This window comes from Microtus pennsylvanicus, chromosome 11, assembly GCF_037038515.1.
Source record: "Microtus pennsylvanicus isolate mMicPen1 chromosome 11, mMicPen1.hap1, whole genome shotgun sequence".
In the NCBI taxonomy this organism is placed as follows: Eukaryota; Metazoa; Chordata; class Mammalia; order Rodentia; family Cricetidae; genus Microtus; species Microtus pennsylvanicus.
In genome coordinates, this window is record NC_134589.1 from 33,511,765 (window position 1) to 33,583,157 (window position 71,393).

Sequence of the window (71,393 nt, forward strand, 5' to 3'; positions counted from 1 at the left end):
GAGGGGCACCAGGCCAACAAACAACTCTGTCAACCCCCGCCCAGCCTAAAACATCGCTGAGCTAGGATTGGTTGAGGTCTACTGGGCCCTGATTGGCTGGGTTTATCCTCTTGCTCATTCACAGATTACTGGCTACTGTGTCTGCAGAAGCTTGTGTGTAGAAGGCTGCCTCGCTTCTACTCTTGGCGCGGCCGTTTGTACTCATTCCGGGCAGACAGGCAAAATTCGATTCCAGCTAGCTTCTCTAAGGATGGCTGGCTGAGTCAGTCTGTGTATCTTCTATCCATATCCTTTGAGAGCAAGCCAGGGAACCGGCGTGTGGGAAGGGGTGGAGGAATAAATTTTGCAACCCAAAGAAGACCAAAATCTGTCCTGGAAGGTTATCTGCTGGGTTAAGCTTTCACCCCTTTTGCCAGCACCAGCCCTTTGTGTCATCTATACTAACGTCCTTGCGTAGGATCATACCATACCATATGTCATGAATGCTTTTCCTTTCCATTTATTTATTTTTAAAATGTGTTGCCGGACAGTGGTGGCGTATGCCTTTAATCTCAGTGCTCGGGAGGCAGAGACAGGAAGACCTTTGTGAGTTCGAGACCAGTCTGGTCTACTAGAGCTAGTTCCAGGTCAGGCTACAAAGCTACAGAGAAACCCTGTCTCAAAAAAAAAAAAAAAAAAAAACCAGTGGCAAAATACTCTTACTCCCTTGGCATTCACTCCTTACCCCAGGTCCCACAGGTAATGACTGCAGAGTTATGCAGAGAAAACTCAAAGTGAATATTGTAAAAAGAAAAAAAAAGTAGAATAGGTGGCATGTTTTCAAATTTACATTAACACACACACACACACACACACACACACACACACACACATATATATATATATATATATATATATATATATATATATATATATATGCCTTTTACCCAGCTTTGCAGAATTCATGTCTGTCTCATGCTAAATCACTGTGGGTGTTTTTATTGTTGTTACATTTTATGTAGATCTGCTCTGACCTGGTCTAGAACTCCTAACAGTCGATATGTAGACGGTTCTGATATTGTGAATCACAGAGACCCACCTGCCTTTGCCTCATAGGTCCTGGGATTAAAGGCGTGCACTTCCACAGTGGGATCTTTTTCTAATTTCTGTTTATTGGTTTGTTATTTTTCTGGACTATCTAGGACTTCATACACCACACCTGTGACCTGTGAAGACTTCTCTATGTTTCCACTCTTATAGCAGAGCACAGCCATTAATTTTTTTTTTTTTTATTTTCGAGACAGGGTTTCTCCGTAGCTTTTGGTTCCTGTTCTGGAACTAGCTCTTGTATACCAGGCTGGCCTCGAACTCACAGAGATCCACCTGCCTCTGCCTGGGATTAAAGGCGTGTGCCACCACTGTCCGGCACAGCCATTAATTTTATATTCATTCCCTCCCTCCCTCCCTCCCTCCCTCCCTCCCTCCCTCCCTCTCTCTCTCTCTCTCTCTCTCTGAGACAGGGTTTCTCTATAGCTTTGGAGCCTGTCTTTGGAACTCGCTCTTGTAGAACAGGCTGGCCAATAATTCATTTAATCAGCCACCCGTAGTCCAACTTTTTTCTGTGAGTTAATTTATTGTCAACTTGATTGGGTTAATAAACACCAGGGGTGTTATTGAGGCACACCTCTGGCTAATACGAGGAAGTTTTCAGAGGATGACTCTCTGTGAACACGGGTGGCACCGTCCCGTGAGCTGGGGTGGAGAAAGCCAGGCAAGTCCTATTGCTTCTCTTCCGCTTGTTGGTTTGTAGACAAGTAGCCATGACGGACTGTGCTCCTCTGATAGTCCCCTGTGGGACTATCCTGATTGTGCTAATTGAGATGGAAAGACCCACCTACTTTGAGGGACCCCATTCTCTTTTTAAAAGTTTTAAAAAATTCCACCAGGCCGTGGTGGTGTGTGCCTTTAATCCCAGTACTCGGGAAGCAGTGGCAGGCAGATATCTGTGAGTTCGAGGCCAGCCTGGTCTACAAAGCAAGTGCCAGCACAGGCTACAAAGCTACAGAGAAACCCTGTCTCAAACAAAAAAGGTTTTAACAAATTTAATTTTAATTATGTGTATGTGCGTTTGTCTGTGTGTTTGCACGTGTACAGGTCAGAAGTCAGAAGTGCTGGATCCTCTCGAGCTGGAGTTCTAGGCAGCTGTGAGCTTCCAGATGCTGGGAATCAAACTTGGGTCCTGTGGAACAGCAGTAGGTGTTCCACTTCCCAAGCTCAGGCAGCATTCAGACCTAAGCAGTCAGCACCTGCCAGGGCCATTCCAGAGGTGCTGAGGTTTACATATCCACATGGGTGCAAATGGGATTCTTTCAGGCTATAAACGCCTTAGAAAAAGAAGGGGACAGAATGCTGGGCAGACCCCGAACTGATCACACCTCCTGTCCAATGGTGAAAACCTCTACCCCTCTATATCTTGAACTCGAGTTTCTCCACAGGACCAAATTGCAAGGCCCCTGAAGAACAAAAACAGATACATGGGGCTGGATCAACTAGCAACTTGGTGAAATAAAACTTCCCTTATTCCCAGGACAAAAACATCACAAGTAACATGATTCCTCTAGTTGTATTCAGAATCAATAAAGAGACTAAAGCAATTATCACGGAAATCTGGAGGCACCCAAAACTTTTCCATTAAACAAAGTGTCAGAATCTTGATTTGCTGCTTAGTGATATTGTCATGTGGGTGCTTGTCACATCTGCCTTAACCACCTCCCTGGAGGCTTTACATGACAACTGATGTGGATCTAGCCTTGCCTGGCTTTCTGTCAGTCCTTAGTGGGACTGTGTGGAGGGCTGAGTCCGGTGCCTTTCCTCTCGCCCTTCTCTATGGCAACCCTCCCTTCCCAGCCCAGTGACAGGCATGCACACCTGAGGAAGGAGTACTTCAGTCATTTTTCTACCATCACAGTGAACTGATGAAGCTTCTGCGGTATTAAGCAATCCATCATAACAGTTGTGACTGGTTAACTTTAATTTGTCAAAATAAATCTGCAGTATTTTGCATGTTAGTAATACAGTGCTGGTATTGACAGGTAAAATCATCATCTGCGTACATAGAAACCTTCATTTAGGAGCACACCTTAGGAGGAAATGAATACACAGTAAAAGGTAAACGCAGGCCAAGCAGCGAGCGCTAGAGCAAGCATAACAGGCTGGATGTCAGATTTGAGGATTATCTAATACAACCGTTTAGCTGCCAATCTGATAAAGGGGAAGCTCTCCACCAGGTTACAACCAGGAGGGAAAACATACTCTGCCTTTTTGTAGAGTGGTGGCCGTCGGTGCCTTCAACACATGGTTGAATCAGTTCATCAGCATCACAGCTCAGCTTCAGTTCCAGAACACAGGAGGATCTTACCACACAACCTGTTTGCGCCCCTTTGCAATGGCCTACCCTCACCCCATCCTGCCATCAACTCTCTCCCTCCCCAGAGAAGACACAACGTGGCTTTATTATTGCAGACAAGCTTCTTAAGTGAATAGAGTATGCATACAAAATAGCATTTTATCTCAAGTCATACACGAAGTCTCACTCCTGTTTACAATGAGTTGATAAAACAATCATTTCTAGTATATATCTTTTCTTCCCCCGTAAGAACTAATACTCTCAGGATCTTATGACCACGCTGTAGCCTGGGGGGAAGGGCCCATACCTGCCCACTTTGAGGACTGCTTCTTGGACCACTGTGGAGGAAGCCTGGGCTGTCTATGAAGAATCACGACTGCCACCAGAACAGAGATGGCAGGGCCCAGCAGACAGAGCACATGCCAGGAAACGAGGACTTCCTCCACATGTGACCACTCCTCTTCCAGGTCTCAGCAGTGCCATTCCTGGGCCTTCCCCACATGAGCCCTTCCAGTAGCTCACACATAATGATCTACATATTAAAAACAAACCAACTTTCAACTGTGGATAAGAACTGCTGTAACAAAGTCATAGCTACATATTTTTCTCTACATCTTGTTTATTGAGACAAACTAATTAAAAGGCACAAACATAGGGCATGTTTACATGGACATTATAACAAACATATACATTAAAAGTGTAGGAATGTGTTGCCTTCCTGCTAAACAGAAAGTTCCTAAGCTTTATATATACAAAAGTTGTACAATTTAATGTCCTAAAGTACAAAAGATCATTTATAAAATTATTTTACACTAGGTACTATTTATTTTAATTTTTTTTACTATGTAGTTCATCCCCCTAGAACTGTTTTGTATAATGACACACAGATACCTGTCCCTGATGTAGGAAGTCTGTCTCAGACGCAGGGTATTTTGATGTTTGTACTGACACAGTGGGGTATAAACGGAAGTCATCTGGTGTGAGTCCTGCAAGCATTCTGCAGGGCTAACAAAACTCATTTCCATTTCTCTTAACTGCAAAATTAAAAATGAAAAAGACCCAAAACATATTGCAATGTAAAAAAAAAAAACCAACAATTACAGCATCTTGGTTTGAACGAACTCTTCTTTAACCCAATGCTTTAAAAACATGACATGTGGCATGATGGCGTAAAGAGTATCTGTTTCCCTAGCTTTTGGTTTCTACCGTATGTACAGGGATAAAGCATCCGGCTAAGAAACAAAAGCACATGTCTCAACGTGCACAATCATTGCTGGGTTTCCATGGAGCATGCAGACAGCCTCCTCCCTGAAAACTCCAGAAAGCAGATACAAGTGTTTTCTTAAAAGAAAAAAAAAAGTGATGTCCATATTTACAAAGTTGAACAAATCTGCACAATACTTGATTAGACAGAGGAGGGAGAAAAGATACACTCTGCTTGTTCTGAAGGGGCATCCTACCTAGTTAGTGGTTAGAATAAAAACTGTATACAATTTAATATAAGACATAAACTCTAGTGAGCATCTAACACATCTGTGCCTGCTGTAACATCAACAGGCGCTGAATGGGAGAGAGAGGGGCCTATCACATCCCAGTGCCTCCAATGTCTTCCAATTTAAAGCAATAGATTTAAACTGCTCCAAAGTCCTCGTTGCTCCTGAACAGGAACCGCTGGCCTGCGTTTGGAGCCTGTGTGCACACCTGACTTCTCCTAAGTCAGCTGCAGCCTTCTCATCAAAGCACAATTTGTTTTTGTTTTTTTTTTATAGTTTTTGTTGTGTTTTTTTTTAAAAAGTCAACTACAATGCTATATTCCATCAGGATTAATATGCTGAGCAATATTTACATCTCCAAATATCAGGTCACAATCCCTATTATATGTTGAAGTTAGAATGATAAATTATCATATGCTTTGCATATCAGAGCTGGTATCACCTTTCCCATAGGGAATGCTGCCTGAAATTAACATATTCCCAAAGGTAAAATGCATATTCTCTGAAATGCATTTTATTATGACAATGCATCTATTTACTCATACAAACAAAAAACACAGACAATTCTACACTAGCTCTCACTCTGTGGGTTTAGAACTTCAGGTTAAAACTACCCACCTTGTACAGAGGGAAAAGCTCTGCTAGTGTTTACAATAAAATGATTTTGTAGGATTAAAACAAAAATAATTAAAAACAAATAATGCTTTTTTTCCTTTTGAAATGGGCTTTATGATTGGTTTTAATTCTGGCATTTCACCTTGCCAGCTACTATCCTGTTTAAGCAATGGGGTCAGCTAAAAGGGGTTCTGATTAAACTAATGTGGTCCAGTGATAAGTTACACATATACCCTACTTTGAACAACCCCAGCCAAATTGGAGCAAAATGCTACTACACTCTTATTAACTAACGTAATAAAACCTCCCAATTTCATAGTCTGCTTTTTGCTTTAATCAACTAAAATTAAGTTGCTGGTAAATATTTACTTTAACCCATATTTTGACTTTATAATACTGTTTACCAAGGTGGTGATGTAGGCAAAGCTTGGGGCAAGAAAGGCATGCTTTCTACAGGCCTCATTGCTATATTGAGGGGAGCAGCTAATGTCATAGGTGTGGGCAGGTTCATCGGCGATGTGATGGTGACAGGGTGTGCTATATTCACCGGGGCAGTTACAGGGGTGGGGAGGTTGACTGGGGTAGTGAGTGTTAAAGGAGAGGTCATGGATAATGGACTGGTTATAGTTACAGGATGCCCAATGTTCATCGGGCTGGTTATATTAACTGCACTTGAAACATTTACTGGACTTCTCATGCTCATTGCAGCTGCCACTGTGACTGGGTTTGACATAGTCCCAGACGACACAGAGGAGGTTATATTGAATGGAGTAGTGAGAGTCACAGGTGTCGTAGCAGCCGTGGAGGTTTGGCACAGGTTGGCAGCTTCTAAAATGAGAAGACAAAAGGGACTTTAGACTCTCATACCTATAAGCAAAATTCAGCTTCTGAATTAACTTCTCTTAATTAAAAAGAACATTTAATAAACCAAATTACAGTTTCTACTAAGTGATCAAATACAAAGAGAGGATCTTCTGCGCATAGTCCTGGGGCAGGGATTCCACTCTATGAATCTCTTTTCTGATGCCTCGGAAGACTTGGGCAACTTGTTCAGTCCTGAACTTCTGATTTCAGTTCAGATTTACTACGTACCTCAGAGATGCTGAGAGGACCAGTGACTTCTGCATGGTGCTCTGGAGAGCAGAGGCACTGAGTAAGCTAAGTGTCCTCACTGTCTTCATGCCTTCTGAGTTCTACAGCCTTTCCTGGGACAGTCAATCACGAGCAGGCCGACAGGAAAGACTTGTCCACACTGTGCCACCAGTGAGTTCTCAAAAGGCACACTAACTAGCAAAGAGGTGTGTGTACTCTCACTCACAAATGCTAAATGGCTTCTTCGATGTGAAGCCACATTCCGCTGAGGGTTTAAAAATGGATGACGAATGATAAACATTATTTCAGAGTCTGTCTGAGTCAGGAGTTAACTAATATTATAGTTCATAATGTTTCTTTTCTTTTCGAGATGGAGGTCTATGTACCCTTGGCTGTCCTGGAACTGGTTATGTAGCCCAGGCTGGCCTCAGAGATCTTCTGTCTGCCTCTACCTCTACAGTGCTGGGTGGGATTAAAGGCATGCACCATGATGCCTGGCTTAGAAAGTTTCTTCTGCTAAGGAAAAGCTACTACTCAGTAGTTGTATGCTCCTTTCCTTCTCACCCCTACTTCCTCTTCTTTCTAATGCTGATATAATCACCTACTTCATGCCCAATAGCATCTAACAGCACACATTACAAACACCACCAAGCATACCAAGTAGGACTAACTCGGGCAAGGAAATCCTGTGGCATGTTAGGGAAATCCACTCCTTTTTATTCAGCAATGCCCAAACAGATCCCTGGGGCTGGAGAGCTGGCTCAGCAGTTAAGAGCACATGTTGCTCTTATAGACAGCCTGGGTTTAATTACCAGCACCTACACAGTGGCTCAAAAACAATCTGTAACTCCACTTCCAGGGGACCTGAAGCCCTATTCTGGCTTCTGCAGGCACCAGTCTTGCATGTGGCACACATACATACAATCAGGCAGAACATTTATACACATAAATAATAAAATATTAATTTAAAAAAAAGAAAAAAGGTCCCTGGCAGATGACATCCTACTTCACCCACTCCAAAAAATTCAGCACCACCTATCAAGATGCCATAAATTGGCAGTAAGGAGACAGACCTGTGACACCCACTCAAGTCTACAGCTAGAGGAGTCTGCACAGGGTCCACAGAGGGGTCGAACCACTTCAGGACAGTCAGCCATTTGATTGGTCTGACCTTATCTGGCCTGCTCTGCACTACATACCAGGAGCTGCCAAACAAGAATGATGATGAAAAACATCTAGGGAGGCTCTTTTTATTTTTTTTAATAGATTGCTGGGATATTCAATTGTGAACTGAGATAGAACCTGGCAAATCTATAAAGTTAAAAAGCTTCCTCAATGATAATCTGATTTTCATCCAGGTTTGGGAATTTAAAATTTATCCAGGTCTAATTTAAAGAGCATTTCTGGCTAGGTGTGGAACTCTGGGTTTGGGGCTAGCCTGGTTTACATAGGGACCTCTCGGGCAGTTAGGGCTACATAGTGAGACCCTGTCTCAAAAAAACTAAAACACACAAACAGTGACACTTTAAAATCAAGTTTAGATTTTCATGAGGTTCTCAATATAGCCATCTCCTCTTTCCCAAATGTAATGTTTACTAACAGAGAGAGAGACTCCAGCTACAAATGGGAACACAATAGCATTTTGTTTAATGAAGGTCAGAAGATGAGTTAAACAATCAAGTCTTATTATGCAAAGCAAACTGAAATACAACAGGGAACACAAATGCAGACAGTGAGGATGGGAGAAGGCCCATCACTTCCTGGGTAACAGTATCACTGCTGCCGTCCTCTCCTTCTGCTCTGTCCAAAGGAAGGCGTTTCTGTCTCCTCCCCTACAGTCTTCATTTCACTCTAGAGGATTAAACCTTTGGTACTGGACATAGAAGGCAAGTGCTGACCACTGGGCTGTGCCCTGGTTCTCAAGCATCCTTCTACTATGACTTCAAATACTTTTATTCCTTCTTTAGTGAAAATATCCTTCACAATATTCCTTCAACTACTACACAATTATCATCATCTAAACTTCTATAACAAAGCCCTCAACAGCAGAGGAGCAGATAAGTTAAGGTAGATAAAGCAGATAAAGGTGACACCAAGAGCCAAGAGAAAAGATAGCAAGACAATAAGGTCTGAATCATGCACCAAATAATCAACACAGGACCAGTCCTGAAAAACAGGAAATCAGCAATGAGAAAATGAACTCCCACAAGGATAGCTCATCTACCTCAAAGTGGTAATATTTTAGAAATTAAGAAAAGAGCCCATTGGGTGATGATGGTGCACACCTTTAATCCCAGTACTGGGGAGGTAAAGGCAGGTGGATCTCTGTGAGTTTGAGGTCATCCTGGTCTACTTAGAGAATTCCAGGACAGTCAAAGGGACACAGAGAGACCCTATCTTAAAACAAAACAAAAAGGAACCCTTAGCACAAGGACACTGACATAAAAAGGAACTATAAGCATACTAACCTTGACTGCATATGTAACAAAAAGTAAATCCAGAGAAAGAACAAGGCAGGAAGCGCTGAGGACTTTCATTTCCCAGTAACAAAACCCTAAACGGAAGCCCTGCTGCCGATAATTAGATTATACCATAAGCAGCACTGTGAAGCTACACTCCTCCACTGCTGTGCTCCACTTCTGTCACCTGGAATACTAATCAAACACTCCTTGAGCCACACGCAGAGCACCGGAAGCCCCTTCTTACCTTTCTTTCTTGCTTTGACAGCTTCTTCCCACAATCTCAGTGTCTCTACCTGCTTCCCTGGCCAGCTTGTCACATGCTGTTGTTGTTGCTGCTGCTGCTGCTGCTGCTGCTGTTGCTGTTGCTGCTGCTGCTTTTGATTGCTGGTCTCTTCACTCATGCATGCTATTCCAAAGACAAACCACAAACATTGTATTTACCTTGAAAGAGTGCAACCATGTTTTCAAACCCGAACCTAGGAGCTAGAGATATAATAAGTCAGCTGTTACAGTGTCTGGCTAACATGCAGGAAGAAGACCTGATTTCATTCTCAGCATAAGACCCTATCAAAAACAAAAGCCAAGAAATCCAAGCCAGAAATTTTGCTGCACACTTTTAATCTCAGTATTCAGGAGGCAGAGGCAGGTGGATCTCCACGTGGAGCAACCAGTCTGGTGGTCTACACTGTGAGTTCAAAAAGCCAAGACTACATCGTGAGAACTTATTTCAGAAACAAGCAAGCAAGCAAACCATCCCACCCAAACACAGGTGTTTTGACTCCTTGTGCCTTTACGGCTATTGTCATTTAACTAATAGCTCCTAATGTAGTGATTTTTTTTTCCTGCCTGTGTCTATACTGAATAAAACAAATAAATTTGCTACAAGTCAGGAAATGAGGAGCAGCAAGATGGCTCAGCAAGTAAAGAACACCTGGCACCAAGCCTGATGTTCTGAGCTGAATCCCTAGAACACATGTGGTTGAAGGAGAGAACCAACTCTCCAAAGTTTTCCTCTGACCTCCACACTTGCACTGTGGTATATGTGTGCACATACACTAAATAAATAAAACATCATTTTAAATAATCTATAGGACTAGAGAAAACTAATATAAAAAGAAAGGAAAATTTTGCTATATTATAAAGGAAGTATCTTTGAAAAAGGAAGTTGAATAATGTTAGTTAGCATGGGTTCAATATTTAATAAACTATCAAATAGATTTGTTTAACCACAGAGACATATATTAAATTTTTATAAAGTATAGCAAGCTAGATAATGAGCCCGATATACTCACAGAAATGCAAAAGTAGATAGGATTAAAACACATTAAGCAAGTCAGGTATGAGGCACATACCTTTAATACTAGTATTTGGGAGGCAGAGGAAGGCAGATCTCTGAGTTCCAAGTCAGTCAAGGCTACAAGAGTATAAGAAAACAAAACAAAAAACATATTGAGCCGGGCGATGGTGATGCACGCCTTTAATTCCAGCACTTGGGAGGCAGAGGCAGGTGGATCTTTGTAAGTTCGAGGCCAGCCTAGTCTAGGACAGGCTCCAAAGCTACAGAGAAACTCTGTCTCGAAAAACAAAACAAAACAAACAAACAAAAACGCACATATTAAACTTTCCCATTCACTGAAGCTATTCATGATCATTTTAGAGAATCTGACATTTCTGTTGCATGAAATATATATGTAATAAGATACAGAACTATGAAAATAGCTCTTCAGTGGTGAAGGAAATTTTTGAAACAAAGTTACGTATATTAAGTATTAAATTTTATCTTCAACTCTGAACTTAATCCTGCTGTGTGTGTGAGTGACAAGGTCTCACGTAGCCAAACTGTCTCTGTTGGTGATGTGAGCCTTGAACTCCTGACTCTCCTGGTCCCATCTCCCAAGTGCTAGGATTACAACTATATGCCACCAGTTTATTATTATCATATCATATTACTTTGAGACAGGGTCACAGGCTAGCCTCAAATGTACTTTATAGCCAACTCTGATCTTGAACTTCTGATACTCCTGCTTCTAGCTCCCATGGTCCAGGAACATAGGTGTGAACCACAACACCTAGTGCTGCAGTTCCAAGCACCAGAGCTCTTATTCAAACCTCAAACAAAACAATGAAAATAGCTGGGATGAAATTCTACTCTATGGGTATAATTAGTAGTAGACAAGTATAGGACTAGAAGCGAATGGAGAGTATAACAATGCTGTTTGCATACATGGTTTAAAACAGTTCCAACACCAACATGCTCTCTCCATTGATGCCTGTTTGCCTAGTCTGGTGATGGGAGGAAACAAGATGAACATTAATACAGTCCCATGAGCATAGTCTAAATATCTTTGATATATTGAAAAAAGAAGCCTACATTTCATCAATATGAAATGCAAAACAGTCTGAAACATCACCTACTTTTGCTGATGCCTTGTTTACACGTATTACAGTTGATACTTTGGCTCTGCCCATGTGTCTTTAAGTGGCTGGTGATATATGCTGCACTCAAGAGCTTCCCACAGATGTTACATGATACTTTGCCTTCGTGGCGCACCATGTGTGTCCGTAGTCTGTCTTTGGTGGCAAAGGCAGCAGTGCACGTCTGCATGAGGGAGGAAAACTTTTTTTAAATATAGACTATCCTGTTCAACTCATTTTAAAGTGCGAATATTCTGCACATTACCCCTACCCACTCAGCAAGCTTGGCTGAACTAGTCTAATTTTCATCGCATGTGTTACTGAGAATCACCGATCATACTAAAATAGCTGGTGATTTTAGATGCTTCTATTTTGGAGGAAGAAAATACATCAACACAGAGTAGTGAAAAGATATGAGGCTCACACTGAGTTAAACCTAGATTTAGGGCTGGGCAGAGGGCTCAGTGATAGAGTAACCGCCTCATGGGTTCAATTCCCAGCACTGCAAGAGCAAAGCCAAACAAGACAAAAACAAAAGCCTGGATTTAAACTGAGTTTCACAAATCACTAAACAGTGTAATGCTGAACAAGACAGTTAATCTGTCTGATGTCTCTATGGAACTGGGACAACACCTATCACAGAATTCCTGGCAGACGAAGAGCTTGATTCAGAGTAGTATTCAGTGAATGACACTATTGTCCTTCCTTCAATTAGATTGTTCTTAGAATTCAAGTCATTTACTTAATAAAATCAGTCATTAATAAACAACCGAAAGGAGCACTAAAGAACTTCCAACAACAAATTAGGATCAGGAATGCCTAAAACAGTCATTTGAGTGGGAAAAATTCTTAACTTTTTCATTATCACAATTTACACCTAATAAAAATCACTGATTTGAATACATCCTCCGATATGGTAAAAGCAAACAACAATCTAGTAAATAATAACACTTATCCCAATGATAACAGAAAATGCACTGTAAAATTTTCCCTTCTCCGGCTGGAGAACAGTGGCTGCTCTTGCAGAGGAACCAGGTTTAGTTCCCAGTATTCACATGGTGGCTCATAAGCACCTGTAACTCCAGTTCCAGAAGATCCAACAACTTCTTTTGCCTTGCTTGGGCACCAAGCATGTACATGGTGCACATACATACATACATGCAGGCAAACATTCATATACATAGCATAAAAAATAACAAAAGGGTTTGGAGAAATGACCTGGAGGTAAAGAGCACTGGCTGCTCTTGTAGAGGGCCCAAGTTCAGTTCCTAGCACCCATGTAGTGGTTCACAACCTTCTGTGACTCCAGTTCCAGGAAATTTGATGCCTTCTTCTGACCTACTTAGGCTCCTGCATGCATATTGTACACAAACATACATTCAAGTACACACACATACACATAAAGTACTTTTTTAATTACAAAAATTTTCCCCTCTTACACCAAAAAAAAGTCATTGTCCAAGGAAAGGGAACACAGCTACACAAAAATAATACACTTATATTTAAAAACAATCTTAATATAATATATATACATATATATGTGTATATATACTATCTTCATATTATAAAACTAGAATTCCAATGAACCACATTCACTCCAATCTGTGACGGGACTGTTCAAGAACCACAAGATTTGAGTGGCTCTGGCTTTCTGGACAATGTGCACCAGGTGCTACGCTAAGGATAAGTCATTTTAACTCTTACTTGGCATTTGAAGGGTCTTTCTGTTGAATGCACGTGTTTTACATGACAGCTTAGGTGGTCAGGCCTGTAAAAGAGTTTCAAATGGAAGATGTAATGCAACACTCGGAGAAACGCTGCTTATGTGACGCTGTGCCTTGCAAATTACAGGGGAGCGTTCTGCAGAAAGCAAGGATTACCAACTCCCCCACCCTCAGCGCAAATCTCCTCACCTCTCACATCACAAACCCAAATCTTAGTCCTTCACCTGTTCTTCTTCTAGTCAACATCAGATCATACTAAAGTTCTGATTCTTTACAACACAAACATTCAAAAGTTGTAGTTTCAATACCAGGAATAACTACCACTGTGTTAACTCTAAGAGCTTTTTTCATTTTTTTTTAAAGTGAAAAAGTACACATATAAAAATGGGGCTAGGGAGTGGGAGAAAAGCTTCTTAAAAGTTGCATTAAGAGTATGTAAAATCCCTCTGATTTGCAGAGATTCTCATATCGGGTTCTCCAACTGAACTAAAAACTGGCAAGACTTTTGAAGTGTTAAGAATCCTTATGCCAAATAAAGGCCTGGGTCTACTGAAGTCCCTCCTTAAGTGACCTGCCAGGTTAACTGCTATGTTCCACTAGTCAGTCATACCAAATCAGAGTTAGACCTAAAGACAGACTTTTTCACCAACTTCCCCTTATAATACAGACCTGCACATACAGCTTTCACATTAACCTAGATCACAGACACAAATTGGCTCTGACCGATGCCATAATGAAAAAGCAATGCAAAATGCAGTACCTTGAGAAGCCTTTCCCACAAACACTGCAAGTATAGGGTTTGGTGATGCCTCCTTCATGAGACCTCACATGGTAAGTCATCCGGTCCTTCCTCTTGAAGCGCTGATTACAAATAGGACACTCAAAGGGCTTTTCGTCCGAATGGGAAAGCTTGTGCCGATTGAGGTGGTACACATCCCGGAAGGCCTTCCCACACATCTCACAGGCATGGTTCTTCTTGACGGGCTTACTGGGTTTCTTGACAGACTGGGGCACAGGCATTGCTGTGGTGCTGGCACTGCTACTGGGGTTGGTGCCCGAGGAAGATGTAGTGACTGTTGATAAGATGCCTGCAATAGTTGAAACCAACGAAGTTCGGCTGCTGTCTCCAGCGATGGTGGAGATAAGGGGAACCACCGTGGTGGGAGTTTTCTTTGCCCGAGACACCAGCTTGATCCCTGTGTGGCAGGACTGATGGCGCCTCAGGTGATAGCTGTCCCTGAATGCTTTACTGCAGTAAGTGCACACAAATGAAGTTTTGGGTTTTTCTTTTTTAATCCCAATGGCATCCTTTAATGTTTCTGGTGCAGCCTGAGGTTTCTGAGTTATTGGTATTGGAAGCAACGGTTTCTGATCAGGGGGCTCCACAGCAGAACTCAGGAGGGGCAGCAAGCTGTTCTGTGCTGCCTGCTGTTGGTGATGGGAGGCTTCATGGGCCTAAAACCAAACATTTACACTTGAGAAACTGAGCCTCTCAGCGTGACCTTAACCATTCAACATGCTCCAGACAAGAGAGAGCAGAGCCACAGTCCCGGAGTCTGTGAGCTGCCCTCGGTCACAGAGCTGCAGCGACCACCTGCTCTCAAGAGCTCTGGATACAAAACACTGAAATCACTGCTGGTCAAAATGTTTGCATCTACACTGCTGACAGCCATCGTACTTTCAAACAGCTGACTAAAGTACACACTATCCTGGCTCATGAGGGACATTAGTCGATGAAATCAGTGTGCATTTGACTGCCAATACTGAAACCAATCTTAAATAACTTGTCAAAAAAAGAGTACATGCCAGATTTAAGTATTTAACAGTATCTTAGATTGTGGCAATATACAAACCCTGTATATGATCAACAAGATCATCTACTTATCTGTTACAAAGAGCATAAAAAGCACCAAGTCTCTCGCTCTTATCAGAAGAAAACTAGTGATTGAGAAAGGGCCTGCTAAGCAATGAAAGGAATGTAGCTCTGTGAATACACACACTAGCTGTTAAGTTCACTTACAAAGCGCGTCACTGAATTCTACTGAAAGATGTGGCTGACATGGAAGGCATGTGTGAAGGTGGCGAGCACCTGGCATCTGCTTCTCAGACCAGGAAGCCTCTACTAGAGTTTGCATCCTTTACCAACACTAGCAAGAGAAAGCGAACTGCATCCACACTCAGGTGCATCCTCTTCCAGAAGCAGGCTGTGACACAGTGGTAGATATATGCTTCTCTACTCTAGAACCTTAGCTGGACCACTGTTTGGAAATTTTAGAAAACGATGGAAAAAGTTCTTGAAATAGCTCTTCCTAATATGTTGCTCTTTACCAACTTTATTTTTTAAATATTCGACAGTGAGCCCAAGCCCCTATGCTTGAGTCTTGTAATCCTAAAAGGATCAAGCTAGGAGTTCCAAATATTTTAAGCATATAACATCCTACGCAGAGCCTGTCCCATCATCGTAGACATGTGAGTTTTCTTCCCTTCACACTCTGTAGTCACTTGGTTACCTAAGTTATCAAAGACACAGACAACGAAACAACACCACCCAAGGAAGCTAGCAGGGCTTCTCCTCTGCCGGTCAAGGGCATCCATTTCTCACTTTCCACTTAATTGCAGGTCAGCATCTGGGCCTGGAACCACTCTTCCCAAAGATTAGGAGGTGTGGTATCCAAAGGAGGCAGTCTGAATTTAACAATCTTGACTTAAAATGTCCTTCAGGCTTTGCAATAACACTTAGAAAGTGCAGTTACTAATGGGTCTTCTTCCAGATTTAATGCCCACACCGAATTACAGTCCACTTTTCATCTAACGTGTGCAGCTCTTCTAACTTGGAGCCTACCTACCCAGGTGTACTTATAGAATTTGGTTTCTAATCTTACTCTTTTTTTGAGCTGAGTAGGATGCCCAAGTTTCCATACTGAATACAAACAGGTAAGAGCTGAAGCTCGCTCAAGATACACAGTTTCAAAGGCTAACATATCACACGCCATGGAATGCAAATCTTCTGGACAAAGTTCAAACTTATAACATTTTGAGCCATTTTTCGATTCTAAACAACCATTAGAAGGATGGAGCACTAAAAGAAATGACTGTCATTTTACCAATCCAGATGTTTGTGCTATACAAATTATCTCTACAGCACTGCCGATGCTCACACTCACGAGGGTCACACCAGGTCCCCGGTCCTTAAATAAAATGCTGTAGAACTACTGGAAGAATCAGTCTCTAAAGATTCCTAGGAGCCCAGCCCAGCACTTCTCCATAAAGCTGGCTAAGAAGGCAATTTTCCTCAACTTGTTTCCTGAGGAAAAGAGTTAAATAAAAGCCACGGCCTGCCTTCAACAAAGTGATTTACTTCTCAAATGTTAAGTTCTCAGTAGGCTTTTATTTGACTAGCATCATCACATCAAAGTTTAAATTTTATCCTCTAACTCAAGTGCACAGCTCCAGCCCTGCCCAAGCTTTCCTTTTTTCTGGGGCTGGCAAAAAACAAAACAGAAATGTTATTTCATCACCCAGGGTGGTAGGATGTAGAACCATGAAATCTCCATTGCCAGAGGGTAAGAGATTTTGTACTGAAACAAATTAGCATCGGTGAGTCATATCTTGAATGTCCTGTTAGAAGAATCATCCATCAAATATTTTAAGAGCTTCACTTTCACTTTCCACCATGTTATCTGGAAAGCAAGCAGGTTATTAAATTTTGTTTAAAGATACAAATTCAACAGGATGCTCCAAGAAACAGAGTTGAATTCTCTATTTCCCCAGTGAGAAACTGAAAACTGGCACCGAATATCTGTTTGTATCTTTCCATAGGAGAGACTGAAGGTCTCTTTCCTCATTGTCCTCAACTCTAAATTACAGCTTTTTCAACAACTTTCACAGCACACACTGCGCTCCCAGGATCAAATATGAGCTTTCACGTTTCCTCCTCAGGTGGAAAACAATAGGTTGGCATTAGCTTTATCCAGGAAAAAAATAGTTAAAATGGCTTTTTTTAAAGTATGGAATCTTTCAACTAGCTTCCCAAAGATGAACTGTGGGCTTCTCCTTTACATAAAGAACTCGATTTGCTCGCTCTCCATTAAGTTCACGGATACTCGGTGTAAAACTGTTTAAACCACTTCTATGGCTCAGTCCTTTATTGTAAAATGATCATCTGTAAGCTTCTTCTAAAGAAGGCGTTTGCCGGCTTTGCACCAACCCCGCCAGCTAGTTTTGTATTTCTTTGCCAATACATTCTTAAGTTATCACTTTATTAACAAGCTCATCAAAGCAACCAACACTAGATCAGAGTGATAGTGTGGGAAGTTCATGCGTTCCAAAATCTTAAGAATTCCCGATTTTGGTAAGTCCATTTATTTTACTAATTACTTAAAATCAAAATGCCCATACTTGAAAATATGTCTTAATAAGACAAGCCAGGTTACACAATAGGTCATTTTGCGTTCTCCAGTTCCCTATATAACTCCACCGGGATGGGACCAGACGCTGAGAGGATAATCTTCTGAAGATTCTGCATTTCCAAAGGGCTCAAAGCACTCAAGCTACGCGTTTGGAATTTCACGAAGTATTCATAGGAAAATAACTCAAAAGAGGCAGGCGCGAAGGACACAACTTTAAAAACGACGAGCTTCCTAACCTTCGGGTCTGAAGTTTCTACGTGAGCTCATCTCTACTGCTCATCAATGTATTTGCAAACAGAAACGAAGCAGGGAAAGAAAGTTCCAAACAGGGGTCCTGCATTAAAGTGGCAGGGGAAAGGTATGGCTAAAGTATCCGCTATAGTAGCTTTGAAGTTTCTAGCAAAAAAAGCGAAGATCCACACGCCACGAGTGACTCATCTAGGGGCTTTGTAAGCGGACTTTGCGCGCTCGCACTCCGCTTCCCGTCGCCCACTGGGCCAGAGCGAACGTTCGAGCGAGCGGGCCGCGAGCGAGCGAACGAGCGGCGCACTGAGAAGGTCGGGCCTGCAGGAGTCCCGGCCCCCGCCGCTCCCCGCCCCCGCCCGGCCCCGCCAGCCCGGGGATTCCCCAAGCTCAATGGGACGGCAGGAGAGCTGGACAGAGGCGAGGGGACCAGCTGCCAGGACTCAGCTAGGACTCGGAGTAGGAATGGAAAAAAGTTTGCGGAGGGGAACCACGCTCTCAACACCCCCGGTCGGGTATACCCGAGGGGGCGGCGAGAAGGGGGAGTGGCGGCGAAGCCAGAGATACCCGCTATTCGCGGGATGTGGGAGGAGGGTCAGAAAGTCAACACACAAGCACACACACAAAAAGAGAGGTGACGCGAAAGCGCGAGCAAAAGATGGATGGGGACTCGGAGCAGGACCGGGGGACCCCCTCGTTGCGCCGCGCGGCCGTGTAGGGCGCGCAGTGGCCGAGCGGCCCGCGCTACCCAGCGGCCCGGCGCCCTCCTTTCTCTGGGCCGCGGGGTGGTGACAGCGACCGGCCTCCTCCCTTCCCCTTCGGGGAGGGAGGGAAGGGTGTGTGTATACGTGTGTGCTTGGGGGGGCCCGGGTTCACCCCGAGGCCTGCTTCTCCCCCGCACCCCGTCAGGCCGCCTCCTTTCACCTCAGCGGCCGGGCTCCGCGGGAGCGGGCGGGCGGAAAAACAAAGGGGGATTAAGGCCGGGCCGGAGAGCGGAGCCGGGAGGGGAGGAGCGCCCGCCCGAGCCCGGCCCGGCCCCCCTGGCCCCCCGGCCCCCCCGGGGCCCCCAGTACCTGGAACAGGAACGCGGTCCAGTTGGCCTCCATGGCTGCGGCGGCCGACCCCCCTCCTCCCCACTCCCCCCGCTCGGGGAGCCTCCTCAGCCGGAGGAGGCGACAACAAAGCGGCGGCGGCGGCGGCGGCAGCGGCAGCGGCGGCTCCTCAACATGGCAGCGCCGAGCGCGGCCACTTCCGGTAACCTCCGGGACGCACCACCGCGGCGGCGAGCGCGGGCGGGGGGGGAGCCCCGGCCCGGCCGCCGCCGCCCCCAGCCGCTCCGACCCCCTCCGGGCGTCCCCGCTGCCGGCGCGCCGCCTCGGAGCTCAGCCAGTGCCCGCGGGCGGTGGGGTCAGGGCGCCCGCGCGGGGGCTGGGGTGGGGCCGGGGGCGGGGATGGGGCGCGGCGTCCCCCCCCGCGGGGGTGTGTGATGCTGCGGTCCGTGGCTCAGGCAGCTGGAACAGGGGGGAGCTCAGGAGAGAAGATGGAGGACGCCAGGGTCTGGCACTGGCCCGCTGGGCACAGCTGGGCTGCCTTGAGTGACTCTGATTCGGTGCCCAGCGGCGTGGCGTCCTCATCATACCCTCATCAGCAGTCAGAGCCCCGGTCAGTCACCTGGCTCTTCAGTCGGCCAAGCCCATCACAGCTTCCACCTACGAACTAAGGGGACGTAGGATTTCAGTGTCCCTACCCTCCGGGATTTTCATTCCTGGCCAACCAAGCCCTCTCAGCACTCTTGTATAACGCCATCGCCCTTTGCGTGGCCTTCCAATTTGAGCAGGGAATTCCACTAGGATCCAGTCTTAGATCCTCCTAGTGTGGAGGGAAACACTTCCCACGCGTTCATATGTCATTACTGGGTTATTCTTGGGTGAAGGACTGTGCTTCCCCATCCTTCCCTCTCATTCCAGATACAGGAAACTATATTCTTTAAAAAAAGACTCTCTCCCGCCAGGGTTAAAAACAAACAATAACAACAAATGAGAACAAGTATATAGAGAAAATTATTTTAGTATTTTAGTACATTTTCACCCCTTCCTCCTCCCGAAGTCAGACTTCTGGTTGGACAGCGTCAGATGTCACTAAGGTGACCCCAGCCTGTTTGCAGTTCCAGTCTTCTGTGTAGGAGTCAGCCACTGCTAATGGTTGGAATCTGTAGATCATAAGCCCGCATGAAGTCTTGAATGTTTTCTATCCTTTCCTCACATAGAGGTAGCTACTGTGAATATCAGAGACAAGCTATTATTAAACACGTGTCTCCAGTCCAAGAAATCCGTGGTGGGGAAATGAGGGGGCAGCCTCCTCTATGGTATTTTTATAAACTGGCTTTTAAAAATTCCTCAGATGGGTACATTATTTCAGGACATCAACATATTTCAAACTGACTCTTATCCCCTCCAGACACTTCTAATGAAAGCCACATCTTCAGCTTCCCCCAAAATATACGATCCAAGTAGCATAGTTGCAGAACTCTGAGATCACAAACTTTAGAGGTACAGTAACTTGATCTATTTTTCCACCCATTAAACAAGCAAATATATTGCTCTCCCATTCTTCTTCCATCAGTCACCAGAATAAAGGGGCTGGGAAATGAAGGTCTGGTTCCTTTTAGTGTTGGTTCCCCATTAGATATTGCCTGGAGGCCTTGGGTATGAACGTGAGTCCAGCAGTTTGGATGGATCAGTAGCAGTAACCACCAGAGAACTGGTCAGCCTAAGATAGGAGGGGACAGAGAATGAGTTTCTGAAACAACCTTCAGCTAAACTACTATATGTTCCCTGCATCTATCAGTCTCTCTTAATGTTTCAGAAAGATAAGTTTACATATACATGTAAACTAAGGAGAACTAAGATGCAAACCCAAGAAGAAAGATAACTAAAATATGTTCTAAGGTCTGACCCTGGACGTATGTCCTTGCATTTTCATTCAATATATATATACTAGTCTCTGCTTCTTCCCCGCCTTAGAAGATTCATTCAAGGTCTCTGTAAATTTGCTTTCCCTCCTCCTGTGTATAGCTGCTTCTCTTTAGCTGCTCTTTCAAACTGTGAGCAAATGAAGTTTCAGGATTACAAAACCATTCTAATGCCAATACTATGCGACCTAGAAACCCCTTCCCCAACAGTTTCTTAGTGCCTTTCAATCAGGGTTTCCCCATGAACAGGAAGTAGTGGTCAAGTGAAAACAGTTAAGTTCTCAAACAGAAGAGGTAGAGTTAAGGGGGAAATGGCTAATTTCATCTCTATCCATAAGAAAGAACCAGAATTCCCGATTGTTCTTCAAAATCTGCCTAAAAAGGAAATTAACCATATTTTTAAAATGTTCAAGTTTTATTTGTAATCATAAGGTGTGCATGTGGAAAGCAGATTCCCAAGGTCAGGAGAGGGGGTTGAATTTCTTGGAGCAGAGTTACAAGCAGTTGTGAGCTGCCATGGGATGCTGGGAACTGAACCCAGGTCCTTTGCAAGAGCAGTATACACTCTTAATCACTAAGCCATCTCTCCAATTTAATGAAAATTTAAATTAGTTATTTTACCTAAGGAAAACCACCTCGAAGTTTGGAACATGTACTCAAAAACAACCAGATTCAACTGTTTTACAGGAATATAATCAAACCAACTAAGATCAAGGACTCCAACCTTAAAAAGGGCATTTTTACCTTTAGGAGAATTATCTTTAACCATAAACAAAATGAGTGCCTCTTCAGAGGCCTGTTTCTACAGAATTTACATTGACATTGTCAAGATTACAAATGTCTACAATTCAGCATACTTACCTCAATTATTAAAATCAACTTTCAATGATTTTAATCACTGAATTGATAAATGGTTTCTAAGCAAAGAATTACATACTCACACTCACTCACACACACACACACACACACACACACACACACACACACACACACACACACACATCCACTCCAAACAAGTCAGGTTCCAAATTCACTCTGTTCAGATTCTCCATTCACCTTGGGCTATATAACCTATCACCCACCCAGATGTAAACAGTGAGGACAGAATACCTATCCCACAAGGGCAAACTAAATGAAAATGTTGTATAAAATTCCTTTTTTGTTTTTCAAGATGCTTACTTCTGTTTAACAGTCCTGGCTGTCCTGGAACTCACTCTGTACGCCAGGCTGGCCTCAAACTCAAACTCACTGAAATCCACCTGCCTCTGCCTCCCAAGTGCTGGGACTAAAGGCGTGTGACACCACTGCCTGGCTATGTAAAATTCTTAGAATACTGCTAAAATATAACAGGTATTAGGTAAATATTTTTTTACTGGTTCAGCGGTTAAATTTGGGTCTGAAAACTCAGCAGGCAGACCCTGAGCCAATTAATCACAGTCTTCTCACTCACTCTAAAAGAGGCAGGTTTTCTCTCATCATCTCATCCCAAGAACCCTAAAGTAGATCACCAAAAGACTAATGACAAATGACAAAGATGCCTATTAAGTTCTGTTTTTCCAAACTCAGAACACGAGTAGAAAGCAAGTCTTCTGCTGTAAACTGTCTGTCCCCAAGTAATATTGCTTAAAAGAAAAAAGAAACAGTTAAAAGAAATCTCAGGCTTGGAGTGGTGGTGCATGCCTTTGATCCCAGAACAGGAGGTTAGAGGTAGGCAGATCTCTGTGAGTTGAAGTCCAGCCTGGTCTATATAGCAAGTTCCAGAACAGTCAGAGCTAGAGACCTTATCTCAAAACAAAAACAAAACAAAAAAGCCAATAAATAAAAAAACTAAAAAAAAATAGCTGAGTGGTGGTGGCACACACCTTTAATCCCAGCACTCTGGGCAGAGGCAAATGGATCTCTGTGAGTTCAAGGCCAGCCTGGTCTACAGAGCAAGTTCCAGGACAGTCAAGATTGTTACATAGGAGAAACTGTCCTGAAAAACGAAACAAAAATAACACCTAAAAATACTTAAAATCGGCAAGCTAACATCCTAAATGTGTGTGCACGTGCGCGCACACACACACAAACCCACACTGATAACCAGAATTGACTAGAATGGTGGCACAGGACAACTTCTGTACTTGGAAGGCTGAGGAAAGAGGACTGTAGAGTGTTGAGACTAATCTGGGCTACAGAGTGAGTATAGGTCAATCAAAGCTACTTAGCAAGCAAAAATTCTGAGGGGCAGAATGAAGGGCTACAGTAATAGGAAAAAGTACTGGCTATAAAGAATTGTTACTCCTCAACATCACCATCAATACAACCAGGGAAGAAGGCATACCTCTACCAGAAAAAAGCGAAGGCTTGCCTGGAAGGGCAGAAGTACTCTCCTCCCCTTCTACTGGATAACCACTCTAGCATGTCATTGCTAGTTGTGTTTTAACTGGCAAGAAAAAGAGGGAAACAATAAAGATTCCTTTATTCCTGAATACCTCTTTAAGCTTCTTGACAGCTGGAATAGTCACAGGGAACAAATCTACTCATATTTCTAGTAGAGTCCAGCTGGTATTTGTGAGAACTTGATTAAAACACTGTTATTTTTACAAAAGGTCATGACCCAAGACTTCAAAAAAAAAGAGTCTAAGGTCATAAAAACAATTTATCACCTTAACTCTTTTTGACTCTGTCAAAAATCAACAATATATCTATCAGTTTCATCCATAAAGCATTTATGTCAAAATGCTAACTTCCATTTGTGACAGAATATCTAACTAATAAGGGCTGGAGATATAATACCATGGTAAAGCACTTTGCCTAGCATGTGGTAAGTCCTACATTTAAGCCTTAGTAAGCAAAAAGAAATACTGAATAAACCATAAGCAAATAGCATAGGCCACAGAAGGAAAGAAACTAGCACAGGTTAAAAATATACTAAGAAATTCGATACATCTGGAAAACACACAGGCACCACCAACATTTCTCTTTGAACACTGTTCCTCACTACCCTTAGATGCCCCAGGTCCCTAGAGCAGTGGATAACTTAACAGATCTACAAATGTAGTGGGCCTGACTAACCCACAAAGCTTAGCCTCAATTCTATCATCAAAGCCTTTAAAGTTGCTGATTTAGAGACAAATCCCTTCTCAGTGACTATTGCCTCTACGCCAAATATATTAAAAATTAAGCAGAATTCGTCAGCATGGTGCCATCAATCTAAGTCGTATGTAAAACTTCAACTAATTATAGTGCCTCTCCGAAAGTTCCTATAAAAAGTGAACAAAGTCAATTGGGCAGTGGGGGCACATGCCTTTAATCCCAGCAATTGGGAGGCAGAGGCAGGTGGATCTCTGTAAGTTTGAGGCCAGCCTGGTCTACAGAGTGAGTTCCGGGACAGGCTCCAAAGCTACAGACAAACCCTGCCTCAAAAAAAGCAAAAAATAAAAAAGTGAACAAAAAACCCATTTTGTGAACACCCTTTACTTAAACAGAAACAATTCTCTTCATCTCCTCTTCTATTGGACCAGTTTGATTTTCAGTCTGAAGAGGTGGGTTGCCCCTCAAATTCTGGTAGTGAAACGAACAGGGAAATCAGGAAACCAGTGTTGAGGACTTATGCAGCAAGTTCTCTGGGTTAAGAAGTGAAGAGCAAATATCACAAGAGTAGCCAGATCAGGGTCTAGAAAAGCTGTTTTGGTCTAGAAAACAAGCCAACTGAGAGCAACAGAAGACCAGGTAACCTAAGATTTGGCTCAGCTTCCAGAAGTGGGAACTGACTCAAGGATGTTTCTTGACCTTGAGGCTCTGAAGATAACCATAAGCTACTACATTTGGTTATCCAGTCCAAGCATCAATGACAAGAAAGGGAAGGTGAATCAGTTCTCTCTACACAGGAACACAAGCTGTACTTAGCATTGACTCTTTAAAATTGTAAATAATATACCTGCATGTCCAAATACTCAGTTTTCATGTACATTGGCAGCAGGCTCTGCTCAGTCTGAAGAAATTTTAGGAGGGCAGGATAGCATTCGACTCAGTGAACTAGTAGAGTGGTACAAAGGGAAGGCTAGCTATTTCTCTGATGTACCTGTATGTAGTCTCAGCTATACAAGGGCTGACTCAACTGACAGAAGTTAACTGTCTACTTTCCAGACCTGATCCTGCTCTCTGCTTTTGTTTTACTACTCTATGTAACATTCACCCCTTACCTTCCAGCTGTTTCCTACTTCTCTAACTTCCTCTTTCTTCCCACCTCTCCTTTCACTTTCTCTCAGCATTCATTCAGAACTGAAAGCTCAGGGAACAGATGGTAGTAAACCAAGGCGGTGCAAATGCTTCCTGTGCATTACGTATAAAGTCTACTGCTAGGTTTGTAATACACATTATTTGGTACTTACTTTAGATAGTAATGTTACAATGTTCCACATATGAAAAATATTTTAGACCAATTTATGCAGGGCAGTGGTGGCGCATGCCTATAATCTCAGCGCTCGGGAGGCAGAGACAGGTGGATTTCTGTGAGTTTGAGGCCAGTCTGGTTTACAAGAGCTAGTTCCAGGACAGGCTCAAAAGTTAGAGAAACCCTGTCTCAAAAAACAAAACAAAACAAAAAAACCCAAACAAACAAACAAAAAAGACCAATTTATTAAGCTACATATAATCTGAGATGAAAAACACCCCTTACTGATACTTATATGTTAGAACTGGTAACTTACTCTCAGAGCACTTTGTCTAAGACTATCTACATAGGTACACTTAAAAAAACTAATGCTAACACCTGAGGAAGCCCCCATATATGTTCAATACATTATTCTATTTTGATGAAACAGTTACCATCAAGTAATCTTCTCGTCGGAGAACTATGAAAATTCAAGGTAACTTGATCAATGGTAAGATGGGAGGTTCATTGCTGGAAGCGATAGACTTATTTAGCATAGGTAAGGAACTTTGCTTGAACCCCAGAACAATACAAAATAAAAAATAGGGGTGAGGTGGCTTGGGGGGGAGGGCCGGCAAAGGTGCTAGCTATTGCTGCCAACTATGACAATCTGAGTTCGATCCCCAAGGCTCACACCAGGATAGAGAACAGACTCCCACACCAAGTTGTCCTCTGACTTTCCACACTTATGCTACAGTAAACACACATACACAGAAAATGTAATAAATATTAAAAATGGGCTGGAGAGATGGCTCAGCGGTTAAGAACACTGGCTGCTTTCAGTTCCTGGGAGTATGATGCTCTCTCCAGGCAACAGGCAACTCACATAGTACAGACATACAGTCAGGCAAAACATCCATACACATAAAATAAAAATTAAAAACAAAGCCAACCTAGCAATGTACTGAAGTAGTTTTGAGGATAGAAACACATTTAAGGAAACTCAAGGAGAGGAAAAATGACATCACAAATCCAGTACTTCAAATCAGCAATGTATTCATATAGTCTCTCCTAGCAGCTTCACTTAAAGAGAAATAGCTTAGACACAGTCCCCAATCAGGCCATGATGAGAATTCAAAATAGAAAAATGCACTGAACATTTTGAAAGGCTAGTCAGTCAGGGCATCTCAAGGACAACCTTCCCAGTTTAATGAATTTAAATCAGTTGTAGACTGTACTCAAGCTAAGTGTAATGCAAACATTTGACTGCAAACTGGAAATAGGCAAACTCACCACTCAAACTTTAAAAACTCAAAGATCAGGGGCTAAAGAGATTGTTCGGAGGTTAAGAGCACTGGCTGCTCTTCCAGAGATGCTGAGTTCAATTTCCAGCAATCATATGATGGCTCACTATCTACAATGAGATTTGGTGCCCTCTTCTGGCATTTAGGCATACATGCCAGAGCACTATATACATAATAAATCTTAAAACAAAAAACCTCGCCTACCCAGAATGATTAACAATTCAGGTCAGCCAGGTGGTGGGACACATCTTTAATCCCAGCACTTGGAGACAGAGGCAGACAGACATCTTCTCTTGAGTTCAAGGCCAACCTACAGAGTTCTAAGACAGTCAGGGCTATATTGGAAATCACTTGTCTCAAAAAAAAAAAAAAACCCTCCCCCCATTTACTTTGGGTTTGCTTTTGTGTATCTATTTTACTAATACTTTAATATATACTCAGGCAATGCAGAAGGTGGGAATGTAGCTCAGCTGGTAGAATGTTTGCTTGCTTAACATACAGAGGCCTAGGTTCCACTCCCAGAACCTCATAAACCAGGTATGGTCGTCTCTAGACCCTATAGTCCTAGTACTTGAAGAGTAGAGGCAGGAAGATCAAAGATTATCTTTAGCTACATAGCAAATTTGAGGTCAGGCTGGATGTATCTCAAAACAAAAACGCAAAGTAGGAATCTTTTGACATTTATCATTGGACCATCTTACTGTCGTTATAGGGCTGCTGCCTAGTTAGTGAGTGGCTGGTTAAGTCCGACCTCTATGTGACCTGTTGTCCTTCCATGGGGCCAAAAAAGGGCAAAGGCTTTTTTGAGCTGTCTGTGTACTGCACACACTGGAAAGCCAGGAAGTCAAGCAACTGTCTTGGAACTGGGCTCTGGACCAAGGCCAGGGTTGGGAATACAGATCAGATAGTACCCCCTGGTGGCACTAGGTAGATACTACAGATGGTATTTAGTCTCTTCTAAAGAAACAAACTCCCAATTGGAAGGGAAAAGGGAGGGCGGGAGGAGAGAGAAGAGAGGGAGACAGGAGTAAGCAGAAGACCTGGATTCATGTTTTGGCCCTACCATTTTTAACATCTCTGAGGGGGTTTCTTCAAACACCAGAATGAAGTTATCACTGAATGAGAAAAAGCGTATCAGCACCATTTAAAAGTTAGCCATTACTATAATAAGAGTCATCAAATCCAGGTTTGATGACATATGTCTTAATACTCAAAGGATTTGGGAGATGGAGGTAGGAAGATCTCGAGTTTAAGGCCAGGCTGCACTATGTGATACCGCATCTAAAAACAAAACAAAAACCAATCATAATAAACCATAATAAACATCGTATATCCATCCATTTTTCCAAGGGAAAAAGAGAGAACAAGAGCATGAACCTGAGGCTACTATTCTGGGAATAAGCCAATTCAGACCAGAGACAGACACATGCACCACGGATCTAAACTAAGCATTTGACTCAGACTGTGCAAATATATTCACATTTACTCTGTTGTGCATGCTGGTATAACTGGGCATCTTGCAGGAAATTTAAAAAAAAAAACAGGTCTTGCTCAAAATTATTTGTAACTCCAGTTCTAGGGGATCAACAAGCATGGCACACATACATATAGAGGCAAAACATTTGTATAAAATATAAAGAAACCCCAAAACAGTCCTCAAAGAGCTATATAGTAGGCAGCAGGCAAATATACATTAGTAACAATCTAAAGAATATACTAAATTTAGTGGACACATGTGACATTTAAACATGCACAAAACAGAATCAAAATCCCATTAGTTTGAACAAAAACTCTTCAGCTATTAGCCAATCGAGTTATTTATTTTGAGGTTCACTAAGTAGCTCCTAACCTTCTTGGAGCGCAGAGATCCATTCAGCTCTGTCACCATGCCTGATGCTTACTTGGTTGTGGTTTTATTTGAATTGTTTAAAGACTTACTTTTATGTCTATGCCACAAGAGGGCCTCAGATCTCCTGGAAGTGGATTTACAGGCAGATGTAGGTCCTCTGGAAGGGCATCAAGTGCTCTTAAACGATTGAACCATCTCTCCAATCAATGAAAAGAATTTTTGTTAAAGGAATGGGCTTGCTGTTGTAGATTTGGATATGAGTCCAGTATCTGTATTCTGAGTTGTCTGAATAACTGCTTAAGTTTGTTCTTGTTCTTTCAGCCTAAAGACTACGGTCAGGATTCTGAAGAGTTTTTCTAACCCCAAAACCATGCTTACATGCTTAATTATGAATTTGTGTAATGTTACCTATTCCACCAAAAATACTAAGCAATCTGCAATGATTCTGAGGAAGGGCCACTAAATTCAAGCCATATTCAGACTTTCTCTGTAAGACTCAAATTCAGGGAAAGATGAAAAAGTGAGTCTTAATAAGAACTACTTAGGGACAATGCCATCGTTATCTTAAAACGAGTCTCACTGAACAATGGTGGCCTGTGCTTTTGATCCCAGGACTGGGGAGATAGAGGCAGGCAGATCTGAGTTCAAGGCCAGATCTACACAGAGACAAGCTCAAGCTGTCCCTGTGTCTTACCTTAGATTCCCAGTGTTCTAGGTATCACCTAGAGATTATACATATCACCAGACCGATGCCACCTACTGGTGGGTTTGTCTTACTATTGCTAGCTCATGACGACCTTGAATTTAAGATGCTCCTGTCTCAGGTTTTGAAGTATTGGAAAACTAGGATTATAGTGTGCACTCCCAATCCTATCTCATCATTAAGGCATTTGAGATGTGACCCAATGTTAAGAACTTTGTTTTGAGACAATGTCTCTCCTGTGTAGCTCTGGCTGTCCTGGAACTCACTCTGTAGAGCAGGTTGATCTCAAACTCGGAGACCCACCTGCATCTACCTCCCTGAGTGCTGGAACTAAAGGCATATGCTGCCGCCACCACCCAGCAAGAACATACTTTTTATAATCCCCTCAGTTAACCAACAGCTTGAGGAATAATATTTTTCTCTGTATCATTTCTTGTCCATTTAAACCTGCCGCAGAATTGCAATTGGTTCTTGGGAAATATAATTACTAAAATCCCATTGGATAGGAAAGTTAACATATAAAACAATGAAATAAATTAAGGGATTAAATGCATCTTGGAGAAAAGTACAATCAAGTGTTTGGCACATGCTAGATATGGATCAGTTTAGAGTACTGTTCTCACCCAGAGGATCTGGGCTTGATTTCCAGCATGAAGGCTCACAACTATGTGACTTCTGGCCTCCAGACACTGCACACATGTGGTTCAGAGACAAACATGCAAGCAAAACACCCACACACGTTTTTAAAATTTCTAGAAATTTCTATAAAGTTTTTAAGCATGTTGATTTTGCTGTTTTGTTTTGAGACAGTGTTTCACTGTGTAGCTTTGGAGACTGTCCTGGCACTCACTCTGTATATGTGAGACTGGCCTTGAACTCTGTGATCTGTCTGCCTCTGCCTCCCTGGAATTAAAGGCATGTGCCACCACCAACTGGCAGGCATGTTGATTTTTAAAGATTAAGACTAAATATAATTTGTGCTGAACCTTGAGGAGCATTAAGATTTGAAGCAGCAAGACTGCTAATGGGGAAATGTGTGTGTGTATATGTATATATATATATTAAAAAAGACAGAAACACCACACACAGATATACAATAGCAAAACCAAAGATGGTCAGTTAGCATTCACATGTCAAAGGGGGACATGACATAACAGTGATAAAAATTGGAAAGGTAAAGTACAATTGACAAACAGGATAGCCAGGATGAAGGCTTCTCATTGAAATCAGATAAAATCCATCAGTAACAGACCTGGATATACACAAGAATGCCGATATTATCAAGTGATGATATGAGACAACTTTAAGCAACAAATTTCCATTATTTCAGTAACCAGATGTGGCACTTGGGAGGGTTTCAAACTGAAAGTTGAGGTCCATCACATAGTGAGACCTTGTCACAAAGAAATAAAACCCCAGAGGCTGGAGAGATGGCTCAGCAGTTAAGAGCACTAGCTGATCTTTCAGAGGTCGTGAGTTCCACTCCCAGCAACCACCTCTAGTGGGATCTGATGCCACCTTCTGGCTTTAAGGTGTACATGCAGTTATAACTCGATGCATGAAATAAATCTTAAAAAAAAAAATAAAACCCCAGAACGAGTCTGGTTAAGTCAATAGACATGGTAGCACTGAGGTAAAGACAGAACTTGACTAGTACCTTGCTGAAATTTACTACTTTTCTGACTTCAGGGAAAAGCAATATTTTGCTTTTAGTTGTTACAGTGTGTTTACTGCGTAACTTACAATGTTATGTTTCTAGTCTTAAAACATGATTATCACACTATATATTCTGTAACTAAAATGTCTAGGACATGTTACTGTCACTGTTAGATAAATATACTTAAGAACTACAGTCACTTTTAGGTTTCCTTTTGAGAGTTGAAGTAACTGACCCCTACTACTTCTTGTGACCTGAAAGTGACCCCAAACTTAAGTTCCTCTAATAAATACTTCAAGAAACAATCTTGCCATGCCCTGACATTTCAGCAACCTAAATTTAGCCCTTCTTTTACTAAGAGAATCATCTGTGTAATGCAAAGCTAGAGTTCATCAAGAAATAGTTCTATTTTATATAGAAATTTTTATAGAGTAGAGGTGAATAAGAAAAGGGCAGTACACACCTAGACACAGGCATAGGCTTCCTAAAAAGAATCATAACAAAGAGAATTCTGGGGTCCCAGTGGGGATTCAGACTGCCTTTCACATGTTAAACTGATTCAAGGAAACCAAGCTCTGAACTAGGTCTCACTATAGACCAAGTTGGCTTTCAAACAGCAATCTTGCCAGTTTATCCAAATGCTCTAGAGTTCAAACTTGTAGCCCCATGAATAGTTTCCAGCACAACTTTTATTATGTACATTTGACCAATGTTGTCTCAACTGCAAATATAATTTGTCCACTTACAATGTCTTATTTACTGAGACTGAAGAGATGGCTCCCTTACAGACATACATGAAGGCAAAGCACCAATGTACATAAAAAGTAAATCATGGGCTGGAGAGATGGCTCAGAGGTTAAGAGCACTGGCTGCTCTTCCAGAGGTCCTGAGTTCAATTCCCAGCAACCACATGGTGGCTCACAACCACCTGATCTGGTGCCCTCTTCTGGCCTGCAGGGATATACATGCAGGCAGAACACTGAATACATAATTAATAAGTAATAAATAAAAATTTAAAAAAATAAATAAAAAGTAAATCATAATGTCCTTTTCCAAGTGGTAGGTTTTTTTAAGTTCGCACAGACAAGTTTTACTTCAAAAAGGAAACAAATTTGTGTCCTTTCCTCTGTGGGCTATGGGGTATTAGGGGAGTTGGAAGAGTGGTAAAATTGAGACAGAAAAGCTTATGGTAACAGACTTTCATTCTCAGTAACCTCCAGCTCCTAAAATGTCAGTAAATAAACTATGTCAAGAGACCTGTACTGACTTTTTGATTAAAGCATTCTCTGCCTACAATATAACTAACTTGACAGGGTTAGGTACAAATTATCATTAAAATTTTATTAGAAACACTGAAACAACACTGCTAAACCTGCCAGAGAAAAAGCTCTGGAAGTATGCCCATTTCCTCCTGTTATTCCTCTTAAAGATAACCACTGTTTGAAACCTGCACAGACCCCAGCAGCTGTGAAAGAACATTGCTCATGATTAGTTAGAAAATTTATCCAAACCATCTAACTTTGTAGATTGATACTGTAAAGGCATTGCAGTAAAGCTTATTTCCTGCTTTGTGGCAGAGCTCCCTCTTGTGGCCAACTGATTTTCCCTATTACTAATAAAAGCACTGTAACAAGCCATGGGGACACTAAAGTCATGTCTCTGGTGAGTAACATCACCATGAAGGGATCCTATGTCTCTCACAGATCCCTTCATGGTGATGTTACCAATAGCTTACAGTCACTACATTTTATGGTACAGAAATCAAGAGATGTTTAACTACTGCCTCCATCCCCCCGACCCTTTTTATTTTGAGACAGGGTTTTATGTAGCTTTGGCTGTCCTGGAACTCACTCTGCAGACCAGGCTGTGGGCTTCAAACTCAAGGTATCCATCCATCCACCTGCCTCTGGCTCCCAAAGTGCACTACCACTGGACTCTCTTTTTTTTTTTTTTTTTTTTTAAGATAAAGCAGTTGGCTTGACTCGGCTTTGCTTACCTAAATGGGAACTTCCATCAACAGCCATGCATGACTTGTATTTCCTCTAAGACACTGACACTATCAAAATGTAAGTCTGAAGTTGCAGCTCAGTAGTAAAGAGACCCTGGGTTCAAATCCACAGCACACTAAAAAGTGATACTTTTCTGCCTCTGGCGGTTTCTAGAATTAACTTGTGCTATTCTGTCCTATTTTCCGTGTACTGTGAAGCAACAAGAAAATACCCTTTGATAAGCACAACAAAATTCTGAATTACCGAGCAAAGCTTTCAAAATTTAAAAAACATTCTTAAGTTTTCAATCATGGAACTGAGTGGTTTAAATATGCTGTTAATTTCTTTTCTCTAAAGCAAAAACTTTGCAAGATTTATTCAACAATCACAGTAAAACTTTTCAAGTCAACTTCATTCCAATCTTACAGAACTAGAATGGGCAAGGTTCCTAAGACTGAAAAGGAGTTGGGGAGATGGCTTATCTGTTAAGAGCACTCACTGCTTTTTCAGAGGACCCAGGTTCTGGTTCCCAGCACCCAGCAGCTCCCAACTGTCCAGTCTCCACCTCTAGGGGAGTCCAGTGTTTTCTTCTGGTATCCAAAGGCACCACTCACACACATAGAGCAGTTACATACAGGAAAAACACTCAAACACAGAAATACAAAAAACTTAGACCAACCAAAAAAAAAAAACCCAAACCCCTCTGGAACCTAAATACCTACTACCCTTAGGAGTACTGTACTACATACATACTGGGTGGCTGAATATTCCCTTCCATGGAGTAAAACAGTCTGCTAGTGTTAACTATATAGTAAGATGTGGGTGACACCTTTTCCTCTATACCTGGTTCAGTCTAAAAGGATGGAGAACTTAAATCTCAATAAGGGTTTCAAAGTAACAGCCTTTTATTCACTCCCAAAATTACATACAGCAGCGTTAATCCTCCACAATACTAGTACAATTCTACATTCAACTCCTTGCCCACCCAGGAGAGATGTATTTGAGTTTCACGGTTTTCATACTTTACATGAAGCTTTTATCCATATACCTTATATAAACACCTTCAACATGTCTAAACAACTTTGTAATGAAGAATGCACTAGTATTTCTGCTGGCAAACTCATTAGTGACACTAATTATACAATGAAGGTATCATTCTGGCCAGATTTTTACATTCAATTGGCTCGACAAAAACAATCCCTGGTACTCATGGTTTTTAAGATTTCAGAATTGTGGATTGTCAATTGATCTTCAAATCATGATAGAAATAAGCCAAAACTGGTTGTTACAACAGAACTCAGTCTAATACTTTCTCTCCTTTTAATACTAAATACATATATTTTATTTCATTTGTAAATTTCACTACAAGTTTCATATACAAAGCAAAAAGGCAAACACCAAGAATTGACCTCGACCACAGGAAGCTGAAAATAGCACCAACCCTACAAAACCATGTTCATAGACAAAACTAAGAAAAGCTGATCTTAGAATTTATCACATTCAACTCCAGAATTAAGATGGGCGGATATGTAAACATTCAAATTACTAAAAAGCTGGGAGGGGGGACCATTCCAAGAGAAAATTATTCATTCCAAACTTTAGTTCTTAAAATTTAGACCCCAAACTAGGTATCAAAATGTCTTACCTTTGTCTCCAGTAGGATGAGCTGAACAGCAAGCTGGGTTATTCAACCAGATGTTATGCAAAGTACTTGCTTAAAGAGATTTAAGTGCTTTCTTGGTTAGAAAAACTAATCATAGGGTCCCTACAATATCCTAAGGGAACAGAGAAGGGGAAGGGGTGGAAATCAAGGTAGTATTTTTATTTCCAAAATGGCATAAATTGTCAGTATGGGTATAGGTCTATTTCTTAAGACTTAAAACTTACTGTACTTTCCAAACACTGCTCTCTAGTGTTCAAACCCAAGACATACATAGTCTTATAAAGGCAAAGAATACTTTTTATTCATTTCAATCTAGGGCTGAACTACTTAAAATAGATAACCTTCATTTAATAGAGGCCATTTCTTGGTCTTGTTTCCAAAGCACTCAAAATAGCCAATTTGCTTGTATTGAGCTCATATTTGCCTTTCAAAATTATTTTAGTAAACTGAGCATAATAGTTCATTCATAATTCAAGAGTTTGGTAGACTAGATTGCTTTGGAGTGGGAGCCCAGCCTGGGCTACATACTGAATTCTAGGAAAGTCTAGACCAAAGCAAAGCCACACAAAGAAAAAAAATCCACCATTTGAGAGCTTTCCTGATCATACAATGTACTTAAAAACATATTCACATTTAAATTTTTAATCACATATTTATGCTAATTCTTTAGTATTATTTTCAAAAGCAAATTTATGCTTAGTTATGTTTTGAATTCTCTTAACTACAGTTACTTAACCTTAATGAGTCTACACTAAAGTGAAATCCTGGTTTTGAACTTAAGTTTATCTATCACTTTCTTTTCCAGGACAGTCTTTAAAAATGTATAATTGTGTGACCTTATGCAACTTTCTTGAAGCCTATGTCTTTCATATTAAAATTCCAGTCTCCCCTACATTTTCTTATACCTGACTAACCTTAAATTCAGCCAGCAACCCAAAGGAAAAGTTAAAAATCTAGCTTCTTCCATTAGGATACTGAAGAGTGATTTGTTCATTCTAACTATAAGGAAATCACAAGCTTGGGATTTTAAATAAAAGTACCATACTCCACTCCAAGCAAGATGAAGATTCAGCTTTACAGGAGCTAACAGAGATATATAACACTAGACTAAGATATAATTGCTGACTTAATACAGATCACTAAGTTTGGGGACAGAATACTCTTTATGGCTGAAAAGCTTTACAAGACATATTGATTCACCCTATAAGCAGTTAATATGTCAACATACTGTCCACAACTCAGTAAGATCAGTGCTGCTTTCTATTACCCATGCTTATGTTACTAATGAATTTGAGTGTCAAAGATTTCAAAAGCTATTTTCAACATCAAAACTTACTAGCCATCAACCAATTTTGTACAAAAACCTATTTTGTCTAAAGTATTACCAAAATAAACAGTACCTGTAAGTTCTTAATCATACTTTAGCAAAATATGAAAGCTTAATTTCCAGACTGTTAACCCCTACATAAGTGTACTACATACATGACTGCCTCACACTCAGTTTATTATCCCCTTAAGACTTCCACAACAGTAAGAGACAGTTATTATCGTTTATTAGATTAATATCTTTAATTACTAACAACACATAAACAAGTCAGAATTTATCAATTTAAAGAAATAGCTGATACACTAGTTACCCAGCAAAATTTTACATGAAGAGGAAAAAGGACAACCATGCATCGTTTTTTAAAAAATGTTTATTTTTCAAAGAAAAACGGCAATAGCCAATTGGAAACCTACTTATTCTTTCAACTCCAATATTGTTTTCTTTAAATTTAGAAGTGACTTACTGATTTACTATTTTAAACAAACCCCCCCTTTCCCCTTTAAATGTTTACCATCTACTCGTGCTGAATCCTTCCAAGGAGATTGCTCCAGCGTTTATCTCCAGGTCCTCGCTTTGCTCCTTTTACCAAAAAATGCAAAACACAATTCCATCGTGCATCTTAAGGGCTCCAATCGTCAAAAATAGGAAAAAACTCTTTGGAATAGCCAATTAAGTTGAATGAAAAAAAAATCCACACGAATGCGGTTTGGTTGGGGCAGGAAGGAATCCACTCCTACGTTCCTGGTAATCTGATCCCGCTCCATGAATCCTGGTAATTCATCCTCCCTATCCTATCCACATTATGATTTGAATCCAATGATCCAGCTCCAAGGATTGGGATCCAGTGAGCCCTCTCCAATCCAAACCTTTATAACCAGCAAAACCAAAAAAGAGGAGGCAAAATGTTAGATACTGTAATCAAAAAAGGTTTCTGGGGAATGATGAGTTATGTCTGTCATCAGTTTAACAGATGTACATCAATAACTATCAAATTCCCCAAAACAAGTTTCTGTATGGTGTTTAGATAAATTTTAGAAATTTAATCATTACAGAGACTAACTGGAAGAAGCACTTTATATTTACACTTCAACTGATAATGCCAACACTTGTTACTGTACAGGTATCACGTTTTGTGGTTGCAAAGTTATGTAATTGAAGTTTACTGGTATTGCTACCCACCTAAGACTAAACTAAATCTATTGCTCCCGTCTGCAATTTAGCTTGTAAATTAAAGTGTTTTAAACATGAGTCAATTATGAATAGTAAAAGAGAAGGCGAGACTTAAAGTACTCCCAACTAGATTATCTACACTAATACGTTGGAATTCTATATTCTGCTGTCATTTTGTCTTTAAAAAATGAAATAATAACGCTCTATCAGTCACACAGAGGACATGCAGATTTAGCAGTATTGATATTATACTCTGTTTGGAAATAGACACCCTGTACCCTCATGGACACCAACAGCAGGCCACACATTAACAGTTGTAACTAAGCACTGACAAATTAGCCATTCTTCCCACATTAGTCCCTATTAAAACAAAAAGGGGGGAAGGGAGCAAATAATTGTTACAAAATGGGCAATTTTGCCACAATTGCCAAGGTTTAAAAAGCAAAGCAATTGTAGCTAGAAATAACCGCATAAGATGTTGATAAAAATTTTAACCCTTGTCTTTTAGTATAAGGTCAATACTGCCAATTTCATCTGTGACAATAGCACTTGGAGTCATACCATTGCCTCCATTATTGATCTGATCCTCCTCAATCCTCCTTTTGACAATCCTAAAATGATTGAAATGTGCTCCACAATCCTTAATCCAAAGCATTCTTAATCCATCTCTTCAGATATGTCTACAGAAAGACACATGAAAAGCAAGATAAACATAAGAACTTCCCCAAGTAAGATAACCACAAACACCCCCAACATCCCATTTCACACAAACCAGAGCAGAATAGACATTTACACAATATCACAGTCTGAAGAGCATGGAAATTAACTAAATTTAAACAATCCTGTCTATGACATCACTTAAAATACAATTTACCAAGACATGAGGGGAATGTAGATGTTAGGAGCAAGGGGATATTACATAAGAATGCAATTCAACACTTTAGCCCATTCTGAACAAAACAGTTTGAATTAAAAAAAATGAAAAGATTGTACTGAGTAAAGGAAAACTGTATACAACATGGGTTCTACAAAAAGTGTCACCAATCATCTATGTACGAGAGCGAGATCTGCTATGACGGGGAGAATAGCGTGGTGATCCTCTGCTTCTCCTTGGGGAGTAACTGCGACTCCTGCTGTTGCTTCTGCTACGGCTTCTGCTACGACTACGGCTTCGAGATCGAGATCTTCCATAACTTGGACTTCTGGGCCCATCAACTTTAACCCGGATGTAGGCAGTTTCTCCCTATTGGATAGACAGAACTTTCCATTGAAAGATCTAAGCTTTCACCTGTCTTCAGACATGCTGAATGAATACAAAGACAGACAGACCAGGTCTCTGGTAATTTATTTGGATGCCCTTGCCTGTATCCTTACCTTCAAATTCCACTGTTAAGAACACTGTATCCAATTCTGGTCAAAGAAAAGAATAAGTGTATAACCTACCTCATGAGATCTAAACTTAGTGTTATCCAGTTTTCGAACTGCATACGTCATATCTTCTTTCCGTACAAACTCCACGACACCAGTGCCATCTCGGTAAACATCAGCATAACATACATCACCTGCTTCACGCATGTGATCCTTTAAGTCCTGCCAGCTTCCACTCGGAGGCAGTCCTGCAAAAGTGATTTCCCCCCACTTAATGAGAATTACCCTGCTCCACGCTAACTGTATTAATGTCCATCACAGCAAAGATTATTTTAAAATACTTAATGAGTGTACTTAAGTGTTTCCACGTAAAGAGCTGGTAAGAGTCTGAGATCCAGAGTCCAAACTTATTTGTAAAGGATCTTCATAGGCTAGTACTGCAACCTAATTTGGGTAAATCACCACCACAGTAATCTTTATTTACTAAATTCACCCCCAAAACCGAAAAGCCGTTTTAAGAGTTCGGGTAAAAGGAAAAGGAAAGGAAAACAAAAAACCAAACACCAAAACTTGTAGTTGTCAGATCAGTCTCGCGGGGAGAATTTTTTAACCCACAGAGTCCACTCACCAGAGACAACCACTCTGTTCTCCGAGCGCCTGGATGGCGGGCCATAGCGGCCTCTCGGAGCTCCGCCGCCTCCACCCCCGCCGCCGCCTCGGCCGGTCCCGCGGCCGCTTCGAGGGAACTCTACCCGCAGACGGTAGCCGTCGTAATCGTAGCCGTCGCGCCCGTACACCGCATCTTCCGCGTCTCTGCGTGAGCACAGAAGGCGAAGGGGATGAGGAGGAGGAGGAGAGGGACCGGCGCCGCCAAGCTCCAGGCGCTCGGGGAAGCCGCGGGGGACCGGCGCACATGCGCACCCCAGACGGCGCCGGAGCCCACATGCGCTGCATAATAGGGCCGGCCCCTCCCCCACCCAGAACCACGCCGGGCAGACTCCCGACCACCACGCCAGCCCTCAGCGCCTCAGTTTCCCGCTCCGGGGGCTGCGCATGGGCTCTGGGGACGTCCGAGGCGGCCGGCCACCGGAGACAGCACGCCGACTCGGCTCCTTGCTCGACTCCTGCAGGGGCGATAGCGCCTCGCTCCCGGCCTCGGAGCCCCTCCTCTCCCCCCCACCCCCATAATGTGAAGGCCTCGAAAGCCTTGCCCAACTACGCCAGCCTATGTCCTCAAGGCCGCAAGCCCCACGCTGCCTCACCGCGGGTCCTCGAACTCAACGAAGGCGAAGGGCGGTCCCCCGCGGCGGTTCTTCAGGTCGATGTCGCGGATGGCGCCGTATTTGTAAAACACGTCCTCAATGTCCTTGGTTCGGATGTCTGGAGGTAGGTTACCCACGTAGATGCGGCAGTCGTTGTTCCCCGCCGGGCCACGAATCACACCACCTCCTGACATGGCGGCGACGAAAAAGCGCGGACTCGAGAAGAGGCCTTCCCACCAAGCCTAGCGTACGGCCGAGCGAGCCCTGAGCGGCACCACGTCTCCCGCGGCCCGTCCAAAATGGCGCCTTTATCAGCTCGGCGCACTGATATGGGGGGGAGGGGGGGAGGAAGAGAAGCCGGAGGAAGCTGCGCGTCCGTCGCAGTACGCACGCGCACGGGCGTAACGGGTGCTGAGAAGTACGCTCGCGCAAGCGCGACGTCACCCTCCGCACGGAGGGGAAAAAGTCCCTCGCGTCTCCGGCTGGCGGAACGATTGGTTCGCGAGGCGGCCAGACGTTTGGCAAAATTTACATACTGAGGAGGAAGGGGCTGTTAATCCCTGCTGAGTCGAAGATAACCGGGCTCCTCAGGAGGAAACCGGCTTTGAAAGCAGCTCGGCGCTTTGAAAGGATTTGATGAAACCTAGCCTGCAGCCGAGTCCCGCCATGCTCCGCGGTGCTAACGGCCTTTGGCGGGAAAGGCGCCGGGGGCGGAGCCAGATGATGCTGAGCTGTTGCTCCGGAAACCTGGGCATCCTCCGCGCTTCGGCTTGGTTGGCGGAGTGGCAGGTGATTGGTTTCAGAGCTCGGGCGGAGCTGTTGTCTGGTGTTTCTGCGAATCTGCGGTGGGCTGCGTTTTAGACTGTTAGAAAAGTGTCTAGGCGGATCCTTTCCAGCTTTCCGATTGAACCCTGCCTTCGGTGTTTCTCTTCCTCCTTTCAAAGGATGAGAAAGGAAATGTAGTAAAATATATGCAAGGACCGTAACTACTAGAGACAACGGTTACATCTCAGGTCCGAGATCCGGCTTCTGTGCTAGACTAGGGAGTTAAGAACTTTTTTGCATTTTGTCTGAAATCAGGATATTTATATTGGATACCACGATTTTGTTTCTTTGTTTTGTTATCACGGGAATGGAATTTAGGGCCTTTTGTGTGAAATCGTACAGGTTTTCAATGTTGTTAATGAATTCGAATTGGAATAAAAGCAAAACCAAGCAGAACTTGGTAACATGTGATTTCAATTTCATCACTCCGGAAACTGAGACAGGAGGATCCATGTTAGCCTATGATACACAGTTCCAGGTCAGCTGGGACCATGCAGGGAAACCCTTTAGATTAAAAAATTGGAAAAAATAAAGCCAAAGCCTTTTTTGTTGTTCTGTGTGTGTGTGTGTGTTGTTTTGTTTTACGACGCAGGATTTCTCTCTGTAGCCCTGGCTGTCTTAGAACTTGCTGTCAGACCGACCTGGAACACAAGAGATCCACCTGCCTCTGCCTCCTGAGTGCTGGGGGATTAAATGTTTGCACCACCATCTCCATTCTAAAATCAGCCTTTCATAGTCAAAGTATACATAAAACAGCCAGAGGTGATGGTGTATCTTTAAATTCCAACATGTGGGAAACAGAATCTCCAAGTTCGAGGCAGCAAGAGCTACATAGACCTTGACTCAAAAATAGATAAGCTAAATCAGATCCCCACTGGTTTTAAGGGTGATTTTCTGCACTGTTATTTTTGGTTTTTACTAAATTTTTCTTTTGTGCATATTCTGTATCAGACGCCGTGGCACACCTATGAGAGTCAGAAAATGAATCAGTTCACCCTCCACCCCTACCGTGTGAGCCTCCGAGATGAGTACCCTCACTGCATGAGCCGTCCAGCTGCCCTTAAATATTTATTTATTTATTTATTTATTTATTATGTATACAATATTCTTTCTGCGTGTATGCCTGAAGGCCAGAAGAGGGCACCAGACCTCATTTCAGATGGTTGTGAGCCACCATGTGGTTGCTGGGAATTGAACTCAGGACCTTTGGAAGAGCAGGCAATGCTCTTAACCGCTGAGCCATCTCTCCAGCCCCCTGCCCTTTACCTTATTAATCATCTACAGCAGTCCTGAAATGGAACTATTAAATATTAGGACTGACTGAAGAAATCAAGGCAATGAGAGTGGGGAGGGGCAGAGGCGATGAAGTGATGCCTAAGGTTTCAAGGCAAAATGCCTGAAGTGAGAACCTATGGAATTCCTGGGAGAAACTACAAATTTGACTAGAAGTCACAGTAAAGAAAGGAACACAGTATTTGCAAAATTTTAAATGACTTTAAATGCAAATAAACAGTTCAAGAAAGGACAGTTTTTTGTTGATAGTCATAAAAGCTAGTGGAAGTGGTTTTTTTTTTTTTTGGTTTTTGTTTTTTTTTTGGTTTTTAGAGACAGGGTTTCTCAAAAAAGCCAGGCCTGGAACTCGCTCTGTAGACCAGGCTGGCCTCAAACTCACAGAATCTCTGCCTCCGGAGTGCTAGGATTAAAGGCGTGTTCGGTGAAATGAATTTTATTACAAGGCATGGTAGCCCACATCTGTAACCCCAGGCCTCAGGTGGTTAATGAGGAAGATAATAAGCTCATGGGGAGTGAGGGTTACATATGAGACCCCGCTGCAGAAAACATGTTTAGTAAAGGTCTTGGTAGCAGGGCGATGGTGGCGCACGCCTTTAATCCCAGCACTCGGGAGGCAGAGACAGGCGGATCTCTGTGAGTTCGAGACCAGTCTGGTCTACAAAGGGAGTTCCAGGACAGGCTCCAAAGCCACAGAGAAACCCTGTCTCGAAAAACCAAAAAAAATAAAAAATAAAAAAAATAAAGGTCTTGGTGAAATACAAACGGAATTTGAAAGGATCAGAGATACTTGTTGAAATGTTGGGGAAAGTGGGGATTGTTTGGTTTCGAGTCAGGGTCTCCTGTAGCTTAGGCTGCCCTTTAACTTTCCGTGTTAGCCCTCCTACCTGCATGACCAGCTTGAAAAGTGAAATTTTTGTTAAGTCCTTAAACTATGTGTGGCTGGCCCATATTTATCATCTCAGCACTTGGAGAGGCTGGGGCAGGAAGATAAGGAGTTCAAAGTCAACCTCTACTGCATGTATTTCCAGTTAAAGACTGGGCTGACCTATGGGAGACACTGATTCAAAAGTGTGCTGAGGCATGCCTTTAATCCCAGCACTCATGAAGTTGAGGCTGACTGGTCTATGTTGTGAGTTCCAGGACAACCAGGGCTGTGGGGGGCAGGGAGGAAGGAATGGAACTGAGGTTCTCTGGTTTTGGTTTGGTTTTTCTAGACAGGGTTTCTCTCTGTAACAACCCTCTCTGTCCTGGAACTCTCTCTGTAGACCAGGCTGGCCTTGAACTCAGAGATCTGCCTGCCTCTGCTTTCTTACTGCTGGGATTAAAGGTGTGAGCCACTATGACCTGGCTTCCCCCCCCCCATTGTTGGTTGTTTTTTTTTAATATTTATTTATTTATTATGTATACAATATTCTGTCTGTGTGTATGCCTGCAGGCCAGAAGAGGGCACCAGACCCCATTACAGATGGTTGTGAGCCACCATGTGGTTGCTGGGAATTGAACTCAGGACCTTTGGAAGAGCAGACAATGCTCTTAACCTCTGAGCCATCTCTCCAGCCCCCGGTTGTTTGTTTTTAAGATTTTTTTAAATCTGTGTATGTATTTGTGCAAGCACCAGTACAAGTGCCTATGGAGACCAGAAGAGGACATTGGGTCCCCTGGATCTGGACTTACAGGAGCTTATGAGCTACCCAAGGCAACTGGGAACTGAACTTGGGTCTTCTACTCATCCACTAAACCATCTCTCCAATCCCTACTTTTGTTTTTTTGTACGGGGTCTCTGTACACCAGGCTGGCCTCTGCCTCCCAGGTGTTGGGATTAAAGGCATGCACCACACACTTGGCTACATTTATTTATTCTTTTACGTGTATAGGAGTTTTGGTATACCATGTGTGTACAGTGCCCTTGGATACCAGAAGAGGGCGTTGGGTCCCCTGAAACTTGAATTAACAACTGAGTATGAGCTGTGTTCATGTGGGTGCTGGGATTGAACCAGGATCCTTTGGAAGAGCAGCCAGTGCTCTTAACCATCTCTCCACCCCTCTCATTTTAAATAAATATTTAGTTTTGCAGTGCTGATGATTGAGCTCACAGCCTTGGGCATGATAGGAAAGTATCACCTGTGCTCTTTTTAAAACAGCTTTTAGTTAGCATGTATTAATTAGGGTCTTTGTTAGACGTCGTCGTGCTTGTGAGTCGTGTGTTTTGGCCACATTCATTCCTCCATTAACTCCTATCCATTCCCATTCTTATGTATCCCTTCCCTCTTCCCGACCAGTCTTCCTTCTACTTACATGTTTATTTTAGAGATTTAATTTTTATTATTTCTTAATTATGTGTATATGTGTGTTTGTGACCATGAACACAAGCACCCTAGGAAGTCAGAGATGTTGGACTTCCTGGAGCTGTAATTATAGGTGGTTATGAGCCACCCACTGTGGGTGCTAGGAACAACTTTGATCCTCTGGAAGAGCAATATATGCTCTTTAACCACTGAGCCCTCTCTTCAGCCCTTTTTTTATTTTAAAATTTTATTTACTTATTCTTGGTGACTCACTGAGTTTCTTTAGTATAGCTTACAGGAGCATAGGGACTTTATCAGTCTCTCCCCAGCATTTATTAACTTCCTAGACATTGTCTGGGAGTAGGCTATGTGAGCCCCTTCCATGAAAGAATGTTGATAGTAGTAACCTTGTACAGCTCTTCACAGTGGCTGTGATGTTCTAGAATGCAAGATCTGGGGCTGGAGAGATGGTCTAGTTTTTAAGAACACATGCTACTCTTGCAGGGGACCCAGATTTGGTTCCCAGTCCCCACACTAGGCAGTTCACAACTGCCTATAACTCCAGTTCCAGGGAATTGGACAACTCCCTATGGTATCTCAGGGCACTGTACAAATGTGGACCACTGTATACATGTGGTGTAGTACAAAAACTTGGGCACTGGAAGACCGTGGTCCGCAACATTCCACACTTCCTCCAGCTCTTCCATTCTTATCATCCATCCCCTATTCTTTGATGTTCTCTGAGCCTTGGTGGGGGTGATATAGATGTCTCATTTATGGCTGAGCATTTGACACTCTTCTTTTTTTAAAGATTTATGTTTATGAATGCTTTATCTGCATGTACACATTTATGCCATCAGAGGGCATCAAATTCCACTATAGATAGTTGTAGGCCACCATGTGGTTGCTGGGAATTGAACTCAAGACTTCTGGAAGAACAGCCAGTGCTCTTCACTGCTGAGCTATCTTGGGATCTTCGACACTTATTCTTGGCACTGTGACCAGTTCAGAGACTCTGTGGTTCCTACTGACCTCTGCCGAAAGCAGCTTTTCTGACTGAAGCTGGCAGTATGAATCTGTAGGCATAAACCTAGAAGGCAATTTAACAGGGCATCATGTATGTTTAGCAAAGCACCAGTGGGCCCCCCCCCACAGGCTTATCATCACCCAGTGACAGGCATTAGACCAGGTTTGTAGTACCGGGTGTAAGTTACCTCCCTTCCCCCAGTGGAGGCCTCACATCTAGAGCTGCCATGGAGGGCACCTCTTCCCTGTATTGTACCTTCACCACCCATGGCTCTTGGTGACAGTTCTGATATGGGAGTCCCCTCTGTATGCTGCAATTACCATTAATGAATAAAGAAACTGCTTTGGACCTCTAACAGGGCAGAACTTAGCTAGGCGGGAAAAACTAAGCTGAATGCTGGGAGGAAGAGGGCAGAGTCAGAGAGAAGCCTTGGAGCTGCTGCCAGAGACAGATGTGCTGAAACTTTGTTGGTAGGCCACGACCTCATAGTAATGCACAGATTAATGGAGATGGGTTAAAATTAAGATGTCTAAGCTTACCGGGCATCCAGGAACCAACAAGTGACCTCCTTACTACATAGTTCTTCCCCAGCAGCCTGAATAGCACCTTCCTGCACTATGAGGACTAGCCAGTAGGGAGGAAGCTCCCATTTCAGTTCCAGCTTGATTTCTCTGCTGTGAGCAGAGTCTACTACTGTGTTGTCAGCAATAGGGACTTACCATCTCATCTAGTGCTGGTAGGCAGCCGACAGCAGTGCCATGGCCTGTCTTGTTTTGGGGGCCTCAGGGACTAACATGACCCATAGCCATACCAGGAGTAGCCAACCGCTGGTACTTAAAAAATTATTTTTAAATTAGCTTACCAAGCATTAGGTTTCTTCATGACTTGTAAAAATATATATCCTTAGCTTTAATCATTTTTGTTGTTGTTGTTGTTGAGACAGGGTTTCTCTGTGTAGCCATGGCTGTTACTCTGTAGAGTATGCTGGCCTTGAACTCAGAGTTCCGCCCACCTCTACAGGTGTGCACCACCACCACTACTCAGCCCTTATTTCTTTTTTTCTTTTTTAATCTGCCTGCCATTTTATTTGGCCCTTATTTCTTAAAGATACTGTAGAAAGTCGAGCAGTGGTGGCGCACATCTTTAATCCCAGCACTTGGGAAGCAGAGGCAGGCGGATCTCTGTGAGTTAAAGGCCAGCCTGGTCTACAAGAGCTAGTTCCAGGGCTGGAAAGATGTCTCAGAGGTTAAGAGCATTGCCTGCTCTTCCAAAGGTTCTGAGTTCAATTCCCAGCAACCACATGGTGGATCACAACCATCTATAATGAGATCTGGTGCCCTCTTCTGGCCTGCAGGCATACATGCAGACAGAATTCTGAAAATACTGTATACATAATAAATAAATGAATCTAAAACAAAAAACACAACAAAAAAAGAGCTAGTTCCAGAACAGGCTCCAAAACTACAAAGAACCCCTGTCTCGAAAAACTATTTAAAAAAAAAAAAGGATCTGATGCCCTCACATGAATGTACATGAAAAAAATCAATAAATTATTTTTAAAAAAGGATATTATAGATTAAGTGAACTAAAAGTTCTCACAATTACTTTTCTAAATTTACTTGCAGAGATTACCCCAAGGCTTTTATTTAATGAATGACCATCTCGATGCTACTAGGGACTTATGGTCTGTTGTGTAATCCCTGTGAATTAAAAATGTTTGTTATAGTTTCAGTGGTTGGGAAAAGATCAAAGGAATATTTTGTGGCATAAAAATCAAAGTTCATTGTTCATGTGTAGTTAGGATGAAACCACATCCTCTTCTTTACATATCACTTAGATCTGACTCCAGGCAGGGAAGTTGAGTAGTGACAACCTAGATTGCATGGCTACAAGGCTGAAATACTTACTCTCTGGCCCTTTTATAGAATAAGAGGAAAAGAACTTCTTTTGTAATTTTTACTTAATTCAGACATTCAGCTGTGTCATGTGTCATGCCCTGCCTCCCTTGTTGATGTTCTTGTCTTGGGAGATAAACTCTGTTATAAACATTAGTTGTGAACAGCACATTGTTTTCTCCCCCTGCCCCCAAACAGGGTTTCTCTGTGTCTGTCTGGCTGTCCTGGAACTAGCTCTTGTAGACCAGGCTGGCCTCGAACTCACAGAGATCCTCCTGTCTCTGCCTCCCAAGTGATGTGGGATTTCCCTCTGTATGCTGTGATTACCATTAATGAATAAAGAACTGATTTGAGTTTATTGCAGAGCAGGGCGGGGCAGAGCAGAGCTAGGCGGGAGGACTGGACTGAATGCTGGGGAAAAAAGGGCAGAGTCAGAGAGAAGCCATGTAGCCCTGCCAGAAACAGACATTGGAACTTTAGCCAGTAAGCCACAGCCAGATGGCAATACACAGATTAATAGAGATGGGTTAAATTAATATGTATGAGTTAGCCAATAAGAAGCTAAAGCTAGCCGGGCGGTGGTGGCGCATGCCTTTAATCCCAGCACTTGGGAGGCAGAGGCAGGCGGATCTTTGTGAGTTCGAGACCAGCCTGGTCTATAAGAGCTAGTTCCAGGACAGGCTCCAAAACCACAGAGAAACCCTGTCTCGAAAAACCAAAAAAAAAAAAAAAAAAAAAAAAAAAGAAGAAGAAGAAGCTAAAGCTAATGGGCCAAGCAGTAATTAATACAGTTTCTTTCTTTTTTTTTTTTTTTTTTTGGTTTTTCGAGACAGAATTAATACAGTTTCTGTGTGATTATTTCGGGGCCTGGCCTACAAAACGAGTTCCAGAACAGCTTGGGCTGTTGTTACACAGAGAAACCCCATCTTGGAAAAAACTGTTTTTAAAGTATATATATATGAAATGTTTACATTTCAAGCGTGAACACCTTGATAAACACAGTAGGGCACCTTGATAAGCATAAGTAGTGTGGAATACCTAGGACTGGGGATGTAACTCAGTCGTAGAGTATTGCAAGGTTCTGCTGTGAGGGAAGGAGGGAAAGAGGCTGGAGGAGATAATCATGTCTGTGAATTAAAGTTTCACATGAAAACTATACAGATCTTACAAAGTGCTGGTGGTACATGCCTTTAATTGCAGTATTTGGGAGGCAGAGGCAGGCAGATCTCTGTGAGTTCAAAGCCAGTCTGCTCAGAGAGACTAGAGAAAACCTGTCTAAAAAAAAAAAAAACCAAACCAAATAAAAAAAAAACCAAACAAAAAACGTCTGTAGGTTTGTAAAGTTGGGTTCTCCGGTTTGTTGGGTTTCCAGAGACATTTCAGAAAGCTGGTGCAACATCCAGGTGTAGCCAGCCTTTTGACGTTATGACATGACACTGATGTGCCGCCTACAACATTCATCCTTGAGAACCATACAATGAGTTACCAAAAAAAATATTATTAGGGCTGGAGAGATGGCTCAGCGGTTAAGAGCACTGACTGCTCTTCCAGAGGACCTGGGTTCAATTCCCAGCACCGACATGGCAGCTAACAACTGTAACTCCAAGATCTGACACCCTCACACAGAGATACATGTAGGCAAAACACAATGTACATAAGATAAGAATAAATAAATTATTTTTAAAAATTATAAAAGCAACTCCCCCAAAAGAATGTTACAATGTTTTAAGTTGGCAGTTCTCCGTCCTTAGCCATTGGGTTGGACTTGTCTCTATGCCTTTATGGTACCACGAGGTCTCTTTTAGAAGAGAAATCAACGAATTGGACTTAGGAATTTAAGACTTATGTCCACAGTATAGTTCTGGTTTTGGTTTTGTTTGTTTGTTTTAACAATTTTATTTCATAAAAATGTGTTAGAGCCCAGTGCGGTGGCACACGCCTTTAATCCCCACACTAGAGGGAAGAGATCTCTGAGTTTGAGACAAGTCTGATCCATATGCCAAGTCTGAGATCAGCCAGACCTATATAATGAGACCCTGCCTCAAATTATTAACATGTTAATAGATACTTTAATTTTTTTTCAGACAGGGTCTCATTATTAAACACTTCTGAAAGACTTCCTAGCTTTGGCACTCCTGGCCAGGGCCTTTCAATCTCAGGATAAGCTTTTCTCTCTCCACATAATATCATACTCTCTAGGCCTCCTTTTCCCTCTAGGATACCATGCCCTTGCCCAATGCTTTTTTTTTTTTTTTTTGGTTTTTTTAAACGGGGTTTCTCTGTAGCTTTGGTGACTGTCCTGAAACTAGCTCTTGCAGACCAGGTTGGCCTCGAACTCTCAAAGATCCGCCTGCCTCTGCCTCCCGAGTGCTGGGATTAAAGGCGTGTGCCACCACCGCCCGGTTGCCCAATGCTTTTGAATGCCATGGGGACAGCCACATAGGCTAACTTGAAGTGGCCTTAACCTGTTGCTCGGGCTCCACAGGGGACATTTCCATGGGACCTGCTTTTTCAGGTCACTTATAGCTGAAGCTGGAGCCTTTGGTGGCTCCTTCAGGTCTCACTCTTCAGACTCTTGTCTTTACTCTGGACAAGCTGATCATTTCTCCCCTAACTCCCTAAACCAGTGACACAGAGCTCTTTCTGTCCAAGGCTCTACGACACTATTGAGGAACATCAATGGTCGAGCCCTTGACTAGCCTGACCGTGATTCTAGGTCCAACCTCTAGAATCAGCCAAACAGTCAAGTATGTGAATGTTTCATTTCCTCACAACTTTCTATGACATGGAGTACTGTTTCCTTGGTTCTATAACTAATTTCTTCCCGAGTTAGTCCTATTGCTGGTTTGATCTTATTATTTGGGCTCTCCTTTGTTTATTTGCAAAGAGGATCCGAGAGCATGCCAAGCCTAGGTTCCCCCAAAGCCCCTCAGTCTTTCCATTTCCCCTTTGATTGTCCACAGGTCTTTCCCCCATAATAACTGCTCACACCTGTGTGAGGGCCCACTGATGTGAGCCTGTTCCACCTTGACTGGAGATCAGAGAGTTTGAGCTTAGTTTTGCTCTTTCAAAGTTGTTGACAACAGGTGTGGCTACAAACAAGAGATTCTGACCTAGGGTGTGGTTAATTATTTTGGGTATAGAGGTGGATCCGCTCCACCTCGACCAAAGTTCAGAGAATTCAAGTCTATTCCTCATATCATGTTAATGAAGTCTGTTGCTTCCCCCTCCCCTTTTGGAGTGAAGTATATAAGCATGTGGAAAATAAATGTAGACGGATTCAATATTCACTGAATTTCCCTCCAGGGCTATTCTGTGTTTCTGCCTCTTATTTCTCTCATATCTCTGTTCCTTTTGTTTAATCTAATCCTCACACTCCTACCCTGGAATGTATGAATTTTGTCGAGGCCGTTCTTTGACACAATTGCCTGTACCTTCCTTCCTATTTTTGTACTATGCTGAGGGTGGATGCTGCTTTAAGTTATGTCCATGTATGCGTGTCTTTGTGAATGTATGCCCTGTGTGTAGGAATCCCAGGAAGGCTAAAAGGACATCAGATCTCCTGGCAGTTATAGGCAGTTGTGAGCCACCTGAGATGGATACTGTGAACTGAACTTGGGACCTTTGGAAAATCAGCGAGCACTCTTACCTACTGAGCCATCTCTCTCCTTTATTTCTCTTTTTCTCCATTCTTTTATCTATTTTTAAAATAAAAAAGCAAACAACAACAAAAAAGCCATTGGTGGTGGTGGTGGTGGTGCACAACTTCAATCCCAGCACTCAGGAGGCAGTGGCTGGGGGATCTCTGAGTAAAAGGCCAGCCTGGTCTACAGAGTGAGTTCCAGGGCAGCCAGGGCTATAAAGAGAAACCCTGTCTCAAAAAAGCAAAAAACAAAGCAACAACAACAACAACAAAAGACCTAGACAGTTGCAGTAGCAAAGAGGGTAAAGGTACTTGCTATGCAGGCTGGCCTACCTAACTTGCTGGAAATAAAACCAACTTTTGGAATTTGTTCCCTGACTTTCTCCTGTGTACTGTGCATCCCCATCACCACCCATCAAAGTTTGCATTTCTAGGGATTTATTCCCTTCCTGTCAATCCTACTCCATTCTGAATGGGATTCTCAAATAGGCCTAAAGGAGAGGGTAGGCCCCATGATCCTTGCCACCCCGAGTGGGACTAATAACAGTCACCAATGCAGGTATACAATTTTTATTTTATTAAGACAGGGTCTTATACAACCCAAGGTGGCCTCAAACTTACTTTGTAGCTGAAGATGACCCCAAATTCTGGGATTACACCATGCCCTGCTTAAACAGGCAATATTTTTGGGTTTTATTTTGTTTTTTTTCAAGACAGGGTTTCTCTGTGTAGCCCTGGCTGTCCTGGAGCTTGCTCTGTAGACCAGGCTGGTCTCGAGCTCACAGAACTCTGCTTGCTCCTACATCTGCTTCCCGAGTACTGGGATTAAAGGCACCAGCACTACCAGCTACACAGGCAATCTTAACATCATTTGTTGAGGTTCTTGGAATGTAAGAGTCCCCATCCAACCTTATCCAAGAGATGAAATTTCAGTCTGGCTTGGGTTTTGAAAATTTGCAGCTAACCAACCCTCTGCCCCTCCTCTTCTTGAGGATACTGTCTGTTCTCGTGGCCTCAGGTGAACCCAGAGCCTTCTGTGACCATTCAAAGCTCAGAGAGCAGAATCTTTAAAGTCTTTCACCCACCTGAAGCAAGACCTCAAGCCAAGTTGTTACCACAAAAGAACCCAACCCAGGAAATGCATTTTTGGTTTTGTTTTTTAAAAAAGATCAAGTTAGGCAGACGTGATAGTGCTCTTTAGTCCCAGCAGAAGCAGGTGGACCTTGAGTTCAAGGCCAGCCTAGTCTACAGAGTAAGTCCCAGGACTGTCAGGGCTACACAGAGAGACCCTGTCTAATTTTTTAAAAAAAGGAGAAAAAGGTGGTGGGCATTTTTTCTTCTCTGGTAGACATATTCATAAAATGTTCATGCAGGGTGGAAGAAGAGTTAAGTAATATGTCACAACGCTTAGCTGATTCAGGCTTGGGAGATTCCTGAGCCAAAGGTTTGCTCTAAAAGCAACGTCTAAGGTTGGGGTGGTGGTGCCTCAAAACTCATCTAGCCTAATTTTAATTTTTAAATTTTTTTTCCTTTTTTTTAATTTTTTTCTTCTATTATTAAACCATTATTATGCCTATTAAATTTTTTTTAAATTTATTTTTTATTCCACTCATCCGTGTGTGAATGTGCATGCATGTGCTTAGGGAAGCTGGGGAAGGGTCAGACCCCTTGGAACTGGAGTTAGTTAACAGACAGGATCCGAACTCTCACCCTTCGAGATAGCAGGGAGCACTCGTAACTGCTGGGCTCCTCCCATAATTTTCATTCATTCATTCATTCATTTTTGGTTTTCTGAGACAGTTTCTCTGTGTATCCCTGGCTGTCCTGAAATTCACTCTGTAGACCAGGCTGGCCTCGAACTCTCAGAGATCCGCCTGCCTCTGCCTCCTGAGTGTCAGGATTAAGGGCGTGTACCACCATTGCCCTCTCTAATAATTTTATAAGGGACAAAAGCTGCCTCCCCTTGAAGGCTCAGGTCTGAGCCAAGAGGCTCCAGGTCTCTGTTTCAGTCCTGTGTTGGTCATTTGGTCCCACGTGACTGACACTCCAAGAATTCACTCTGCACTGTGGGTGTGACTGTGTGAGGTATTTGGGAGGTCGTGAATGTCGCAGCAGGAGTACAGAAGAAGGCCCGTTTGCGAGGAGGGAAGTCTCAGAGGAGGAAGGAAAGTGATCTGGCCCCCTTCCAGGCTGGGGCTAGAGGCTGTGTTAAAAAAAGGTTTACTGCCGGGCGGTGGTGGCGCACGCCTTTAATCCCAGCACTCGGGAGGCAGAGGCAGGCGGATCTCTGTGAGTTCGAGGCCAGCCTGGTCTACAAGAGCTAGTTCCAGGACAGGAACCAAAAGCTACAGAGAAACCCTGTCTCGAAAAATCAAAAAAAAAAAAAAGGTTTACTGATTGGGTTAGAGAGATAGTTCAGTGGTTAAAAAGCACTGGCTGCTCTTCTAGAGGACCTGGGTTCCATTCCCAGCACCCAAATGGCAGCTCACAACTGTAGCTCCAGTTCTAGGGTATCCAACACCCTCATATAGACATTCATACAGGCAAAACACCATTGCACATGAAAAAAATTTAAAAAAGAAAAAGAGCCAGGCAATGGTGGTGCATGCCTTTAATCCCAGCACTTGGGAGACAGAGGCAGGAGGATCTTTGTGAGTTCGAGGCCAGCCTGGTCTACAGAGCTAGTTCCAGGATAGCTAGGGCTGTTACACAGAGAAACATGTCAGAAAAGAAGAAAGAAAAAAAGGAAGGAAGGAGAGAGAGAGAGAGAGAGAGAGAGAGAGAGAGAGAGAGAGAGAGAGGAAGAAAAAAGAGAGACCGAGGGCTAGCAGTCTGGCAGGGATATGAGGCTGTATCGAGGAGGGATGCTCTGAGAGAGGAGGCAGTGTTGACACAGTACCGAGTTCCCCTCTTGACTTTTTAGTATTTTGTTTCCCATTGCTGCAGTTATGTGTGTGTGTGAAGAGGAGCAGAAAGGAAGGAGTGGGATGGTAGGGTCTCAGCCTGATGCTCAGCCTGAATCCAGATTTGCTGGGACATGTCCGATGAACACACTGGACAGCCTTCCAAAGCCTGACCTCTAAACTACCTTGAGTGATCTCCATCCTTCCTGGCCCACCTGCATGCTTCAGCTGAAGAGAATCCACTTACCCTAAGAGGCAGTCCTAAGTACAAAGAGGTTTGTTGACAGTACATTGTGAACCAAGAAACCAGTGGCCCCGACTGCTCTGTACCCTGTCCCACCTGGGCCCGAGGTTGAATTCCTCCCATCTAGACAAATGGAACAGGAACTGTGCTCATGGCTACTTTTATCAAAAGGCTCAGCTGCACAATTCTCCAACTCTCCAGTGCAAGGCAAGCTGGCAGTCCCCAGCCTCAGCACACCGTCCAACAGCCTGGTGGCATTTTCCGCCAGCTGCAAGCCGTGGCAAAGAGTCAGGCCTGAGGGAAGATTACCCAAGGTCAGGCCTTTGTCACTGTGGCTGGCGCGTTTGCACCGTAATAAAAATTCAGGCAGCCCCTATTACTTACTTTCTAAAAAATACTTCTAGTTATAATTGGTACTATAATTGTTCTTATCTACAGGCTTGTTAATCTTTATCATCTTGGAGTAACTAACACATGTATAACACAGGGTTACCACACCAGGAACATATAATTTTTTTTTGTATTAGAAACATTAAAACTCCTAATTTTTTTAGATTTTTTTTATGTTTATGAGTGTTTTACCTATATGTAGGTATGTGTACCACATGTGGCCTGATTCCCTTGGAAGTCAGAAGAGAACATCTCTTGGATCCTCTGGAACTAGAGTTACAGATGGTTGTTAGCTGCCTTGTGGGTCCTGGGAATCAAACCTTTGTCCTCTAAAAAATCAGCCAAGTGTTCTTAAGCCACTGAGGCTTCTCTCCAGTCCCATAACTTTTTTTTTTTTTGGACAGAATTTTATGTAGCCCAGGCTAGCCTGAAAACGCATAACCGAGGATGACCTTGAACTTCTGATCCTCTGGGCTCCGCCTCCTGAGAGCTGGGGTTAGAGGCATTTGCTGCCAGGTTTATGTTTATTCATTGCGGGGCTCAATCCTAGGGCTCTGTGCACGCTAGGCAAGCACTCTACCAGCTGAGTCACCAGCATTTTGAAATAGTCACTAATTGTTGTCAGATATTGTCATTCTCCTCATTTCCAAACGCACCTCTGCAGTTCTGGTCTGAGCACAATCTCCACTCGGTGGCTAAAGTGCGTGATCATGAGGATTCCCAAGAAGAGATAAAATTGAGGCTTTTCCCAGTCTCCAGCTCTGGCTGCGTACCTAGAAGAGGTGACGCTAAACAAATGATTTACTTTTGTTATTTTAACTATGCATACGTCTGCATGTAGGCAAGATTGCAGGTACCCACAAAGGAGTTGGACTCCCCTGAAGTTGGAGTTCCTGGCAGTTGTAAGGCACCTGACATGGTTGCTGGAAATCGACCCCTGGTCCTCTAAAAGCAGCCAGTGCTCTTAACCAGTGTGCCAGCATTTCAGCCCCTGAGACTGAACTCTTTTTCTTTTTCTTCTTTCTTTTTTTCTTTTTTTGGAGACAGGGTTTCTCTGTAGCTTTTGGAGCCTGTCCTGCAACTAGTTCTTGTAGACCAGGCTGGCCTCAAACTCACGGAGATCCACCTGCCCCTGCCTCCCAAGTGCTGGGATTAAAGGCATGTGCCACCACCACCCGGCCCAAGCAGTAAGTGCTTTCACCTACAGGTCTATCTCGATGTCTCCTTTCGTACTTTTTGAGCTGTGGTTCTCGATCTCTGCAGTGGTGCAGTGGGAAGAAGCAGGTAAATTTCCACTTGCTTGTTCCTGGCATGGGGATCTGGCATTGCTGTTTCCTTCCCTTGGCAGGTATTTGTTGCTGACACTTCTGTGGGTGCTTTATGTTCTGTCATTGCCGGGACCTCTCAGCTTAGGCGAACCCTGTCGTTGGGTTCGTTTCTTACTCCTTCAGCCCTAGGAATCCGGCCATCTCTTTGGCTTCTGTTGACTGAGATCTTGTTGTCCCTCCAGGCTTCTCTCTTGGGTAAGACCTGCAGTCATGGCAGGTGCAAGGGTTTGAATAGACAGTCTCATGTAGTCCAGGCTGGCCTTAAGCTCGGTATGTAGTTGAGGATGATCTTGAACTCTTGATTCTCCTGTTTCCACCGCCCCAGTGCTGGGATCACAGAGGTGCACCATCATGCCTGGCTTATGTGGCGGTGAGGATCAAAACCAAGGGTTTGTGCACAGCAGGCAAGCACTTTACCAACTGAGCTCCACCCCTAACCTGTATGGTTTGAGTGGGAAATGTCCCCCATAGGCTTCGGTACCAGGGGCTTGGTCACCCGCTGATGGGCTTCAGGGAAGTGATTGGATCGTGAGGGCTATGACCTACTTAGGGTATTGAATCTTCGGTGTGTTCAAAATGTGATGGCGTTACTGGGAGGTGGTGGCTTGGAAGAAGTAGGTCACTGGGTGCATGCTGGGAAAATGAGTCTTGTTCCCATCCTTTCCTTTTTGTCTTTTGCCATAGGTGAGCGGGGCGCTCTACCACGTGTTCCCCACCATGATATTCAACCTCGTCTCAGGCCCACGGCATGAAACCGGCCAGGCATGGACTCAACCCTGTGACCGTTTAAATAAATACATCTTTCCTTTCTTTAAGTTGGTTTGCTCAGGTTCATTGTCAGAACAATGAAAACCTGGCTATCACACCAAGTCAACCTCCTCTGTCACCCAGAGTGCCCACCTTTGCCCCTAAAGTCTGGTCTACCCCTCACTGTTTCAGTTCTTCAGGACTGACACTTACTGGGAGTGGGGTAAGTCTCATCGAGGGCCTAGGGATGTGCCTGAGTTGGCAGAGCATTTGCCTAGCGTGTCCAAGGCCCTGAGTTCCCCAGCACCACAAATCCTGATGTACATGCTTGTAATCCTAGGGCTAAGGAGGTAGGGGCAGGAGGATCAAAAATTCAGGGCAGGCAGGAATGGTAGAACTCCACTCAAAGCAGAAGAAGGCAAATCTCTGTTTGAGGCCAACCTGGTCTACATATGGAGTTCTAGGCCAGCCAGGGTACATAGTACGACCCTATCTCAGAAAAAAAAACAAAATAGAAAGTTCCAGGTCATTCTCCAATGAAAGCCAGGGTGAAGTACATATGACTCTGTCAATCAGTACTTTTTTCTTTTTAAATTCGCATCTAGAAACTGCCCTCCAATTTTTTGTACCTTAAATATATCCACTTTGTAAATCCTGCTCCTCTAACACTGTACCTTGGAGTTTAGTATCTATTTGTTATTCAGCTAAAATGTCAATTTTAACATCTAATTACATGTGACTGATGGCGCATCTTGAACTGAAGCTCCGTCTACCATTTGGATCTGTTCCCTGGCCAGGTCGTATATGGAAAGGAAGCTAATTAGGAGGATCAAAAGCCTTCATTTCATCAGGATCTGAAAACATTGGAGCACCCCTGGAGTGGTGGAGGGGAGCGAGCATCCATTTCCGGGTCCTCAGGATAGCCCAGGGATGGTGGGAGAAAGTGGAGGGTAGCAAGGGCTATCTTCTCTAAGCGCAGATTGAGGCACTGCTGGGGACTTCCCTAGGGAAGAGCTGAGAGAGGAATGGTTTGGAAACGGACCGTGCAGAACCTGGAAATAACATTTAGTACCCCTGAGCCTTAGTTTCCCCGTTGGGATGTGAATGGTCTTTCGCTTCTAGATGAGCTCTTGTAGAGGCTTCCTGGGAGGTAGGTGCCAAGGGTCAGGCATAGGCCCTGACTGCTGGATTCTGTTTAGTCTGTCTTTCCAGACTGGTTACCCTGAAGTCAAGAACTCATACTCTCGTAGGGCGGTGGTGGCTCATGTCTTTAATCCCAGCACTTGAGAGGCAGAGGCAGGCGGATCATTAAATTCAAGGCCCACCTGTCCTGCTCTCGGTGGAGCACAGGTTCCAGGATGGGATTGTGGTGGTGTTGGAGTGTGTCTGTTTGGAGCACCAGTGGGTGTGGGTTTGCTCTGCAGAGGGGCGTGTTTAACTCTCACAGGCCCTCCTCCTCCACCAGGCCGAGGCTGAAAAATGCGAGGGGGTGGGGCTACCTCTCCGTATTACTCCAGAATGGAGCCAGAGTTCCTTTAGTTCTTTGTGATGATTTAAGTTCTTTTTCCAATATATATTTATATATTGAAACACTGAACCCGATTCCTTTTGCTTCTGATTTTGCCATGACTCAGATTCCCATCCCTGAGATTTTTGCTTTCTCCCGTGCTCTCTCAACCACTCTTTGACTGCCCCATGCACTGTATTCGGTTGCTCAGATGGGCGGGGGGGGGGGGGATGGGGGGGGGAGCGTGGGCTAGGAAACCCCAGCAACTCGAGTTAATGCACGGGGGCCTTTCGCTTGGTGATTACTACAATTGTTGCTTAGTGGAAAAGAGCGCCATTAACTGGGCTCTCACCCTCGTATTAGTATTACCCTGTAATTTAGTGACAATTAGATTCCCAGAAACCTAGACATAGGAAGCAAGTGTGCAAAGGAGGCAGATGGCAGAAAGCAACAGTAGTCAGGGGATTTTAATTAAAGGCATTGCTTCCAGAAGGTACAAGGCCAAGGATGAGTGGGGCTGGAGCTTGGAGCAAGGTACTCATGCAAATGATTAAAGGAACTTTATTTGTTGGCTTTGAGGCTGGGGCTGCCATGGAGATCCCACGAACTGGGCTAGCCCTGGTAGAGAGCAATGGGGTTGAAAGAGGCCCTGTGAGATCCCTGCATCTGTCCTGCTTCATCATCTTGGGATCTATGGGAAAGAGGCTGGGTTCCCAGAGTGTTTCATCTAGATTTCTCCCTGAGGGAGTCCATGTTGGAACCTACACCGTGACACCGCAGAAGGCTCAGGTCTAGCAATGCCCATTCTCATTGGCCAGGTATGCAGCTGGGGGGTGTGTGTGGAGGTGAGGGACGTGTATATCACTAGGGCTATGGCTTGGATGTTGCTTCTCCGTCCTGAGATTCATACGTTCAGAGCTTGGTCCTGGTGCAGGAACATTAAGAGGCAGCGGGACCTTTAAGAGGCAGAACCTAGCAAAAGTCCTTCTTCTGTGCCCCCAGCCCCATATGGCTTCTTATCTGCTGTGCAGTCCTCTTTCCTGCATGCACTCCTGCTATTAAGCCATTTGTCATCCACCATGAGGCCTTCACTAGAGCCAGGCTGAGGCTAGCACCATGGCCTTGCACCTCCAGAACCCCTTTTCCTCATAAAGTATATAGTCCTTGTTATTCTGTTATAGCAATGGAAAACTAATCCACCCTGAAAGGAGAAGAAACTGTGAGGACTTGTGTGGATAGAGAGGACGGGAGGGGATGTTCAAAGATCCTTTCACAGAACTATTTTTCTGTTCAAGCTTCAGAAATTGATGTGTGTCAAGCCCTAGAGTTTGGGGTCCCAAAGGTGATTATCACACCACTCTCTTTCATGGAACTGATCCAGGAAGAAAAGAGTCAGTTGTGAGATTTCAGCCTAGCTCAGTCTGTCTTCATTCTTCTACAATAGAAGCCAGCTTTGGCTACAGCCATTCTGCTGATGGTAGCGTTGGTACTGGGTAGATGTAGTGGTGTGTGTGTGTGTGTGTGTGTGTGTGCGTGTGTGTGTGTGTGTGTGTGTATTGGAGGCTGAGGTAGGAGTGGAGCCAGGCCAGGGAAGAATGATCTGCCGGCCCAAGCAGATGTGAGAAACACTGGAAATATTTTGGAGGGAGGGTCCCCACTTCTCTTTGCTCTCCACTTCTTCCTCAGAGGGTCCAGTCTATCTAAAAGACTTAAGCTCACAAAAGTATTAAGTAATGAAACACCTTTAAGGGTAGTAGAAGATTCTAGTATTTCAGGGAGTTGGAGAAACTCAAGACTTTCTGCCCAAATTAGTGGGCAGAATCTGGATGCATGGGGGAGAGGGTTCCCCTTCCTTCTGACTTTCTTGGCATAGAATTCTCCACTTCTCAAGGTAACCATGTGATCACAAATTGGGGACTTTCCAGGACAGTTTCAGTTTTAAACCATTTTAGCCTATTGTCCTCTAAAGTACTTATGAGGCCACATGCCCTGATTTTGTTATGGAAAAAAACCATAAGCACAGTCGTAGCTTAGAGCATTTCCTTGCTGGCGGAGACTACATAATCTGAACCTTCCCTGGCACCTCAGCATTGTGGCATTTGGAAGAATTGTCAGAACTCCACCTAAGAAGTTTTAGCTTGCAGGTGAGAGAGAAAGGATGGGTGATTTCCTGGGAACAACTTGATTCTGAAGATCCCAAAATGTACAAAGGCTGACCCTTGTCATGGACTGGCTCAGACCCCTGCCTCCAGGCCTCCACGCTTCAATCCCCAGTGACTTTAGAGAGCTTCCGGCTCTTCAGAATTCTGTCTCACAACAACAGTAAAAGTGCCTGCGGTACAGAACAGTCTTTTTTGTTGTGTTTTTTGAGGCAGGGTTTCTCGGTGTAGCCCTGACTGTCCTGGAACTTGCTCTGTAGACTGGGCTGGTCTCTACAGATACACTTGCTTCTGCCTCGAGTGCTGAGTGTTAGGTTTCAAACATGGTACAAATAGCTGAGGTGGGGCTGGAGAGATGGCTCAGAGGTTAAGAGCACTGGCTGCTCTTCTAAAGTTCCTGAGTTCAATTCCCAGCAACCACATGGTGACTCACAACCATCTGTAATGAGATCTGGTGCCCTCTTCTGGCCTGCAGGAATATATGCGGCAGACCACTATATACTTAATAAATAAATCTTAAAAAAAAAAAAATAGCCGAGGTGCCTATTTAACATATTCAAGCAGACGCTGGCCTCCTGGTTCTTTCTCCCAGCAACCCTCAGTCCTTGCCTGTTACTTGTCCTCTTGGTTGGCATACCCTGCCACCCACCCTTGAATTCTCCAGCCCAGGGGTGGGGCTGCCCTTACCCTAGATCCCCTTCCCTATATAACCCAATCATTTTTGTTACCTGGCTTTTCTGTCTACTCTCTTTTGGGCCTCCTGGCTGTTGCATCTGGTTCTCCCCTCTTTCTCCACCCCCTCCACTCCTCGTCTCAGGGACATGCCCACTCTGGATTCTCCCAGACATTCCTGCCTCTCCCACATATTTATAATAAACCTTCTCCACCACATCTAGGACCAGTCATGTTCCTTCCTTTTTATTTCTTTTTTTCATTCATCTGGTTCTTATACCTGGAATCAATCATGTTCCTTGCCTTTTTACTTATTTTTTTTTCTCATTCATCTGGTGGCAATACCTGGGATCAGTCATGTTCTTTTCCTTTTATTTATGGTTTTCATTCCCTGAGGTTAAAGGTGTGTGCCACTGCTCAGCTTTGACATCTACAATATAAGAGATGACTGGCCTCTTTATCTGGGGTGTTTGTTACGTTGGTCTCAATCTGCTGCTGTTGTAAAATCAGACGTATGTCCTGAACTTTGGCAAAACTTCAAGGCTATTTTATATGCAGTAAAACTCGAGTAGAGTAATAAAAACATATCAATAATATATCACATATAAACTATTATATACTATATATACATGGATACATTTGATAGAAAACAGAACAGACCAGAATGCATTGCACTTGGTTTGCATAAGTAATTACTTTCTTTTTTCTTTCTTTTCTTTTCTTTTTTTGAGAGAAAGGGTCTTTCTACAGAGTGGTGGTTGTCCTGGAACTCACTATGTAGACCAGGCTGATCTCTAACTCAGAGATCTGCCTGACTTCCTTCTGGAATTAAAGGTATATGTCACCACCACACCTGGCCTGGTTTGGATAAGTATTTCACGAAGCTTATTTTCTATCTGCTTGGGTGGGTGGGTTCTCTATCACTGTGTTCCATCAGCTTCATTTCAAAGGGCACAGTTTAAAATGTTTGAGATGATTCTGCTGGGATAGGACACACGGTCACATAGGAACCGAGAGTAGAACTACGGCATGTGGCCAGCTAGGTGACTCAGTGAATAAAGTTGCTTGCCACCAAGACTGATGACCTGAGTTCAATCCCTAGGACCCACATAGTGAAAGGAGAGCACCAACTCCTGTAAAATGTCCTCTGACCTCCATACATATATGGTGGCATGTTTATACCCTACCCATAAATAAATAAATGTTAAAAAATTAAATGTCTGTGGAAGAGCTAAGGCAAACCTCCTCCCTTGTGAGCTGATGCCACCAGTGAGGAAAAAAAGAGGCACAGGCTACCAAGTACCCTTGGGAAAGGGGCCTGGCCTGGGCCAGTGAAACAGTACAGAAAGGAGAAGGGAAGGGGTCAGTGTGTGCAGAGTCAAGCCACCTTCTGTCCACTCTACATAGAGGTCTGCACAACAGCCACCTCCCATCCCTCTACACAGCCGTCTGCACAGCCACCTCCCATCCCTCTACACAGCCGTCTGCACAGCCACCTCCTGTCCACTCTACACAGCCGTCTGCACAGCCACCTCCCGTCCCTCTACACAGAGGTCTGCACAGCCACCTCCTGTCCACTCCACACAGCCGTCTGCACAGCCACCTCCTGTCCACTCTACACAGCCGTCTGCACAGCCACCTCCTGTCCCTCTGCACAGCCGTCTGCACAGACAGCCACCTCCCATCCCTCTACACAGAGGTCTGCACAGACAGCCACCTCCTGTCCCCCTGCACAGCCGTCTTCACAGACAGCCACCTCCTGTCCCTCTGCACAGCCGTCTGCACAGACAGCCACCTCCCATCCCTCTACACAGAGGTCTGCACAGACAGCCACCTCCCATCCCTCTACACAGAGGTCTGCACAGACAGCCACCTCCTGTCCCTCTACACAGCCGTCTGCACAGACAGTCACCTCCCATCCCTCTACACAGAGGTCTGCACAGACAGCCACCTCCCATCCCTCTACACAGAGGTCTGCACAGACAGCCACCTCCCATCCCTCTACACAGAGGTCTGCACAGACAGCCACCTCCTGTCCCTCTACACAGCCGTCTGCACAGACAGTCACCTCCCATCCCTCTACACAGAGGTCTGCACAGACAGCCACCTCCTGTCCCTCTACACAGCCGTCTGCACAGACAGTCACCTCCCATCCCTCTACACAGAGGTCTGCACAGACAGCCACCTCCTGTCCCTCTACACAGCCGTCTGCACAGACAGCCACCTCCTGTCCCTCTACACAGAGGTCTGCACAGACAGCCACCTCCCATCCCTCTACACAGAGGTCTGCACAGACAGCCACCTCCTGTCCCTCTACACAGCCGTCTGCACAGCCACCTCCTGTCCCTCTACACAGCCGTCTGCACAGACAGTCACCTCCCATCCCTCTACACAGAGGTCTGCACAGACAGCCACCTCCCGTCCCCCTGCACAGCCGTCTGCACAGACAGCCACCTCCCATCCCTCTACACAGAGGTCTGCACAGACACCTCCTGTCCCCCTGCACAGCCGTCTTCACAGACAGCCACCTCCTGTCCCTCTACACAGCCGTCTGCACAGACAGCCACCTCCCATCCCTCTACACAGCCGTCTGCACAGACAGCCACCTCCTGTCCCTCTGCACAGCCGTCTGCACAGCCACCTCCTGTCCCTCTACACAGCCGTCTGCACAGACAGCCACCTCCCATCCCTCTACACAGAGGTCTGCACAGACAGCCACCTCCTGTCCCTCTGCACAGCCGTCTGCACAGACAGTCACCTCCCATCCCTCTACACAGAGGTCTGCACAGACAGCCACCTCCCATCCCTCTACACAGCCGTCTGCACAGACAGCCACCTCCTGTCCCTCTACACAGAGGTCTGCACAGACAGCCACCTCCTGTCCCTCTGCACAGCCGTCTGCACAGCCACCTCCTGTCCCCCTGCACAGCCGTCTGCACAGACAGCCACCTCCTGTCCACTCTACACAGTCATCTGGACAGACAGTCACCTCCCGTCCCTCTACACAGCTGTCTGCACAGCCACCTCCTGTCCCTCTGCACAGCCGTCTGCACAGACAGCCACCTCCCATCCCTCTACACAGAGGTCTGCACAGACAGCCACCTCCTGTCCCTCTGCACAGCCGTCTGTACAGTCAGCCCTGCATCACTCTGCCTGTGTCTTTAATGTATTATCTCAGTCTCACCACACCCATTAGAAAAGCAATGCTGCTTTTATTGTCCCTGTTTTACAGATGAGGAAGCTGAAGTTCACTAGCCTGCAGTCACCTTGCTGCTATGTTGCAGACAAAACTTGGCCTAGAACCCCAGGGTGCCCATTTTCAGCCCATGCCCTTAAGACAGCAGACAGCTCCCCTTCGCCATATGAAAGGGGTGTGGGGTTGTCCCAGAATCACCGTCAAGTTTGGTCAACTGGGATCCTGCCTGAGGATGCAGGGCAGGAAAGGCCAGAAGTGGAGAAACCCAGGTTTTGCAGCCCAGGGATGGGGCTGCTTGCTGCGAGGGTGGCAGCCTTTCCCCAGCCCTGCTCCTTGCTCACTGTCTGCTCTGCCATCGCAGAATATGCTGCTAATTATAACCAAACACAATGAGCAATCAGAGCCTGCTGGCGGTGGAGCACTCCTTAAAGGTCTGGCAGGCTTTTCATTAAAACCTCCCAGTAGCCTAGAGGCTTAAGCAGGCATTGCTGCTCCCCCCTCCCCTCTTTTCCTCCTCCCTTTCCCCTTCTTCTCCTCCCTCTCTCCCTCTTCTACCCCTGGTGCACCCAATGCAGTTCAGTGCAGGACTTACCTAGCTCCCACTGTGCCCAGTTCAATGGCACAGGCAGAATGGGAGCCAGGACTTTGTTCTTGCCTTGTGTGAGGTAATCATCTCCCCAGCAGTCTCTTGATGAGAATATAACGTCCTGGCCTAAAGAAACCGTGGGTCAGGAGAGTTTTCAGCATCATGTGTCCTTGGCTGCTCTTCTGAGGCCCTTCCTTTGGCATTTGTGAACATTTATTCCAGCACAGAAGTGCTCACTCTGGCGGTGCTGGTCTCTGCAGGATATGCCAGGGAGTGGAGCCCTTCCCAAATCGTGGGGGACATAAACCTGAGTCACTAAATATATGCATGAAGTCATTATAGCCCTTGGAACACTTCTCAAGTGTTTATTTTGAGGACTCAGGGAACTGGAAAGGATGCAAAAGGAAAGACAGCCTGAGATCCCGGATCATCTTTCTCGGCCTGTTTCTGGGCCGAACCCATGGGCAGGCTGGTTCTTGGTCCAACTTCAAAGTGATAAAGTTTCCTTCTTGGCCCCTTTTCCCTGTTGCCCTTCCCGACACCTAAAGTCTTGCTGGTATTAGCAGGGAAGCTCTCTTGTGTCCCTGCTGGAGCATCCTTACCCACAGTGTTAGCCATTTCTCTTGTTCCTCAGACAAAATGCTGACAGAAGCAACTCAAGGGAGGGAGACAGATCTCAACTCTTGGCCATCAGGAAAGCAGGGAGCTCAGGCGGGAACCAGGGGAGGACATCCCTTCAAGGCCTTACCCATAATGACTCACTTCTATTAGTCCCCATGTAGCAAAGGCTCTACCACTTCCCAAGTCAGTGCCACCAGCAAGGGACCACATGTTCACTCCTGTGAGATTGCAGGAGATACTTCAGATTCAAGCCGCAGCACCTGCTGTTGCCCAAGGCACATTAAGACTTTAGATGGAGCTGGGCAGTGATGGAGGCAGGGGCAGGCGGATCTCTGTGAGTTCGAGGCCAGCCTGTTCTACAAAAACTAGTTCCAGGACAGGTTCCAAAGCTACAGAGAAACCCTGTCATGGAAACACACACACACACACACACACACATACACACACACACACACAGACTTTAGGTGCAAATTCAAGACATCATTCTTCCGAGAAACCGCCATGGAGGGAGGGGGGATGGTTGGGTTCTAATCGTTGAGGAGTCTCCAAAGCCTCTGTGGCTCAGTGCCAACCCAGAGTAGCACAACGGTGACGCATACAGCAGAGAGGATGAAGGAGAGCCTAGAACCATGTGAGAGGACATCCAGTCCCCATCTGCCCTCTCCAGAAGGCAGTAGTTTTGGTTTTAAAACTAGACAAATTATTTGGGTTCTGGGCTGAATAGGTAGAGAAGAGGAATGGTGGCGTTGGGACTGAAAGATGACATCATAAGACAGAGATGAGAATAATACAGGGAAAGCAGTTTTCCTCTTCGTTTTTTGTTTGTCTGAGACAAGGTTTCTCAGCCCTAGCTGTCCTGGAACTCACTGTAGACCAGGCTGGGATTAAAGGCATGGGCCACCACTGCTGGCAGAAAGCGATTTCCTTTTGTTGAGGCAGGGTCTTCCTGGGTGCCCTAGGCTGGCTCATGATCTCCTTGCTTTAGCTTTCAGGGTGGCAAGATTACAGCAATGCATCACCATCCCCAGCTATGTGAGAAGGTAATTCAAGGCAGGCAGAGGCGGGCAGATCTTTGTGAACTCCAAGCCAGCATAGCATGGTTTGCAGAAAATTCTAGAGAGTTATAGAGAGTCATATAGTGAGATCCTGTCTCAAAAACAGAAATACCCATGTGCTGAGACCAATTAAGTTCTTGGGATTTGGCCTTCAGGAAGTCAGAGATATGATCCAAGGATGCTACTTCCTAATAAGGTCAAAGTGGAGACAAACTAAACGCTCTCAGGAAATCAATGCAAATAACAACCAAAAACCAAATTTCTCTCAGTCTTTAGCAAAGCAATTCAGCTCTTCTTGTTCTGCCCTCAATTCTCAATTTATGCCCCACAACACCCTCTATTTTAGACTCAGCTATTTTCCAAAGACAAATGTTACTATTAGCCCTTAGGATATTTTTTCTCCAGTCATTCTTGGTTTGCACAACTCACAAGCTGCTTGGTGCTTTTTTTTTTTTTTTGGTTTTTCGAGACAGGGTTTCTCTGTGGTTTTGGAGCCTGTCCTGGAACTAGCTCTGTAGACCAGGCTGGTCTCGAACTCACAGAGATCTGCCTGCCTCTGCCTCCCGAGTGCTGGGATTAAAGGCGTGCGCCACCACCGCCCGGCTGCTTGGTGCTTTTGAAATAAATTTGGTCAGAGCAGATGTCATTGAATATTGGAGCTTCATCTAAAGTGCATTGGGTTGAGGCAGCATACATACATGCCTTTGATCCCAGCACTGGGATGCCCCCAGTGGACCTCTGAACTGGTGCCAGTCTAGTCTATATATTGAGTTCCAGAACAGCAAGGACTACATAGTGAGGTCCCGTTGATAAAATAAACAAGTCAATAAAAAGGCCTTATGGGCTGGAGAGAGGGCTCAGCAGCTAAAAGCACTGGCTACTTTGTTATAGAGGAGACCTGGGTTTCATTCCTGTCACCCAGATGGGAGCTCACAACCACTTGTGACTCCAGACCCAGGGGATCCAAAACCTTCTCTGGCCTCTGTGAGGGGCACTAGGCATGAATTTGGTTCACAGATGTAACATGCAGACAAAACATATGAAATAAGGGTAAAGGAGTACTCGGGAGAAAGAGATAGGTGTTTGAGGCCAGCCTAGTCTACATAGTGAATTCCAGGACAATCAGGGCTATGTAGTGAGACTCTGTCTCAAACAACAAAAGAAAATGTCTTGGGTTGGATCCTCTTTAATAACCTGCTTTCTTTAATTTATGGCACTTCTGACTTTGACTGTCTACTTGGATCTTATTGGCTGTGTGCCTATTGGCCAGTCATTTAACCATTCCGTATGTCAGTGGCTTCCCCTGTAACAATCTCTCCAATCACTGGTCACTTCCTAGACAAGCTGTGGTATAGTAACAAATACACTTTAAAAACTACATCTTTGTATTTCGTTTGCACATGGGAGGGATTCAGTGCCGTGGAGCATGCATGTGTGGAAGGCAGAGGACAGCTTGCCTGAACCGGTTCTCTGCTCCCACCCTGTGGGTACTGGTGCTTACACTCCGGTCTTCAGACTTGGTGGCCAGCACCTTCATCCACTAAATCATCTGGCCAGTCGCATGTTCTGTTTTTGTCCCCAGTTCCTGACACAGCTCTTAAAACTCAGAGAATTTCTTGTTTTGTTGTTGTTGATCCCAAGAAGCCATCTTAATCACTGAGGCAGAGAGTTCATACCATTCCCAGTGTTCCCTGTGTTCCCCCAGCTGCAGAGACCACCCCTCCCAGTCCTTGGCTTCTCGGGTTACTCTGTCTTCCATCACAATAGACTCCGATGTAAGCTGGCTGTAATGTCGTGTACTGTAGCCCTAGCACTGGACGCTGAAGCAGGGTGATTGAAAGTTCGAGGCCAGCCTGGTCTAAGAGTTCAGATCATTATTTAAAAAACAAAGGCAAACAAAACCAACATTGACACATAGTCTGGGCCCTTGTGTGACATTAGAATAGGTCTCTGTGTTCTCTGGAACTTGTGTTAATCTGCCTAGGCTGTCATAGCTAAATACCACATTCTGGATGGCTGAAATGACAAGTTTATCCCCCCACATCTCTCGCAGTTCTAAGGCCAGACGTAGACATCAAAGTTCTGGTCAGTTTGGGTTCTGCTGAGGACTCTCTCCCCATGGTGCTTCCTGAGAGCATTCTCTAACAGGAGGGCGGAGGGTGCCTTGAGCTCTCATCTTACAGGCAGGATTCACAGGGAATGCTGGCACTTGTGAGACAGAGGCAGGCAGATCTCCACGAGTTAGAGACTGCATAGTGAGAACGTGAGAGAGAAAGGGACACGACTCTTGGAGCTGTGAAGGTGGCTCAGTGAGTAAGAGCACTTACTGTGAATGCAAGAGGACCTGACTTCAAGTCCTTAGGACCCACATAAAAGCTGGGTGTAGATATACATCCTGTGACCCTGTGTTGAGGTTTAGGTAGCGACAGAGTTCTGGCTCTACCAGCCAGCAGCCAGCCTAGCCCAAAGTAAGCAATTCACTGAGACACCCTTACTCAAAAAAAAAAAAACAAAACAAAACCAAACATCCAGGCAGTGAATGAGCACGCGTTTAATCCCAGCACTCAGGAGGCAGAGGCAGGTGGATCTCTGAGTTTAGGCCAACCTGGTCTACAGAGCGAGTTTCAGGCTAATCAGGGCCACACAGAAAAACCTATTTCAAACAAACAACAGTGTCAACAATAACAACAAAACCCCAAACAAAACAAAAGTACCCAAACCAAGTAGCCAAACACAAAACTCTAAGATAAAGAGTGATAGAGGGCCGGGCGATGGTGGCGCACGCCTTTAATCCCAGCACTCGGGAGGCAGAGGCAGGCGGATCTCTGTGAGTTTGAGACCAGCCTGGTCTACAGAGGAAGTTCCAGGACAGGCTCCTAAGCCACAGAGAAACCCTGTCTCGAAAAACCAAAAAAAAAAAAAAAAAGAGTGATAGAGGAAGGCATGGAAGTCATCCTCTGACTTCCACATTCGTGCACATTCGTGCACAAGGGCACATACAGCCACACACACACATGTGCACGCACACACAGAGGACATGACTCCTATCAGAGCAGAGTCCTGCCTCCATGATTTCATTCAACTTTATAGTCATGCACAGATAAAATGACATCCTATCATATAACAGTAGGAAAGTCTCTCAGATTAAATTGCCTAATGACACATCTCTCAGAATATATCTTTATCATTTAGCAGTACTTGAGGGACTGGGTGTAGCTCATTGGGTAGGGTACTTTCTGGGTATGCGTGGAGCCCTGGGTTTAGACACCAGCCCTGCATATGAACTAGCTGTGGTGACTCAATTTCTCTCTCGTTTTTTTGTTTTTTGAGGTTCTCTACATAGCCCTGGCTGTCCTGGAACTTACTAGGCTGGTCTTGAATTCGCAAAGAATCACTTGCCTCTGCCCCGCAAAGAGCTGGAAGCAAAGGGGTATGCCACCATGCTGGACCAATGCTCTTAATCCTTGTGGTTGATTGCATGACATATCCTCTCTTCCCAGGCCTCCATGTAGTTCTGCCCACATCTTACTTTCAGCTTATGACATCATTTTCTTCCCACTTAGAACAAAAAAAAAAATCAGAAAATAGTCCTTGCTAACCCCCAAAATACCTTCTTCCCTTGGGCAGACCCACACAGGATGTCTTCCCTCCATGTGCTCTGAATGGACCGTTCGCATGTCTGTCTGTGGCCAGCCCCTCCGCTTGTGCAGGATTCTCTTCCCCTCTTGCTTATTAAAGGCATCACTCCTGCAATTATCCTCTCATCTGCATCATCAAATGTTCTCTCTCAGGGGATTGTTCTCATCAGCATACTAATAGGATATAAAAGCTCATCTTTTAAAAAAAAAACCTTCCATTCCCCCTCATTCACGTCACCGTTTGTCTGCTAACCACGCTCAACCCGAGTTTAAAAATATCCACTCTGAGCATAATGAAGTTCACCTTTAATCTCAGCATTTGGGAGACAGAGGCAGGTGGATCTCTGTGAATTCCAGGTCAATCGGGGCTACACATAGGGACCCTATTTCAAACAAACAAATAACAAGTTTATTCTTGGGTTGGTGGTGCCGGAGAGATGACTCAGAATGCAGTAAAGCTCTTGCAGAGGGCCTGGGTTTGGTTCCCAGCACTCACATCCAGTGGCTCCCAACTCCAGCTCCAAGAAGATCTGGTGTCCCTGTGATCCAGGAGCACCTGCACCCCCCACCCACCCCCCAGCCACAAAACTTTAAATAGTAGCTGGGGAGATGGCTTACCTATTAAGATCATTGGCTGTTCTTCAGACGACCTGGATTCCATTCCAAAGGGCTACTTATACTCATCCATAACTCTACTTCTAGAGGAGCTGATCCCCTTCCCTAGCTTCTGCGCACACTAGGCATGCTTGTAGTATACAGACATACACACAGGCAAAACACTCATGCACATAAAAGTATTTTTAAATGATATGTCTCTAAAAAAGGAAAAGACGTATCTGTGCTATTTCTATGTCCTCACTTCCTAGTCTCTCTACACTCCAAGCAGGCTTCTGTGCCAACTGTGACATCAAAACCGTGTTTTCCAAGGTCACTAATGACTTCTATGTTGACAGATTTGATAGCTAATTTTCCATTCTTGCTTGACGCATCAGTAGCATTTTGTCCCTGATTATTCTGTGCCTTTTTGTCTTCTCCACTTTCTTCAGTTGCTCCCAGTACTCTGGAGTCATCCTCCTGCCTCACTACTGGTCTAGATGCACTTTTTTCCCTTTTCTTTTTTTTTCTCTTTCTTTTCTCTTTTGTGTGTTTTTGTTTTTTTGTTTGTTTTGTTTTTCAAGGCAGGATTTCTCTGTGTAGCCCTGGCTGTCCTGGAACTCACTTTGTCAATCAGGTTGGCCTCGGACTTAAGAGATGTGCCTGCCTCTGCCTCCCGAGTGCTAGGATTAAAGGTGTGCGTCACCATAGCTGGTTTTCTTCCTCCCCTTTCATCCCCCTGAGAGTGTGCCTCAGATTTAATTCTCAATATCCTCTGCCCTCCCCTGCTCTCCTCTCCATTCTCCATGTGACCTTATCAGCTTCCACCTCCTGCTTGTTTCTCTAAGCCAGAGCCTTTCCAGAGCCCAGAATGAGCAAAGTCTTTCTTCCTTTCGGGCTTGTATGTGCATATGCTTGGGTGCTTGTGGTGGTGGTGGGGAGTGGTATATACTCATGCTAGATGTGTTGAATGCATGTAGAGGCCAGAGGGCAACGTTAAGACATTGACCTTAGCTGGGTGATGGTGGTGCAGTCCTTTAATCCTAGCACTCGGGAGGCAGGGGCAGACAGATTTCTGTGAGTTCGAGGCCAGCCTGGTCTACAGAGTGAGTTCCAGGGTAGGCTCCAAAGCTTCACAGGGAAACCCTGTCTTGAAAAACAAAACAACAACAAAGACGACACTGACCTCAGGAGTTGCCTCGCTTGTTTTTTGGTTCAGGGCTCTTTTGTCAAGACAGATTTGGAGGGGACTCACTGTCTCCGAGTCTCCAGCTCTGGCACTGCCAGCATCTGGCCACCATACCAGGCTTTTTATATGGATGCTGGGG

At 44.3% G+C, this 71,393-nt stretch overlaps 2 protein-coding genes and 1 long non-coding RNA gene across 5 annotated transcripts; all 3 read right to left on the minus strand.

Annotated features, from left to right (window-relative positions):
* Nucleotides 1–2,988: 2,988 nt before the first annotated feature.
* On the minus strand, nt 2,989–19,150 carry Vezf1 (vascular endothelial zinc finger 1). Of its 2 annotated transcripts, none has more exons than XM_075991160.1 (6): nt 18,912–19,150; nt 13,947–14,641; nt 13,167–13,230; nt 11,463–11,664; nt 9,292–9,453; nt 2,989–6,321 (listed from the first exon to the last, which is right to left on the minus strand). In XM_075991160.1, the coding sequence occupies exons 1-6, from the start codon at nt 18,942–18,944 to the stop codon at nt 5,894–5,896; spliced, it is 1,584 nt and encodes a 527-aa protein (XP_075847275.1). In that variant the 5' UTR covers nt 18,945–19,150; the 3' UTR covers nt 2,989–5,893. The 2 variants fall into 2 exon arrangements, with proteins under 2 accessions (XP_075847275.1, XP_075847274.1); XM_075991159.1 differs by having other exon boundaries at nt 11,463–11,646; nt 18,912–19,076.
* Nucleotides 19,151–19,889: 739 nt separating this feature from the next.
* LOC142860220 (uncharacterized) lies at nt 19,890–34,443 on the minus strand. The gene is made up of 2 exons (XR_012912316.1): nt 34,313–34,443; nt 19,890–20,607 (listed from the first exon to the last, which is right to left on the minus strand). It is a non-coding gene; the product is annotated as an uncharacterized LOC142860220 (long non-coding RNA).
* Nucleotides 34,444–36,009: 1,566 nt separating this feature from the next.
* On the minus strand, nt 36,010–39,854 carry Srsf1 (serine and arginine rich splicing factor 1). Of its 2 annotated transcripts, XR_012912315.1 has the most exons (5): nt 39,458–39,828; nt 38,824–39,008; nt 38,271–38,443; nt 37,389–38,070; nt 36,010–36,523 (listed from the first exon to the last, which is right to left on the minus strand). XR_012912315.1 is itself a non-coding variant. In XM_075991161.1 (4 exons), the coding sequence occupies exons 1-4, from the start codon at nt 39,649–39,651 to the stop codon at nt 37,876–37,878; spliced, it is 747 nt and encodes a 248-aa protein (XP_075847276.1). In that variant the 5' UTR covers nt 39,652–39,854; the 3' UTR covers nt 36,010–37,875. The 2 variants fall into 2 exon arrangements, 1 of the variants encoding a protein (XP_075847276.1); XM_075991161.1 differs by having other exon boundaries at nt 36,010–38,070; nt 39,458–39,854.
* Between the last annotated feature and the right edge of the window lie 31,539 nt (nt 39,855–71,393).

Coding starts and splice junctions, on each gene's coding strand:
- Vezf1 (XM_075991160.1), bottom strand. CDS start 18,944: ATGGAGGCCAACTGGACCGCGTTCCTGTTCCAG. Junction 9,454..11,462: donor TAAACAAGGCATCAGCAAAA/GTAGGTGATGTT, acceptor TCTTTGGAATAG/CATGCATGAGTGAAGAGACC. Junction 6,322..9,291: donor TGTCAAAGCAAGAAAGAAAG/GTAAGAAGGGGC, acceptor TTCTCATTTTAG/AAGCTGCCAACCTGTGCCAA.
- Srsf1 (XM_075991161.1), bottom strand. CDS start 39,651: ATGTCAGGAGGTGGTGTGATTCGTGGCCCGGCGGGGAACAACGACTGC. Junction 39,009..39,457: donor GTTGAGTTCGAGGACCCGCG/GTGAGGCAGCGT, acceptor GTGCTCACGCAG/AGACGCGGAAGATGCGGTGT. Junction 38,071..38,270: donor CTAAGTTTAGATCTCATGAG/GTAGGTTATACA, acceptor TCTATCCAATAG/GGAGAAACTGCCTACATCCG.